We start from the raw sequence: 70,166 nt of genomic DNA on the forward strand, positions 1-70,166 counted from the left end.
CCAAATTTGTAGAGTCATATTCTAGTCTCCCATTCCTGACCTAACGTCTGGCTGGCAGGAGAAGAAACGAAAGAAAGCTGGGTACTTGTTTTCTTTGTGTGTTTATTTCCTCGTGTCCCGTGAGACAGAGAGAAAGGCTACAATGTGCAGTGCATGCAGCCTTGAAGCCCTCCTTATCTCCCTCACACAATCTCATTTTACAAAGTTGATATAATGTTAACAACGAGGCCTTTGATCCTCTGTCATTTTTGACAGAAACTGGCCCCCCACATTAAGATGCTGATGCATGCTTTACAAACACATACACGTGTCAAGCTAAGCAACACATGCCAAAGAGGAAGGTGAACTTGAACTCAACACAGGGAGGACTTCATACCATAAACAGATGGCAGAAAAAAACAGAATACCAAAATTAGACTAAAAAGCCCCTCAATGTGTTAATTTTCTAGTGGGAAATACAGAATACCATCACGTAATTAACGAAAACAGACATGGTTGCACGTTCTGGCCCTTCTTTGCCTTTGAACTTTGTAGCCTTAAACTCTTTTATCCTCCGCATTGAAGGAAAAAGCAAAGCAGATCCTGAGCAAATGGAACTTGCTCAATATGGGAAGCACCTCACCGGGGCAGGTATTAAAGCATCTTATTACCTGATAGCTTTGTGTTCCATAACGATTTCTGCCCGGCTGGGGCAGGTCCAGGTTGTGCTGGGGGAGCTGGCACATTTCCTCCACTCTGCTGCATCCGCAGAGCTTTCTCGCGCTTTATTTCTTCCAGGGTTTTAACACGCACTTCTCCTTCTGGCTTGGCTTTACCTGCCGGCTCCTTCGACTGCACTTTGCTGGGCCCGGAAAGAGTGAGCACACTCTGCTTCTTGGGCTCACCCTCAATTTTTGCCCCTGCGCTGGGATCTTTGGTTTTACCATGCCATTCAGCCTGGGCTTTGGCTTGACTTTCTCGAAGAGCTCTCTCACGATGGATTTCCTCCAGTGTTTTCACATGGATCTCTCCCTTTGGCTTAGCAGCCTTCCCTGTCATCATCAAGAAATGAGAAGCACCAGCATTTAAAGAGAGTCCAACAATAGTTTAAGTCTCCAAAATTTGTCACAGTACTAAGGAAAACTAAGCCTGAGCGTTCCCAATAACCCACCTTAGGACAATAGCCTAACATTCTCCTCCTCCTCTGAGCCACTTGTTGTATTTTGAAGACCAGCCCTATCCAGAGAGAGTTGCTACACAGAAATGCTAGTTTACTTGATTACTTTTTCAGACTGCATTTCAAATTCCTGCTCCCGGCAGTGGCTCTATTCTAATTGTATATGATGGTTCACAGAAGCAACTTAAAACCTTGACAAGGCACAAGCGGAAAATAAACACACACCTAGAGGCAGATTTCTGATAGTGGCTGTCAGAAGAGCTTCAGCACTCGAGCAAGAGGAACCAGTTCTTTGTTTTCATTTGAATTCCTTTTTAGGGCTGTATGAAAACGGTCTAAGTTCACGGAAAGGAAGAAGGAGAAAGTATATTTAATAGCCAGTTGTTACCTTTCGCAGTACTAGTCCGTTGAGAAGGTAATCCTAGTCTCTCCTTCACAGACTTGGGAACTTGAACTGCAAAACAGAAAAAGACCAAATTAGGGAGGCTGCATAAACGTCAACTTTGTGTTCACATTCGAAAACAAGGCAGGAAAGGTAACTTTGAATCCCGGTGATTAAGACCTCAGCCAACATGCAAAAAGAAACATCGCAGGAAAAGGACAAACAGAGAGCCTAAATACAAAACCCGTGAATCACATCCAGATGCCTGTTTAGTAGCTGTACCTCTCTTTGGTGCTTTGTCAGCATTTCCCGGAACCTCCACCTTCTTCCCCAGCCTTTCAGCAAGGCTGCGCTTCACGGGAAGGGCGTTTACATCAGCTTCAGACAGAGAAAACAAGGAATATTTTAAGAACATTTCTTTGCAGGAAGATTTGAGAACAGTCAACCACAAGCTTCTATTTTTCAAGCATATTTTCATAAAATTGCCTTTCAGCTGCTAAATGGTTTTTTTGCCATTTCTGCAGTCAACACAGATCTCCACTGCAACGCATTTTCCTCTCACACGTCAAAAATACTCTTCGATGCAGTCATATAGAGAAGGCGGCACCTAAATAACAGCTCATAAAAAGTTCTTACCCACGGAGGCTTTCCGTTTTCCTTGTTTCTCAGCAAGATCTAGTCGAACCACAGGTTCCTCCCCTAAAACAAAAGTAAAATTTTTCTATTTCATAGAGACCAGTAGCCAATAGAAATAGTATACTGTTAGCCCATGTCCAAAAAAACCCAGCAAGACACTGTTTTGACAGCTAAACCACACAAACTCATATTACAACTATAATTAACTTAGAAAAAGTATCCATAGTCTCAGTGTTTGCCTCAAATTCCAGCTGAATGTAGTCGAGAATGAATCTGAGTCTGCTTGACAGCTATACTTTGTGCAGAACAGAGCTGCATAAGCAAGCAGAATATTATTAGGTACAAATGCTGAGAAATATTCCTTTCTAAGGTGAATGTCTATGAGTAAAAGTACTTCTTCACTTCTTTCCCTTTCAAAGGAATTTGCACAACTCTAAACAATATAATTTATACACAGACTCCTATCGCACTACTGTCCACACGTGCCACTGTCAGCCTCTTTAAAGCTTCAGAAATTGCTTCTTACATAGCACTGTCCTCTAGAGCTCTTTCTTCTCGTTACTCTCCTGTTTTTCAGTTATCCCCCTATTTGCATACTGACACATTTTTTTCTTTCTCCTGCTACTGCACTTAACCTGAGCACCAAAGCTTTCCAGTACAACCAGGGACTTTCAGCATAAAAGCATGTTTTGAACAGAAGGCGGCAGCACCAGGAGGCTAACAGGGGTGAATTGCCTTCCTTCTTGCTTAACCTTCCAGTTTAGGAGTAATGAAATCAAAACAAAAGCATTAATTATTACCTTCCTCTGTAGACAGTGTCACAGTTCTCACCACTGTCCGGACATTTTCCTTTTCCGGAGCAGGAAAAATCATAGAATCGACGGGAGGAAGAGAAGATCTTGAAGGACCTTCTGCTCAGAGCAAGCAAAACATAAGGAAGTTTACCAAACAGAAAAAACTATCACGAAGAACAAAAAACTGTAATTATTCATTACTGTCAAACATACAGTGACCAGAGCATGCAAATAAGAGAGGTGACTAATTTGCCTCTGGTTGCCCTTGGAATTCCCATCTAGAATACCAGCTGGCTGAGAATCAGGTTGCTCGATGCCCCCAGCTAAACATGGAAGTCTATCCCTCAAGCAGCTCCCAGCCACCATCACCTGCCATTCTGAAGCCAATCAAATTTCACTTCTTTGGCAAATAGTTGGATTCACCAAAGCATAGCCAGCTACCCGGTATTACTGGAAGAATTTTTTTTTGAAAGAAAAATCATCACACAGGATGAAGGTGAAGAGGGTAAGAAAGTAGGGAATATTAACTCACCACCGTGTCTCTTAGTTTTTTCCTTCATTTTCTGCAATTTGATTTCTTCAAGTGTTTTTATTCCAAAATTCAGACCGTTCTCTGAAAACAGAAAACAGTTAATGAGACTAAGGCTTAGAGGCACTCACTGAGGACCACAGATCCTCAGGCTTCTTAGTGCTCAGGAACTTTCAGAAGTATTTAGAATAAAGCCTGTCAACACTCCTCACAAGTGAAACAACCATAGAATCAATGGCATTTTGCCCCTCCTTTCACCCTTCAGGGTAAAAACTGTAGTTTTAATTTTAATCCATTTACGTGATATTAGATCCCTCTATCGTTAGATATGGCTTTCAACAGTGGTTGCCAGGCTGCACGTGCAGCCATTTAAACTCCATGCTGTGACCCTGTTTTGTTCTCCAAAAGGAAAGAAAAGGAGTTCAACTTTCTGACCCAATGGGCACATGATGGTATCAGGGAGAAATGAGATCATGGAAATAACCGAGTCCATTCAGCACCCCTACATTCTGTTGTGTTTTTACGCCACATTGCTTTTGAGTTAATTGTCAAGTTCTCCTTCCGATTTATCCTACTACAGGTGCTGGAATACCTTGTTTAGCAGTAGTAGCACTGGCTTTCCGAGTGGAAATCATCCGTAATCCATTTTGGCCTTCCTCAGCTGGTTGCTGGACGGGAGTTTTAGTTTCTTCTCCTTCCGCAGAAAGCTGGTCTGAAGGGGAAGAATCTATTCAGTTATGCATAGGCCAGATTGTTCGTGATTATGTAGCTCATGCAATGACACTTCAGTCCATGGTTCCTATAAAAAAGCTTTTTTTTTTTTTTTTTTTTTTTTAATACAGCTACACTGACCTGATGAACTCGTAAGTAGACTACCCTAGGACAAAACATCTAGGACTCTAGATTCTCTCTGCAGCTTTAACTACTACACAACATATTACTCTTCAGACAAAAAAAAAGGAATTTCCTTCCTAGTTTCACATAGAGCTTTACACAACAGACCAACTAAAGCCAAGAGTGGTTCTAAGCTTTCCTCCAACATTTCAGGTTCTGTCCACTGACTGCCAGACAAAGCCACCAGTGACCTGACCAGACTGCCTGCCCTATCGCTAGTCAGACCTCAGGTCATCTGTGATTTATACATTGATTTACAGCACAAATTCCTTCCAAGAACCAAAGACTTACACAATCATTTACAGCACAAATTCCTTCCAAGAACCAAACCATGCTCACCATCATCACCTTCATCATCATCTGCAGCATTGATTACAACTGGAGGGTGTGTAGGGCTTGGGACATTTTCCGAGTTTTCCACTTTCATCACCCGCCTTAGCTATGGAGAGGGATTGGACTGGACAGAAAGTTTGTTTTGCTGCAGTGACATCTGAGCCACTTTCAAATCATCGTCCACGGACTCAGGCGGACTTGGCAGTGTAGCTAGAGGAAGAGGAGGATCATCAGTAATATGGCAGTTTAAAACTTTGACCACAATGCACGAAGATGGTAGCTAAGGCAGATAACCTGCACAGACAATGAATTCAGCATCTCCTTTTGCCCATCCCGCCACTGTTTACACCGTGAACAATGACTTGCCTTCAAACAACAACACATCTCCCTACCACCCAGCAGAGGACGAAACAACAGAAAGCAAACTGCAAGGCAAATATCACACAAAGCAGAGAGAAGCTGAGCATGAAAGCAGAAAACAAATACCAGCAGTACAGCAGCAGTACACTCGGTTTAGCTGACCACCTAGAACTGCAGACCTTTTCCTGCACTCACAAATGGACGGTTACCTGATGTCTCCTACACTATTGGCACCCACTAAGTAATATGCAAAATTAATTCTTCAATACTTAAAGAAAAAGGACCTAAACTCACTCTTGCTTGGTGGTAAGAAGACTCCATCGATGTAACGTCCCTTTGCGTGATGAAAAGCACAGTTGGCTTTCTGACAGCCTACTGGCTGCTTCTCCCAGTAGCAGGGAATCTCACCGCGCTTTTTCTGAAGACAGAAAGAAAGACAAGCTCGTGATAACATGCACCTAAGGTTTGCAAAGAGATGCACAGTTCCAGGTCACGACAGCGATAGGGCTGTCACAATACAGTGCTGAAACATCATTCCAAAGGTCAGTTTATCACGGAAGTATAGTATTTCCGGGCATATTCACAAAGTTTGCAGAAGCTGTAACCACTATGCACGTTTAGCCCTGTCATCATTCAGTTTGAGAAGACAGGCACTCTCAGACATCAGTTTAGGGTGGGTTAAACTAATACACCTAGGATTATACTAGGATTATTCAGAGGGAAAAAGAACATCTTAAATTGCCTACGTTAACTCTATCCAGAACTACTTCTTGGAGACTTCGTTCTTCTGCACCTTTAACTTTCCCCACTGCTTCCTAGCCCAGGCAGCTAGAACAGCATTATCTGAAGGACTCCGGGACACAAGAGACCTGATAGATCATTATCAAGCCTGCTCTCAGGAGGCTAGTACAGCCTGTTTATTACCCCCCTGCTCCAGCAGGTTTTAGCAGTCTAGTTAGCGGTTATTCTGCATCTGTTGAGACAATACTGTCGGCGTCTAATAAAAGAAAATCTTGCTAAGACATACCTAAGGCATTGATTTTATTTCCCTCTCCTTCCTCCCACCCCCTCCCCTGCTAACAGAAACCAGTGTAATTCCAAAGCAAATGACTCTATCCTGCAAAAGCACAATCAGCACACCTACAGCACTGAAAAATGCTTTTGTTGATTTATTTTGAGAACACATCTTTAGGCACTCACGTCAATTTCCATGTGTCTGAATCGGCAGACATTCCTGAAACAACGACCCTCCTGCCACAGCGTGCAGACTGTCTCGTTCCCCAGAGCAGCTTCGCAGTGGCGGAAGGAACAGTTGTCTCCCTGTAACCAAAAGGAAACCAACAAGGAAAATATAGTACAGCCTCAAAAACGTCCATGCTACTGCCTCAGGTTGCTACGATTGAATTCAGAATCTATCTGGTTATCACGTTAACCAAAGACCAGTGTGCCTCCTCCTCCTACTCTACCCCTTCCTGAAAAAAATGAAAAAAAAAAAAAACCAACAAAAAAACAAAGCAAAGCAAAGCAAAAGAAACCCAGCCATACCTTGGTACAGGTAGAATAGAAATAGAAGTAGCAATCGTCTCCTTGTTTAGACATGCCGACAAGTTCTGATAACAAGCTCGGGTTCTCTCCACAGGGACTTCCTCTGCTCTTGGAGAGAGCTGTCTTCACCCTTGCTTGGGCTGAAAGTCTTCCACTGGCTTGTGATCAGTGAAATCTTCTTTTTAAAAGTAACCCTAAACAAAGTACCAACAAGTGAAAAATAATGAGTAACAAGCATTTTTCCAGCTTTCTTCTGTTCATCAAATTAGTCTCTTGAGGAGAGCAATGCCTTGAAATCAGCTGTTACGGGAACTAACACAATATTAAACTAAAGTTCTGTAAAGCTGCCAGGAGCTTTGTCAGCAAGTGTTCTCTTCCACGTCCTCAATAATATGCCTTGGAGCACACCTGGAAGCCTGAAAATGGAGTCACTTCTTCAAAAACCACCTGATCATACATGCAAGGCAATGATCAACTATGGCTACGAGTAACTTCTACAGAATGCAGTATGACGCATTAAATAGCATGTTCCAGTCACTGTGGGTCTTCGAGTTCACCTACCTGGACAACCTCAGCAAAGTTATTGATCTTCAAAGACTTCCAGTTAACTTCTCCTGGAGGCCGAACCAACACTGAATCCGTGAATTAATGATAAAGGGGTAGGAAGAATTTGCCTCTCCACTTTGCCAAGGGAACCTCTCATCCACAATTCAAACGTAGGATGTGCTTTTAAACAGCTTATAACTAATGGAGGAAGCAAGTCCATCTGAACACTCTCTCAGACTGGAGACAGCCAGGGTTAGTTAGCTCTTCAAAAAATAAAAACCAAAAAAAAAAAACCCACAAAACAAAACAAAAACAAAAAAAACCAGTGCATTTAGAGATGAACTCGTGATTCAAAGTGGCTGCAAAAATGAGGATCCATCTTCCACAGCCAGACAATTTGACTTTTTTTTTTTTTTTTATTCAAAATTCAGTATGTTCCAATCTCTGGTCTTCAAGATTTCTTCACCTATTAAGAAAACACTAAAACCTTTCCCCGTCTTTATTACCTGTACAGCAAAAAACACACCAGTGCATAGAAATACACAAATGTGCATACGCATACACACATATGTGTTTAGACACACAAACGAGGAGTGAGTGATAGAAAGTTAGCGAGAGCGACAGTGGAAATCAGAAGTTTTGCCTTTTTGACACAGAGAGCGCGTAAAAACTCTCTCATTTTGAGGGAACTAGAAAAAAATGGAGGATCTACCAAATATTTTGATGAGTATGCCTTCGAGGCCAATGCTTTATACCATGAGTGATCTGGGGGCCAGCACACAAATATGCATACATATGTACATGCATACAGGATAAACATATCTATACACACAAGCGTGCACAGTATATGTTGTATGGTATCCATATGGAGAACAACTCGTAGCCCTGATCAGACACGTAGAGTTGCAATCAATTAACAGCAGGAAGACAGCAGATCAAGGATACAGCAAGCTTTGAGAGGCAGGGCAATGCTCACTTTGCCAGTGGCATGGCTGCATGATACCAAGAATTTTGAATTAGTTTGATTTTTTGGAAGCAATTTGTTTTCTTTCTGCGCTGTAGCAAATACCACAGGTTTGCCATCACGTGCTGTTCCCTAATCCATATATCCATCATCATCCATTGCTGCAAGATCATGAAAGGTTAGAAAAGATGACTTAGGTCCAATTTAACAGCCAATGATTTTTCAATGACCAGAGCTGCAACAGATTTTATTTAGCCACAAGCAGGGTTTTTTTTCTGATGTGAAGTCAGATATTTTGATTTTTTTTTAAGACACTAAATGTCATAAAACCTGCAACCAGACCAGATAAAGTTCAAATTAGAGTGATTCTGAATCCTTTCATTAAAATGCTGCACATTTCTGTGCAAATTATTTCTGACTCTTCTGGACAAAAGCGGATGAAATAGTTCTTACAAATTAATAATAAAAGGTTGGAACCTTTTACTCACACAAACACTAGTGAATTTTCCAGGAAGTATTATTTTGGCAGGGAATTTTCCCAAATCTAAAGTAAAGAGGGGAAAAGTTGGGTTCTCATATTAGTTGTTGGTTTTGACTGCTTGACAAAGGGAATAAAAACAGTAGTTAAGTGCAAGGTTTCCTTCTCTTCTTTAGTATTGAGAGGAATCGTCACTTCCGACCTTTAGCACCTTCAGAAACACGCTTAGTGCCATGCAGATTCCTCTGCATCTACTTCTAAAAATTACTGGTGCTCCTTAGCATGGAAGTCGGACTTGAAATCTTTTCCAGACTGAGCTCTTTTGAATGCCCAAGGCGCTCATCATTTTGCTTGTTGCCTTCCATTTTCCTGAACAGACCCAGAACGCTGTTCAGGGTATGAATGGATCTGGTCTAAGGAATGGGAAGAAAGCAAAAACCAAGGATACCTCACAGCCCTAAATGCCATAAAAAGCAGTCTCATTTTAAAAAAGATCTCCAAAGCTTTTTTTTTTTTTTTAACTGACATCTGCCAATATGGCGATCCAAGTGCTGAACAGAAACCAACTGAACTAGCCCCTGAAAGCCTGAATAAAAATGAGTAACTCTGGTGCACTCAGCAGGTCTGTAATAGAAGTTGGCAAGAGTTTTAGATTTCTTTTTTCTCCAGGGTGCTAGTAAAGTTTTTGCGTTACGAGATTTTGAACTCTTTTTGTACAAAAGAATTACAGATGCACTACAGTCACGGTAGCTGGGGGTCTGGAAATACATGCCAACAAGTGTCATAAACTTTGCCTTTGCTGAAGGAAGATAACTAGTCCAAAGAAAACCTGTCTAGTTTGTTTTACAGGCTTGTCTTTCTCAGTATGGAACAAACTGACCTCCCTGGTCTAACTTTCCAGTTGGCTATTCTGCCTTTGTCCTGGAGAGAAGAGCAAGAAGGGAACAAAATATTTTTGCACTCCAAAAAATGCATTAGGGAAGGATTATCACACCTACCTAAGGGTAATTTCTTGTTTGTTTATAAAGCACAAAGTCTTCCTCTTGGACAGTCTCTGTTGCTGGCCTGTTTTGTGCCTTCCATTTATAATAAAGGCATTAAAGATGCTTACCCCGTTTTGGTGGTTTTTTTTTTTTTTAGAACAGTGTAAGCGGACAGTCGGATGACAAGCAAGAAAGAACAGCATAAACTCCTTGTTGTGACCCTGCTTTTTAATCACCCAGCATCAGCCTGGCTGCAAAACAGTCTCCGCTGATTTACCTGCTTGTTAAAGCACCCCACAGGCTGCAAGTGTTGTGTGCTAGGTGTCAAACTATATTTAACGGTGCATAGGTAAACCATTCATCTTCCCATGGTCGAAGCACAGAACAGCCTCCTGCTAGCACAGCTCATCCTTGCTGTAACTGCTTTTAAACCTATTTGTTGGTAAGAAAAGAGCTCAGTACACCACCTTCACAGGGCAAAAATTCACATGGAAGAGCAGAAAAACCCAGAAGTGCTTCCTGAACTTCACGTTACCAACAGCACCATCGGATTTAGATCCTGGCCTGGCATCCAGGATGCACGGCCTGCAAGCACTGCTGCGATGTGGAAGTGCCAAGGCAGGTTTTTGGCCTGCCCTAAAACACTTTTTTTTTTTTTTTTTTCTTTAACAAACAATACAAAGAGTGTGCCAGGTATGCTGTAATGCCCGTGTGCCAGGTCAATAGAGGATATCCAAACAACAGAGGCGCTTCTCCTAATTTCCCGCGTGAAAACACTTTCACAGCGTTCTTTTCACGAAGAAACCCCTCTCTATCTTCTCCAATGCTCCAGGACCTGCTGCAGCTGCAGCGGCTGCGCTGGTACAACCCGCATCTTTGACAAATCTTTTCAACAGTTCTGCTTTACCTCGGCACAGTTGAGGTCACTCCTCTTCCTCTTCCAGCTGAGGAAGCAGCTTGCGGGCTCTGCCACACGGTCGGTGCAGAAGCGAAAGCTGGGAACACAGCAGTCAAACTCTCACTGCTAACGAAGCCACCAGGGCAGAGGGCTGACACAGACCCGCCAGAGGCGAACCGTACCCGCTCTCCCTCCCGGCTGCGAGGCTCGCCGCAGCAGCCCCGACCCGAAGCGCTCACAGTGCTTTGCTTGGTGATGTCACCGATGAGTCAGAGTCCCCAGATGAGCATCTGCCTTGCCACTCTTTAATGTTGGTGTTGTTTTTTGGTTGGTTGTTTGCTTGCTTTTGAAACTTATGCAGGTTATGGTAAACCTTCAGGTAAACCACAGATCAATGGGGAAGAAGTCCCACACGAGGGAAGGCCGTGCTTTTCTTCCAGGCAATGGCGCATGCTTTAACATGCTGCATTCAACAAAGAAGCTCTCTCCATTTTGCGCAGTGGCAACAGGCACGACTGCAACACACGCACGTGTAGGCAGCACCTGCAGGTCCCAAACCCTTAACCAATTTTTAGATAGCACCAATTTTTTATGTAGTTGCTTTCCCTTCATCCATAACCCCTTTTTTCCTTTCTTTGTATCGGGTGGCTCTCCTCCATTGTTCTCTCTGTCATTTTCCTCCCCAGTGTCTGAGCAGGCACTGGGAATCGTTTCCAGAGGAAGGGTACTGCTGAAGCTACAACATTTACTCTCAGGGAAAAGAGAGTATGTGAAAGAATACATACTTCCTTTCTTTTTCCTTTTTTTTTTTTTAAATCTCTGAAATCAACGCTGCGGCCTGGCAGCAAATAACTATGGGAGTAATGATGATTCCTCATCCTCACTGTAACGTTGTAGTTAATGTCATAAAGAAGCAATTTCCCCAGACAGTGGCCATTTGAGATGGGAAGGGGCAGTAAGAGGAAGTTTTCCTTAGACTAGCTCTTCCCCCAGAACACCTCGCCATCCAGCAACAAATTCAATTCACCTGCTCCGCCTGATCAGTCAAACGCGCGTCCGACTCCAGCACACGCCACAGCGGTGGTTCTGACGTGGTTTGAGAATCACCTATCCGCAGAATATCTCGGGTTTGTACACTCAAATAACGCAGTCTTTTCCAAATAAGGCCCAGAGCTCACACTCCGAGTGCAGCCTAACAGCACCAGAGGGCCGGTAGGCTAAACATTCCCATCCTGGCAACAGGACTGACCCGGGCAACAGTAAGCATCCCTTCTGCACTTTCATCGTGAACATCAGCATAAGGAAACAGAGACCTCCTCGATCCAAGTTTGAACAAACCCAAGCGGGTTTGAACAACCCAAGCGGGTTGTTTTCAGCAAACTAACGGAGAAATTAAGGTGACAACCGCGTGCATCCAGAGTTAGTCAGATCCCGAAGGCAGTTCCTTTGGGAAACGCAGGAGCAGCGCGCCAGATGACGGCTACCTTACAGCGCACCCCTCAGAGGCACTGCTACGAAAGGAAGGCAGAAGGTTGGAACTCAAAATAACTCGCAAGGCGGGTTAAGGGGGAAGCTTTAATTTCCTGAGCAGAACCTCCCCCCTGAAGACAGCCCAGGGACTCTTTGCTTCCCCAGGGAGACGGCAGGGACAGGGCAGGGAGGTGGGATGGAGGGACACAGGGCCAGATGGACGGCCAGACGGCCGGATGGATGGACAGACGGCCAGACGGACGGCCAGACGGCCCAAAAGGCCTGAGCAAGGGCTGAGGAGCGGGAGGGAAGGGCAGGGCGAGGGGAAGGGCGGCCCTGGGCCTGACAGGGCACCTTGGGCCTAACCCCGGGCAGCAGCTCCCCGTCTCACAGGGCCCGCGGGGGGCTGCCTGTAACAGGAGATGCGGGCAGGTAAATTTTACAAGCACTGCATCACAAATACCCTGCAACACCTGAACTATTCACTGGGACAGCCTCCTTCCTCACCTCCTGAAAGCTCCAGCTGGCAAACCAAGGACAAAATGAAAGGCAGATGTGGAGGACCTCGTAAGATACTGTTTTGTTCCCTACGTGCCCACTGCTGGTGACACGTAATGCCTCCTGTTCCCGAACGACATTGGCACGTTACATCTTTACTACATGCTGAAAGGAACTCAGCAACTTGAACACAACTTAGAATTACCCATCCCGGCAGCAGGCTGTCCAGCTGAAGCTGCTTTAGCCAATCAAGTGTGTCATGCTGCCCCTCAAAGGTTTCTTCCTGGGAACGTCTGCTGTGACACTCCTGACGTATTACTTCTCGGAATGGCAGAACTGCGCTGGGTAGGCCCCACAGCAAGACTCGTATTTCTGTCCTTCCCTTTCAGGAAAGGATCTCCCACCTTGAATTTATTAATTTTCATGATGATGATACACAAATTGAAGTTTTGAAAAACTGAATGCTGATTAACAGATTTCTAGCACAGCCTGTGCATCAAAATTCATTTCTCTCCATTTAGGTAATCTTAGTTTCTGAGTTACAGTTACAGTCAAAATTTTTCTTCTTCGATTTTTTTCTTTTTTCTTTTTTTTTGTGATCAGAAAAACGAGGGGACTGGCTGTCCCAAGTCAGCCGGGGAACTTCTCTTTGGTCGATGCATCAAGCAACTCAGCTCTCTTGGGGAAACTTAAATAGAAAAGACAGATCTCCAAACGGATAAAAAAAATAAATCAAATGGTAAAAACCCAACCGACACATCTGATACCCCAGCTTATTGAACAGCACAAGGGTTTAATCTACAGGCTCTGTCCAAAGCAGCAAGAAGTGACAGATTTAATCCAAACCAGTTGCCCGCTCTCACTCTCTGATCTGGAGACGTTATTGGACAAGCATGCGTAGCAGTAACACTTGTAAACACTGGGTTACTGCACCACAGCCCCAAATCCCTCACGGGCCCACTAAGATACTTTTACTGACTGATCCACAATAAGCACTCCCAAAAAGATTCTCAACAAGTTAAACCCTGTTTAGAAAGAATCTGAGGAACCTGTCACTGCAGCAACAAAGGGCTGCAATTGCATGCAAAATCTCCAACACCCTCCTTAGCACCCTGCTAGCTCAAGGACTGTGTGGGGCTTCCGTGCCCTGAACGAGTCCACCCTGGCCACGTAATGCAGATGTAATGGTCAAGAAAGCACATAGCGTTATCGAAACTTATCAGATCCACAGCAAAAAGAAAAGCCCACGCTTCTATATTTCTCCTCCTTCTCCATTCACAGAAGGAAGAGACTGAAAACAAGCAGATTTGTGGTTTACATTTACAGTTAATGTGAAAAATGGCTATTTGTGAAATACATCACGTATTGTTTCAAGCTACAAACAACTCGCTCCCACAAAGGAAAGACTTTTGACCTCAGCATGCAACCCCAGTTACAAATAACTTCCTATCTACCAGCGGGCCGCATTCCCCTGGCACTCAGTCACTCCGCAGCACGGCAGCCACCTTTGTTCTAAGGATGGCAAATTCTACTTAGAAACGCTCTGTAGAAGAGTGATGTTGTCCCCTTTTAACACGATCCGGCCTGCAGCACAGAGAAGGGAAAGAGGGGATTAGAGAGAGCCCAGAACCTGAGAATAATCTCGTGTTTTCAGAAAGTGTTTCGTGTGGTTGAGCAGGGTTTTGCCCATCATGCAGAGTGCAGGCCGCCTGGTATTACACGTTCCAAAGACCAGAACTGGTCTCAGGCAGGGACAGATTCTCCTTCATTCAGCAAAATCAGCAGCTCAAAAATCATCAGGGACAGAGATGTAGCCAGGAATTGCTCACTGAACTTCAACAGCAAGGCTCGTCACACGGTTGGTACCTCTCAGTGCTGCTACCTAGAAGGCTCACCCGGGCAGGTTTCAGACCGCGCGTCACTCGGGTTGCACAGACACACGACTCACCCAGCTGTTTCCTTGATTTTGTCTTGGAGTGAATCTCCTCTGCGTCGTCCAGCGCCAAATTCACGTACTCGTCAAAGCCCTAGAAATCGGCAACAGTGGCAATTAGTTCAGCAACAACACGAACCATCGTCAGCTTTGCTGAGCCAGGCTGGACAACGAAGACTAATTGTTAGAGAAGCACGATTTCTTTTTTCCCTTGGGCTAGTTTTTCTTGACAAGAAAAAATAGGATTGTGAATGAGGGAAAACAAACTAACGACGTAACGTGGGGTCGTGCTGACACTCACGATGATGCAGCCTTCTATCCGCACGTTCACTTGCTCAGCCACACCTGGATCCTCGAGCTCTGCAGAACGAAGGAGGAGAGTAAATTGGAACACAAACACCGCGAGCAGTTTTGTTCTCTCTCGTGTGTTCAGAAATACCCGCTAACCATAGCCGCTAGAGCTCCCAAACACTCCAAGGAGCAACTCTCAGGGGCAGTTTCAATTAACAGTCTGACATTTTAGAGTCTTATATGACTGGGTGAATACTACACGTTTGCTGAAGGACACGTTTCCAGTCACAAGGGAACACTCCTGCAAGCCCGGCTGCACGATGCCACTCCCGTTAACACGAGGGCGAAACGCCGGGCTGCGCAGCAGCTCCTTGTACCCACCAGCACGCCGCACAGCTCTCCATTCCCCACAAACCTGCCCCGAGCAACGGGTGGGAGCCGAAAACTCAGCGAGGGAGATCCCCGGACCCTCCCCGCTCCCCCCACCCCCCCCCAAATCCCCATCCCCATCCCCTCCCCGTCCTCTCCCCGCGCTACTCACGCTCTGCAGGTAGCGGAAGATGAGGTTCCGGGGCGCTGCGTGAAGGGCTCAGCACGGGGACAAGAGCTCCAGGCCCGGGACAAGGCCTCAGGACAAGGCCTCAAACCCTGCAACGAGGCCCCAGGGCCCCGGGACAAGGCCTCAAGGCCCGGGCCGAGACCCCTGAGGCCCGGGCCGCCCCCCACCCGCTCCCCCGTCGCTCCCCGGCCGCAGGAAGGCTACGATGGGCTGCACCATCACCTTCTGCACCTTCTGGTCCTGCCCGCGGTACGCCATGGCTGCCGCCGCCTCGCTGCTCCTGCCGCCCCTGCTGGGCCGCCTCCGGAAGCCCCTGAGGCCGGGCGGGAGCGCGCAAGGGACGCTGGGATGCTGGAGGAGCGTGGGGGGGCCGCTCTAGCAGGCCGGGAGGACCGCGTCTCTATGGTTGCAGGCAGGGGTCCCTGCGCCAGCTTTATTGGCGAGCAGCGAGGCTGGGGGGGGGGAGGGGGGCAAGACAGCCTTAAATAAAATACGAATATAAAAAGTTTTATAAATGGCTGAGTCCCAAATAGGATTACAATCAAAGTTTACAATTTATTAAATGCATAGAGGCAAGCAAGCAGCGCTGGGTGCGCCGGGAGTCTCTGCTCCCCCAGGCCGCACACCTGTTACGTAAGGCGGCTGGTTTTGATGCTCCCAGGCTAATACATATTCATTACTACTTCGAGAAGAGGCAGGGTTATTAGAATTGGTTTCCGGAATCCGAAACCCCTCCCAGGGGCGCCTGCGTACCAGTCTCTGGTGGTCTCTCGGGGCTTGCTCGGGCTGAATGCTGGTTGTCTTCCTCTCAGGCTTTTGTCCTTCAATTGTCCTTCAGCTCCCCCTTCCTCCTCGTTTGGGAGCCTCTGCGCCGGATTTCAGAAACTCTAGCAACATTCCCTGCAGTAGTCAGCACTTTTCCCTAAAAACCTGTTGTGGTTTAACCCGGCTGGCAGCTGAACACCACACAGCCATTCGCTCACCCTCCCCCCTCCCTCTCTGGGATGGGGGAGAGAAACGGGAAAGTGAAGCCGGTGAGTTGAGATAAAGACAGTTTATTAAGACAGGAATATAATAATAACAATAATAATAATAATAGTGATAATGATAATAGTATTAACAATAATAATGTGTAAGAAAACAAGTGATGCACAATGGAATTGCTCACCACCCGCGGACCGATGCCCAGCCTATTCCCGAGCAGCCGGCCCCCCCACCCCGGCCAGCCACCCCTATATATTGTTTAGCATGACGTCAGATGGTATGGAATACCCCTTTGGCCAGTTTGGGTCAGCTGTCCTGGGTCTGTCCCCTCCCAGCTCCTGCTGCACCCCCAGCCTGCTCGCTGGCAGGACAGAGCGAGAAGCCGAAAAGTCCTTGGCCTGGTGTAAACACTGCTCTGCAACAATTAAAACATCAGCATGTTATCAGCGCTCTTCTCATCCTAATCCAAAACATAGCACCCTACCAGCTACTATGAGCTACTTAACTCTGTCCTAACTGGAACCAGGACAGATATCCACCCCTTATTCCATACCATTTATGTCATGCTCAGGTTACACTCTGTCCAATACATTCTAATTAATCACCATTTTCATCTATGATATATAGCAATCATGGTAGTGATGACATACATTATTATATAATAATTAACATACTACAATTCAACTCATAGGCTATTCTCACCCAGTATCAAATCCCCTTGAGGTACACACCGGACCTCCCCATTCTTTTGCATTACCCACCAAGTGCATCCAGGTCCCTGAGCAAAAGCAATTCCACGAATGGGTTTGCCTTTTCCTGAGGCAGGAGTAGCCCGGACTGTTTTACCCAGCATGTTTCTTACGTGCACTACAGGAACTTTATCCCCTTCTACAGTGCGTAACAGGTTTGATTGGGCAGGTCCAGCTCGGTTGGCAGATCCCCTGGTATTGACTAACCAGGTGGCCTTTGCCAAATGTGTATCCCAATTTTTGAATGTCCCAGCACCCATTGCTTTCAGTGTAGTCTTCAACAGTCCATTGTATCGTTCAACTTTTCCAGAGGGTGGTGCATGATAGGGGATGTGATACACCCACTCAATACCATGTTCTTTGGCCCAAGTGTCTATAAGGTTGTTTCGGAAATGAGTCCCGTTGTCTGACTCAATTCTCTCTGGGGTGCCATGTCGCCATAAGACTTGCTTTTCAAGGCCCAGGATAGTGTTCTGGGCGGTGGCATGGGGCACAGGATATGTTTCCAGCCATCCGGTGGTTGCTTCCACCATTGTAAGTACGTGGCGCTTGCCGTTGCGGGTTTGAGGGAGTGTGATGTAATCAATCTGCCAGGCCTCTCCATATTTATATTTCAGCCATCGTCCTCCATACCAAAGAGGTTTTGACCGTTTGGCTTGCTTGATTGCAGCACATGTTTCACAGTCATGAATAACCTGTGCTATAGTGTCCATGGTCAGGTCCACCCCTCGATCACGAGCCCATCTGTAGGTTGCATCTCTACCTTGATGGCCTGAGGTGTCATGGGCCCATCGGGCTATAAATAATTCACCTTTATGTTGCCAGTCCAGGTCCACCTGAGCCACTTCAATCTTAGCAGCCTGATCCACCTGCTGGTGGTTTTGATGTTCTTCAGTAGCCCGATTCTTGGGCACATGAGCATCTACATGGCATACCTTTACAACCAGGTTCTCTACCCGGGCAGCAATATCTTGCCACAATGCCGCAGCCCAGATGGGCTTGCCCCTGCGCTGCTAGTTGTTCTGCTTCCATTGCTGTAACCACCCCCACAGGGCATTTGCTACCATCCATGAATCAGTATAGAGATAGAGAACTGGCCACTTTTCTCGTTCAGCAATATCTAAAGCCAGCTGAATGGCTTTCACTTCTGCAAACTGACTCGATTCACCTTCTCCCTCAGCAGCTTCTGCAACTCGTCGTGTAGGACTCCATACAGCAGCTTTCCATCTCCGATGCTTTCCCACAATACGACAGGACCCGTCAAGTGAACAAGGCATATTTCTTCTCATTTTCCGGTAGCTTGTTGTACAGTGGGGCTTCTTCAGCACGAACCACCTCCTCCTCTGATGATATCCCAAAGTATTTGCCTTCTGGCCAGTCCATAATCACCTCCAAGATTCCTGGGCGACTGGGGTTTCCTATTCGAGCCCGCTGAGTAATCAGTGCAACCCACTTGCTCCATGTAGCATCAGTTGCATGATGTGTAGAGGGGACCGTTCCTTTGAACATCCAGCCTAGTACCGGCAGTCGGGGTGCCAGGAGGAGCTGCTCTTCAGTACCGACCACTTCCGAAGCAGATCGAACTCCTTCATATGCTGCCAATATCTCCTTTTCAGTTGGAGTATAGCGGGCTTCAGATCCTCTGTATCCCCGACTCCAAAACCCCAGGGGTCGACCTCGAGTTTCCCCAGGTTCTTTCTGCCAGAGGCTCCAGGTGGGACCATTCTCCCCGGCTGCGGTGTAGAGCACATTCTTTACATCTGGTCCTGTTCGGACTGGCCCGAGGGCTACTGCATGAACTATTTCCTGCTTAATTTGTTCAAAGGCTTGTCGTTGCTCAGGGCCCCATTCAAAAGCATTCTTCTTACGGGTTACTTGGTAGAGCGGGTTTACAATCAGACTGTAATTTGGAATATGCATTCTCCAAAACCCCACGACACCTAGGAAAGTTTGTGTTTCTTTTTTGCTAGTTGGTGGAGACATAGCTGTTATTTTGTTGATCACATCCATTGGGATTTGACGACGTCCATCTTGCCATTTTATTCCTAAAAACTGGATCTCTCGTGCAGGTCCTTTAACTTTATTCTGTTTTATGGCAAAACCGGCCTTCAGAAGGATTTGGACTATTTTCTTCCCTTTCTCGAAAACTTCTTCTGCAGTGTCACCCCACACAATGATGTCATCGATGTACTGCAGGTGTTCAGGAGCTTCCCCCTGCTCCAGCGCAGACTGGATCAGTCCATGGCAAATGGTAGGGCTGTGTTTCCACCCCTGGGGCAGCCGATTCCAAGTATATTGGACTCCCCTCCAAGTGAAAGCAAACTGTGGCCTGCACTGTGCTGCTAGAGGGATGGAGAAAAATGCATTAGCGATATCAATTGTGGCATACCACTTGGCTGCCTTTGATTCCAGTTCATACTGGAGTTCTAGCATGTCCGGCACTGCAGCACTCAGTGGTGGCGTGACTTCGTTCAGGCCACGATAGTCCACTGTTAGTCTCCACTCACCATTAGACTTTCGCACTGGCCATATGGGACTATTAAAAGGTGAATGAGTCTTGCTGATCACTCCTTGGCTCTCCAGTTGACGAATTAGCTTATGGATGGGACTCAGGGAGTCTCGGTTGGTGCGATATTGCCACCGGTGCACAGTTGTGGTAGCGATCGGCACTTGCTGTTCTTCAACCCTCAGCAACCCCACAACAGAAGGGTCCTCTGAGAGACCAGGCAAAGTAGACAACTGTTTAATGTCCTCTGTCTCCAAGGCAGCTATGCCAAAAGCCCAGCAGAACCCTTTTGGGTCCTTGAAATATCCTCTTCTAAGATAGTCTATGCCAAGGATGCACGGAGCATCTGGGCCAGTCACAATACGGTGCTTTTGCCACTCATTGCCGGTTAGACTCACTTCAGCCTCCAATACAGTTAACTGCTGGGATCCCCCTGTCACACCATAAATACAGATGGGCTCTGGCCCTGTATAGCTTGATGGCATTAGAGTACATTGTGCACCGGTGTCTACCAAAGCCTTATACTTCTGTGCGTCTGACGTGCCAGGCCATCGAATCCACACAGTCCAATAAACTCGATTGTCCCTTTCCTCCCCCTGTCTGGAGGCAGGGCCCCTCTAGTCCTGGTCAGAATCTTCGTTTCTGTGTCTAAAGGACTGCCTGCTGGAAGTTGGAGCAGCAAACTTTTCAGAGAATTCCTTTTTCCCAATTGTTTTCCTTTGCAATTCACGTACCCGTGCCTCTAGGGTCGCAGTAGATTTTCCATCCCATTTTCTCATGTCCTCTCCATGGTCACGTAGGTAAAACCACAGGGTGGCGCGGTGTGTGTGCCCACCATATTGTCTTCCTTGCATAGATGAATGTTTACCCCTAATAGCTGAGACACTGGTTTGTACAGGTGGGGAGGAAAATAATCTCTCTTCAAGTTGGTGGATCTTTTCAGAAAGTTTCTCCAAAGTATTCTCTTTTAGCTGGTGGACACTGGTTCGTGCAGGTGGAGGGGAAGATAAATTCTCTTTAAGTTGGTGGACCTCTTCAGAGAGTTTCTCCACAGCCGAGACACAGGCCTGTAGGGAAGAGGAGAGATTTCCTTCGTACTGCCGGAGTAATTTAGCCACTTCATTCACTGGGGGATTTTCCTCCGCTTTCCAGGCTATTATTGCCAATGAGCTGGCATATGATGATGGTGCACTCCGTACAAACTTCCGCCACATAGGTGGTGTACACTGGACTGCATCTGGATCTGCGGATGTTTGTGCGTCGTCTAGGTCCTTATAAATTACTTCCCGTACGGCCAATTCCCTCAGGTACTGAATTCCCTTCTCCATGGTGGTCCATTTGCCTGGTAGACATACAAGTTCTTCCTTGAAGGGATACCTTTCCTGCACAGCTGACAGGAGACGCCTCCAGAGACTGCGAGATCGTGCTCCATCTCCAATTGCTTTGTCAATGCATGCGTCCCTAGCAAGGGATCCCAGCCACCTGGCTTCCTTGCCCTCTAATTCCACATAATTGGCTCCAGTGTCTCAGCACCGGAGCAGCCAGGTGACAAGCTGCTCACCTATACAGCGACCAAAATCTTTTCGCACATCTCGTAGCTCACGCTGGTATAGAGTCCGGGTAATTACTGTTGATTTTTCGACATCCCCATCCTCATCTTCAGTCTCCTGCACCTTTGATGGCCCAGCCTCGTCTTCACTATGCCCAGACTTAGCAGAAGACTGTTTGCGTTGTAAACGACCTGAGCCTCTATACCATTTCTTCACCTTGTCTACAGGGGCAACTTGCACTGCTACAGCTCGTTTCTCTAACCCAGACACAGGGTCTGCCACAGGGGTTGGAATACCCTCTGCGGGGTCAACTTGCACTGCTACAGCTCGTTTCTCTGACCCAGACACAGGAGTGGGAGCAGCTGCAGGAGCTGGAGCTGCTGCAGGGGCTGGAGTGGCTGCGGGAGCTGGAGCTGGAGCGGCTGCAGGGGCTGGAGCGGCTGCAGGAGCTGGAGCTGGAGCGGCTGCAGGAGCTGGAGCGGCTGCAGGAGCTGGAACTGGAACGGCTGCAGGAGCTGGAACTGGAGTGGCTGCAGGAGCTGGAGCGGCTGCAGGAGCTGGAGCGGCTGCAGGAGCTGGAACTGGAGCGGCTGCAGGAGCTGCAGCTGGAGTGGCTGCAGGAGCTGGAGCGGCTGCAGGAGCTGCAGCTGGAGTGGCTGCAGGAGCTGGAGCTGGAGCGGCTGCAGGAGCTGGAGCGGCTGCAGGAGCTGGAACTGGAATGGCTGCAGGAGCAGGAGCGGCTGCAGGAGCTGGAGCGGCTGCAGGAGCTGGAGCTAGGTTGCTAGTAGCATCAATTGCAGCTCGATAGGCACAAGCCAGACCCCAGCATGCTACAGTGATTTGTGTCACTTTGGAACTGCCAGAGTCATGACACCTTTTTTTCAAGCATTCTGCCAGCTTTTTAGGATTTTGCAGTTGTTCAGGGGTGAATGTCCAAAACACTGGAGGTGACCACTGCTCTAGAAACCTGCCCATATCCTCCCACACTCCCTGCCACTCGCAACTATCCCGCCTCAAGACAGATCTCCGGATGAGATTCCTAAGTAGTTGTTTAACCCTCAACAAAACCTGAAGCGCATTCAGGAGACATAACAACAAGAGCAGGCTGGTCTGAGTATCCCAAGGATATTCAACATCTCGGAGAACCACCGTAACTAGCTCGGGGGATAAGAGGGTGGTGGTGAAGGAGAAAGGGAGAGTGAACAGGTAGGGAAACATGTCTTCCCCTGTCCCCTTCACAGATGGGCTCCCTAACGAAAACAGGCAATAGCTGTAATTGCTAATAGTTTCCGAGATATGGTTTCCAAAGTATAGAGTCGACGTCAGTGCTGAGTACAAATACCAGGTTAAAGTCGTGACCAGATATTTCATCATTTCATAAGCCATTGTTACACCGCACAGTACCATAACAATCTTAAACTAGGGCCCGGAAAGGATAAACAGTGCAACAGGCAGCACATACAGAAAGTAACGCACCATAAAACTCAATTTGGAATACAGGTATAGCAGACTGGAGATTAAGGCAATCAACATCGTGACTAGCAACTATTTAGCAGGTCCAATACTTATACCAATATTAGTTTAACACACTCTGGTCAGATTTGTCGATATCTCAACCCTTCGTGCCCCACGTTGGGCGCCAAAAGGACTGTTGTGGTTTAACCTGGCTGGCAGCTAAACACCACACAGCCGTTCGCTCACCCTCCCCCCTCCCTCTCTGGGATGGGGGAGAGAAACAGGAAAGTGAAGCCGGTGAGTTGAGATAAAGACAGTTTATTAAGACAGGAATATAATAATAACAATAATAATAATAATAGTGATAATGATAATAGTATTAACAATAATAATGTGTAAGAAAACAAGTGATGCACAATGGAATTGCTCACCACCCGCGGACCGATGCCCAGCCTATTCCCGAGCAGCCGGCCCCCCCACCCCGGCCAGCCACCCCTATATATTGTTTAGCATGACGTCAGATGGTATGGAATACCCCTTTGGCCAGTTTGGGTCAGCTGTCCTGGGTCTGTCCCCTCCCAGCTCCTGCTGCACCCCCAGCCTGCTCGCTGGCAGGACAGAGCGAGAAGCCGAAAAGTCCTTGGCCTGGTGTAAACACTGCTCTGCAACAATTAAAACATCAGCATGTTATTAGCGCTCTTCTCATCCTAATCCAAAACATAGCACCCTACCAGCTACTATGAGGGAAAATTAACTCTGTCCTAACTGGAACCAGGACAAAACCCCTTTGTTCTCTTATCACCTAGACCCCGGCCTCAATGTTAACCCTTCAAATCCCTTAGTGACACGAATTGCTGGACCATTCCTTACAAAAGGAAGGATAAAATATGTTGAGGAGCAATGGCACACGCGAAAGCCCAGCGCCGCGGGCAGAGACAGCGAAGGTTGACGGCAGAACAGTGCTCGGTTTGAACACGGAGAGGGAAAGCGAGGGGAAGGTGGCCGAAGCCGGCCGCAGTCTCTGAGCTCTCCTCCTCATGATTGTTTTCTCTCAAAGCCATTTCTGTCTGTGTGCGGGCACCCGGAGCCGGCAGAAGTCCCCGTGAAGTCCTTCGGCAGGACGGAGGGCTGCGTGGGCTCCAGTGAGAGAGGGAGTTAGGAGAATCTTATCAAGTAGAGATAGAGCGCTGACGGCATTAAACTAGGATGCTACTTAGTGTCTTTGCTAACTATGGTGCATTGTGCCAATTAACTAAAGCAAGAAGCCTTGGGCTCCTTACCAAGGTCAGTCTCCTAATAAGAGAGTGAGACTCTTAAGAAACTGGGAGAAACTGGTCCTGCAGGTGCACAAGAGCCAAGGAGCAACTGAGTCTGTGCAAAGACAAGAGGTCAACTAGCGGTGACGAGGAAGAGTCATCAATCTTCATGCCCACGACCTCCCGTGCTGCCCAGCGCTGAATAAACATACCTACTTTACAATCTCACTGATTGTGGAGTCCCTTTTCCGCAAGTCACTAGCAGCGGTTTCTTCCGCAGAGGTTTTCCCAGAGCCGCTTCAAAGCTTCCCTCGCGGAGCTGGGGCGTCGCAGGGGGTCGTCAAAGCACGCATGCGCACACACACACACACGCACACACACACACACACAGGCGTTGTTGTCCAAACAGAAAGTATTTACAACAAATTCGACAAGCGGTTTTCCTCTGCCAGCAGCAAATGCCTGAGGGCCCCTACAGCTTCACAAATCATAGCACAAAGAGCCTAAAGTTCCTCTAAAATTTAGGGAAATGATTCAAAATAGATCTGCTAGGGGAAAACGATCACTGGCGGCAGGGTACACAATACACGCGAGTCTCAGCTCTCCTCCGCAGGGTCAGTGCCCACGCCCAAGTGCGACGCTGATGGCACCCGAACATTTGCTGTAGCAGGCAGCAGAGCCAGCAGCTCAGGGGAGCAATTTTAAAAACCAGGAGGCACTTAAACCAACCCTTAATTGACCCAGTTACTGCAGGAGAGTCCCGACTACTCGCCCTGGAGTCCTACTGTCACCAGCAAAAAGCACCAACCAAAGCTTGGGGGAACTTTGGTACAGCACAAGAGAAGGGAGTGGGGGTAGTGTAGCCGTATCACAGAGCTGCTGCTTTTCACACCATTTTATCATCCCTGATAATTGAAAGTAAGGCCGGGTGGGCTGACCCCACCACCACCACTCCTGGCAGCATGTTTGGTCCACAACGCTAGAATAATTATTTTGCTCCCTCCCGCCCCTACAGCTTCATCATCTGAAAAGATTACAGTCAAAACAATGGCATACACAAATAAAAGTCAAGAGTTGACATAGTAACTCCGGGATTTGGGTATCAACTGTCCGAGAAATCAGAACACCCAGGCTTCACAATGTGCCCAACATCGAGCTGTGCCAAGGGGGGGCGGAAGGAAGAAGCTTTCCGTTTAAGCCTTCAGAGCATCGCTCCATCACTACGTCAATTCACAGCCACCACAGCGTGCCGATGGACATCTTTCTGTGCCAAAAGAAACAAGTGCTTTGTCCTCTTGATATCAAAGGTAGCCACCTATAGTTACGGAACCATGCACAAGACCTTAACTCTGACCAGCAGGAAAACTTAGGACAACTGAGTGCAGATCCTGCCAATTTCTACCAGTTCCAACTGTGCTTTAAGTCTCATTGCAAAGCCTCAGTTAGAAAAAGGATCACCTCGGGGTATCCAACAAGAAGAAGAGTTTTTTTTTGTTGTTGTTGTTTTTTTTTTTTTTTTTTTAGTATACCATAGGACTATGCAGTTCAATCATCAATCATCTTGGAAAGCTCAAGGAGGAGGTCATCCTCATCCTTCCCTGGGTCCAAGTCGAGCTCGGCTTCCAGTATGCCGTCTGAGAGTTCCCAAAGTAGCATCTCTAAATCCTCGTCTACAGATACGGGCGCGTTGCCTGTGGAACTCAGCCGGCGTGTCCTTGCTTCTTCTAGCTGGGAAGAAGCTGAAGTCGAGCTTGAGAACTCCATTGGCTCCACGGATTCTACCTGGCTTCCAAGATGTGCTTCAGGTCTTGGCAGAGCAAGGAAGAGAACAATCAGTATATGCCATTTCTTAACGGGAAATCCCTTTTCTGCAAACCGGCTCTTAAAACCGTAGCCAACCCCTCCTGCACTTCAATCTTACCCAGGGATTGTTATTCAATTAACCCAGGGCTACATTTAGAGCCCAATATATTAGCAGGTACATTTTTCAGTTTGGGGGTTTCACTGTGAAGCCAGAGCACCCGGAGTCTAGCAAAGATGGTTCAATTTTTGTAGCAAGAGGCACTTTGCCACCTTGCTTAATTTTCCTGTAAAAATGTTAAGAAGTCTCCATCTGCAAATATCTGTTTACTAAGTTAGTCATTTTTCCCACGGCACACTCAGCAGAGTTTGCTCCCCACTACAGGAAGCTGATCTGCAGCCATCACTTCCCTCTGCTCTCCCTGCACTCTTGTCATCTTGTATGTTTGTTCGGGTGGCATTCTTGAGGACCAAAAGGCAGAGGACACTACTCATCATTTATCACCTCACAAGGAAGTAGAAGAACTTCACCTCATCCTCATTTAGGTATTCAGACAGAGCAAGAAGTCACTGGAAAGCTGTACCGACTTGCAGCATTTAAAGAAAGTAAGTCTAATTAAGCATTCCTTCTAGCTGCTAGAAAGTCATTTCACGTGACTTATTCCTCTGATGGATTTGGGCTTTAATTATCTCAGAACCCTCCTTTTTTCCCCACCTGTGACAGAACTTATGTTTCACTGGGGATATACACCGATTGAGAAAAAGAACAAGTTGTGGTCATCACCTGTTTTGGGGATTTTCTTCAAGTCTGGTGGCTGGGACGTGCTCCAGCGTGGCTGGAACAGCCTAGAAAGCAGCAAAACAGTGTTTAGGACTCATGGGTAAAAGATTCCTTACTAGCTTTTTCCTCCATGCTGCTTCTCCTCTGGCATTGCGGAGCCTTAGCCAAAATACAAAACCAAGGTGCTCCTGAAGAAAGTTAATATTCACTTGGAGGTTACTAATGATCTTGTGTCTTTTAAGAACACAGCATTAATGGACAAAATCCTCCACACCAGAGAAATCACAGAATCACAGAGGACTAAGTAAATAGTGCCATTAATCTAATAAATATGGAAGGGTACTACAAGAATTCTGTAGGCAGCTACTGGATTTAAAAGGAAACAGAAGGCCTGTAGAACATTTGAGTTTTCCATCTTTTCTCCTAGAGGAGGGTATAAATTTTACAAGGGATCCATTTCTGCATTAGCCCCTGTCCTTACCATAGCTGCTTTTTTGGCTGGAGGTCCCATTGTGTCAGCGTCGGAGGCAGTCCGTGGTTTCACAGCTGCTACAGCAGAGGGAAAACTGCCAGGTGCCTTACGTTTCAGTGCCTTCTTCTTGGGGGAAGCGACTTTCCCATCCCAAGGCTTCGCAAACATGTTAAAGTTGGCTAGAGTAAAAGGAAGAGAGAACTGATACAGTCTTGCTCTGCCTCATGAAAAATCCACGTTCTCTTCCTCATTTCCACGGCCCTTCTACACAGTTAACTGTATTTGGCCAGCAGAATTACACTGCCATTGCCTGGATTCTCAGCAATATCTTCCACATAGTAAACTCCGTCTACCAACAATCCATACAAAGGAACAAAGAAAGTGAATGGCTACAGTAAATCATAATCCAGGACGAGGGAAACTCAGACACAGAGCGATCCCAAGTGCAAGCAATACTCTAAGACGTTGTATGAAGTCTAGTAAGATTCACAAATGTTGACAGCTTTTGTATTTAAAGTCTTGCTCCCTCTAGGAAAGGAAAAGCAGCAGGTATAGTAAGACAAGAGAGTGTATGCAACTGTTGTACCAGCTTCCTCTCCCCTGCAGTGATGTCCCACAAAATTTATTAAGTTGTTCTACAAAATCCAAATTTGTAGAGTCATATTCTAGTCTCCCATTCCTGACCTAACGTCTGGCTGGCAGGAGAAGAAACGAAAGAAAGCTGGGTACTTGTTTTCTTTGTGTGTTTATTTCCTCGTGTCCCGTGAGACAGAGAGAAAGGCTACAATGTGCAGTGCATGCAGCCTTTAAGCCCTCCTTATCTCCCTCACACAATCTCATTTTACAAAGTTGATATAATGTTAACAACGAGGCCTTTGATCCTCTGTCATTTTTGACAGAAACTGGCCCCCCACATTAAGATGCTGATGCATGCTTTACAAACACATACACGTGTCAAGCTAAGCAACACATGCCAAAGAGGAAGGTGAACTTGAACTCAACACAGGGAGGACTTCATACCATAAACAGATGGCAGAAAAAAACAGAATACCAAAATTAGACTAAAAAGCCCCTCAATGTGTTAATTTTCTAGTGGGAAATACAGAATACCATCACGTAATTAACGAAAACAGACATGGTTGCATGTTCTGGCCCTTCTTTGCCTTTGAACTTTGTAGCCTTAAACTCTTTTATCCTCCGCATTGAAGGAAAAAGCAAAGCAGATCCTGAGCAAATGGAACTTGCTCAATATGGGAAGCACCTCACCGGGGCAGGTATTAAAGCATCTTATTACCTGATAGCTTTGTGTTCCATAACGATTTCTGCCCGGCTGGGGCAGGTCCAGGTTGTGCTGGGGGAGCTGGCACATTTCCTCCACTCTGCTGCATCCGCAGAGCTTTCTCGCGCTTTATTTCTTCCAGGGTTTTAACACGCACTTCTCCTTCTGGCTTGGCTTTACCTGCCGGCTCCTTCGACTGCACTTTGCTGGGCCCGGAAAGAGTGAGCACACTCTGCTTCTTGGGCTCACCCTCAATTTTTGCCCCTGCGCTGGGATCTTTGGTTTTACCATGCCATTCAGCCTGGGCTTTGGCTTGACTTTCTCGAAGAGCTCTCTCACGATGGATTTCCTCCAGTGTTTTCACATGGATCTCTCCCTTTGGCTTAGCAGCCTTCCCTGTCATCATCAAGAAATGAGAAGCACCAGCATTTAAAGAGAGTCCAACAATAGTTTAAGTCTCCAAAATTTGTCACAGTACTAAGGAAAACTAAGCCTGAGCGTTCCCAATAACCCACCTTAGGACAATAGCCTAACATTCTCCTCCTCCTCTGAGCCACTTGTTGTATTTTGAAGACCAGCCCTATCCAGAGAGAGTTGCTACACAGAAATGCTAGTTTACTTGATTACTTTTTCAGACTGCATTTCAAATTCCTGCTCCCGGCAGTGGCTCTATTCTAATTGTATATGATGGTTCACAGAAGCAGCTTAAAACCTTGACAAGGCACAAGCGGAAAATAAACACACACCTAGAGGCAGATTTCTGATAGTGGCTGTCAGAAGAGCTTCAGCACTCGAGCAAGAGGAACCAGTTCTTTGTTTTCATTTGAATTCCTTTTTAGGGCTGTATGAAAACGGTCTAAGTTCACGGAAAGGAAGAAGGAGAAAGTATATTTAATAGCCAGTTGTTACCTTTCGCAGTACTAGTCCGTTGAGAAGGTAATCCTAGTCTCTCCTTCACAGACTTGGGAACTTGAACTGCAAAACAGAAAAAGACCAAATTAGGGAGGCTGCATAAACGTCAACTTTGTGTTCACATTCGAAAACAAGGCAGGAAAGGTAACTTTGAATCCCGGTGATTAAGACCTCAGCCAACATGCAAAAAGAAACATCGCAGGAAAAGGACAAACAGAGAGCCTAAATACAAAACCCGTGAATCACATCCAGATGCCTGTTTAGTAGCTGTACCTCTCTTTGGTGCTTTGTCAGCATTTCCCGGAACCTCCACCTTCTTCCCCAGCCTTTCAGCAAGGCTGCGCTTCACGGGAAGGGCGCTTACATCAGCTTCAGACAGAGAAAACAAGGAATATTTTAAGAACATTTCTTTGCAGGAAGATTTGAGAACAGTCAACCACAAGCTTCTATTTTTCAAGCATATTTTCATAAAATTGCCTTTCAGCTGCTAAATGGTTTTTTTGCCATTTCTGCAGTCAACACAGATCTCCACTGCAACGCATTTTCCTCTCACACGTCAAAAATACTCTTCGATGCAGTCATATAGAGAAGGCGGCACCTAAATAACAGCTCATAAAAAGTTCTTACCCACGGAGGCTTTCCGTTTTCCTTGTTTCTCAGCAAGATCTAGTCGAACCACAGGTTCCTCCCCTAAAACAAAAGTAAAATTTTTCTATTTCATAGAGACCAGTAGCCAATAGAAATAGTATACTGTTAGCCCATGTCCAAAAAAACCCAGCAAGACACTGTTTTGACAGCTAAACCACACAAACTCATATTACAACTATAATTAACTTAGAAAAAGTATCCATAGTCTCAGTGTTTGCCTCAAATTCCAGCTGAATGTAGTCGAGAATGAATCTGAGTCTGCTTGACAGCTATACTTTGTGCAGAACAGAGCTGCATAAGCAAGCAGAATATTATTAGGTACAAATGCTGAGAAATATTCCTTTCTAAGGTGAATGTCTATGAGTAAAAGTACTTCTTCACTTCTTTCCCTTTCAAAGGAATTTGCACAACTCTAAACAATATAATTTATACACAGACTCCTATCGCACTACTGTCCACACGTGCCACTGTCAGCCTCTTTAAAGCTTCAGAAATTGCTTCTTACATAGCACTGTCCTCTAGAGCTCTTTCTTCTCGTTACTCTCCTGTTTTTCAGTTATCCCCCTATTTGCATACTGACACATTTTTTTCTTTCTCCTGCTACTGCACTTAACCTGAGCACCAAAGCTTTCCAGTACAACCAGGGACTTTCAGCATAAAAGCATGTTTTGAACAGAAGGCGGCAGCACCAGGAGGCTAACAGGGGTGAATTGCCTTCCTTCTTGCTTAACCTTCCAGTTTAGGAGTAATGAAATCAAAACAAAAGCATGAATTATTACCTTCCTCTGTAGACAGTGTCACAGTTCTCACCACTGTCCGGACATTTTCCTTTTCCGGAGCAGGAAAAATCATAGAATCGACGGGAGGAAGAGAAGATCTTGAAGGACCTTCTGCTCAGAGCAAGCAAAACATAAGGAAGTTTACCAAACAGAAAAAACTATCACGAAGAACAAAAAACTGTAATTATTCATTACTGTCAAACATACAGTGACCAGAGCATGCAAATAAGAGAGGTGACTAATTTGCCTCTGGTTGCCCTTGGAATTCCCATCTAGAATACCAGCTGGCTGAGAATCAGGTTGCTCGATGCCCCCAGCTAAACATGGAAGTCTATCCCTCAAGCAGCTCCCAGCCACCATCACCTGCCATTCTGAAGCCAATCAAATTTCACTTCTTTGGCAAATAGTTGGATTCACCAAAGCATAGCCAGCTACCCGGTATTACTGGAAGAATTTTTTTTTGAAAGAAAAATCATCACACAGGATGAAGGTGAAGAGGGTAAGAAAGTAGGGAATATTAACTCACCACCGTGTCTCTTAGTTTTTGCCTTCATTTTCTGCAATTTGATTTCTTCAAGTGTTTTTATTCCAAAATTCAGACCGTCCTCTGAAAACAGAAAACAGTTAATGAGACTAAGGCTTAGAGGCACTCACTGAGGACCACAGATCCTCAGGCTTCTTAGTGCTCAGGAACTTTCAGAAGTATTTAGAATAAAGCCTGTCAACACTCCTCACAAGTGAAACAACCATAGAATCAATGGCATTTTGCCCCTCCTTTCACCCTTCAGGGTAAAAACTGTAGTTTTAATTTTAATCCATTTACGTGATATTAGATCCCTCTATCGTTAGATATGGCTTTCAACAGTGGTTGCCAGGCTGCACGTGCAGCCATTTAAACTCCATGCTGTGACCCTGTTTTGTTCTCCAAAAGGAAAGAAAAGGAGTTCAACTTTCTGACCCAATGGGCACATGATGGTATCAGGGAGAAATGAGATCATGGAAATAACCGAGTCCATTCAGCACCCCTACATTCTGTTGTGTTTTTACGCCACATTGCTTTTGAGTTAATTGTCAAGTTCTCCTTCCGATTTATCCTACTACAGGTGCTGGAATACCTTGTTTAGCAGTAGTAGCACTGGCTTTCCGAGTGGAAATCATCCGTAATCCATTTTGGCCTTCCTCAGCTGGTTGCTGGACGGGAGTTTTAGTTTCTTCTCCTTCCGCAGAAAGCTGGTCTGAAGGGGAAGAATCTATTCAGTTATGCATAGGCCAGATTGTTCGTGATTATGTAGCTCATGCAATGACACTTCAGTCCATGGTTCCTATAAAAAAGCTTTTTTTTTTTTTTTTTTTTTTTAATACAGCTACACTGACCTGATGAACTCGTAAGTAGACTACCCTAGGACAAAACATCTAGGACTCTAGATTCTCTCTGCAGCTTTAACTACTACACAACATATTACTCTTCAGACAAAAAAAAAGGAATTTCCTTCCTAGTTTCACATAGAGCTTTACACAACAGACCAACTAAAGCCAAGAGTGGTTCTAAGCTTTCCTCCAACATTTCAGGTTCTGTCCACTGACTGCCAGACAAAGCCACCAGTGACCTGACCAGACTGCCTGCCCTGTCGCTAGTCAGACCTCAGGTCATCTGTGATTTATACATTGATTTACAGCACAAATTCCTTCCAAGAACCAAAGACTTACACAATCATTTACAGCACAAATTCCTTCCAAGAACCAAACCATGCTCACCATCATCATCTTCATCATCATCTGCAGCATTGATTACAACTGGAGGGTGTGTAGGGCTTGGGACATTTTCCGAGTTTTCCACTACTTCAGGCTACTTCAGCAGGTTATTTATTTATTTATTTATTTTTAACTGTATTGAACCTCTCAAGTAAGCTAGGAGCAGACTAGGAACAACTGAGGACTTGTTAGAGTGTGCCTTTTCACCTGGACTCATGTTACTTTGAATAAATTAACAAGGATAGCTGGTGATAATTTGTGATTTAAGGAAAATCCAGATACGTGAGAGAAAGAGCAGCGTTAAAGCAGTTAAATTCCTGCATTCCTAAGTGCTCTCTCTAGCCAGTTTCTGAACGCTTCTGTTCTGTGGCTAGGATTTGGTCCGCTTGACCACAAGATCACTAGTAAAACAAGGATGCCGTCCAGTCAAACCTTCAAATGAATGTAACTTACCTAAGGTCTACCGTTCGCTATCAAAGCAGGTAGCTTTGTCCTAATATTCTGTACAGTTGACCAATTTTAGCACGGAACTGAAATGCAGTCAGTTTAATGGGAGGGCTTTGGAAGCTGCCTTCAACAGTCAGTTCAGCCCTGTAGTCAGAGAGCAGATCAAGCCATGTGCAGGGTTGTGACTTCTCTCTTTAGAAAGAAAACCACTGAGCCAGACAGTTCCATGTTGAGTATCACAACAGGGAATGACATTTCTTCCCTTTGTCTTTCAGATGCAGAGCTTACTGATGGAAGCCTTCAATACTCAGACTAAACCTACCATCAAAACCGACGACCTTTTTACCGTCCAAACCAACCATTTTTCCATCAAACCCAACAACTTGGGTTTTGAAATGAAACTGGTAAGCCACAAGTCTTTATTGAATCTATTTTGCAGTGAAAGGGTTTTCTCTGTAACCTGATCATTTAAACTGTTGTGCTTAAAAGAAGGTCACTTGCAAGAGCGGTTATAATCCATGCTATAAAATCGAATCATCCTCTGGAAAGGGAAAAAAGGAGCAATTATCTTGCATGCACTCTTGATAAAGGAGGAGCTACACAATGGTATATAGTTTCACACTTTGTTTTTGAGAATGTCCAGGCTTAAGTAACAGCTCTTGATGATAAATGAAAAGATTAATACGCAGTGGATTTACACAGAACATTACGTTTTTAACAATGATCGATACAGAGTATTTGTCATGCATATCACCTGTGTACACCAAGAAATACTTATTTCAATATATATCTGTACAGTATTTACATTTTATATTTAAACTCTAACTCAAAACTTTTTCCAAGAAAATACAGAAATGAAACTGGTAAGCCACAAGTCTTAATCTGCAGCATTTGGTCTACAACAGACCTGGCTTTTCCAGCAAGCGTATCTACATAGATATGTAACAAATCTTAAAAATAGGCATTGTTTTTATATATGAAGCATTATAAATGCTGCTTGGTTTATAAAGCTTCGGTTTTGTACCCGTTTAAAACTCTTCAAAATGTCAAGTGATTTAGAGCTTACTTTGTCAGAATATTTTATAATGTAAGTCAGTCCAGGGGAGTTTAACTATTATATACAGTTCTCTCCCTAGATTGCACTGGCAACGGGGCAGCAATTTAATGCTAGAAATAATATACTTCCTGCTACGATCTCCTCAGTTACATGTTACTCTAAATAATTATTTCTGCAGGGTATAAGAACTTCAAATACAGCAAACGAACTCTCAAGGCATTTCCTTTGTGCTTACAGGTAGACACCGTCGCCTGGCTGGATAAACAGATTTTCTTGAAGGTGTTATTTCAGCATATAAGAATTGATTAAAAAAAAAAAAAAAAAGTGCTTCATGGCTTATTGGTTTTGTAATCTCACAGTTCTCCAGGAACACTTGATTTGCTGCATTTCACCATTACGCTCGTCAGTAGCACTGATTCTGGTTTATCACTATTTGCATTACAAATCTCCTTGTCCAAAGCCTAAACTGATGTATGCACTGCTTGAAAACAAAATTTGAAGTTGCAGAGCAGAAGACTCAAGTCATTAGGTTAGCAGCTGCGTAACCATACTGCTTTCCAAATATAAGATGTAGAGCTTATTGAGTTTCTATGAAGAGTTTAAATGGCTCCCATTAAGCAAAGATGTCCCCACACTGATACTTCCTCTTAAGCAAGGATTCTACCTCCTTTGGCTGAGGCTTGCTCCCTTACATTCGAACATTCATCCAAGTAGCCTGCAATTCCACATTCGTGGGGGAAAGTCTATAGAATAGAAAAGGTTCCTCCAGTCTCTTCCTCTCAGCCTTTTTTTGAAGCATGCAATAAAGCAAAACATTCACAGGCTGACCTTCCATGCAAAACAAGGCAACTTAGTAAGACAGGAACCGCAAAACTGATTGCTCTTTAAAGTTAAAATGAGATTTGAAATAGATCAAGTTAGCAAGTGGTGTTAAGTCTGTAAGTAAGTCTGTTTTTGCCAGTGCAGCACAGTTCCCTATCATGTAGCCAGAGCTGCTTCTGTAGCTCCAAGAAGCAAAACTGCTTTGACAAAATACTGTGTCATGAAAGCATTCGTTGGTGCGGTAGGCACAGCTCAGGTTCAACAAGTTTCTGAAAAAATGAGTACTAACAGAAGCAGCAGCGTCCAAAGAAACACTTTATGTCCCCACTGCAAAATGAGGGGCTTTACCTTGAGTGTTATGCACACTGTCAATAGAAAAGCACCGTAACAGAATCTGCCATGGCAGTTTGTATGTTACTGAAAGACCATCAGAGTGGGACTGCAGAAAGATCTTTCAGAAGTTCCAAAAAGCATGTGGGGGTGGGAGTATAGTTGTGTTAGATAACACAATCTTAGATAAAGATTTTGGTCTTAACGTAAAAGTAAGGGCGTCTACCGATTTCTTCAACTCCAACAACTGAAACACAAGTCTGAAAAATCGCCTTTAAGAATGCAATGAAAATATTTAACTCTTCTGTATGTTCATAGTTTGTTGTCAAGCAAAGGAATGAATGCTGATGCCTTAACTATCAAGAGCTGTAGCTTACAGAAGGACTACACCTTCCTGGTTTTTTCCCTTTAAAAACGTTAAATGCATGTGAAATTATTTGGGGGTGTTTTCACATGCAAAGCCTAATGCGATGCGTGCAAGCCCTGTCATCTTCTTCCTTTAGTAGTGTCGCATTAAGGGGTGTAGCCGATTGACCGTTACGGGTGCGGTCGGCTTCAGGGTACTGAACTATCACGGCCACGGATCCACCACCAACGCAGCACGCCCTCGCTCTAGTCGCGTTCAAGGAGAACTGTCACGGCCAGGAACAATGCAATTAAGTGCAGTTTATTACGGCAACAGATACACAGGTCCTTTGGATTGCCAGTGATAAATTCACTGTCTGCAAAAGCAAGCTAGCATGCATGAAATGCACAGGTACACGGCCTAGGTATTAAGACGTTAAAAAGCATAAAGACGCTAGAGATTTCTAAGTTTCCGTGGAGACGCCTGGTATAACCAAGCGTTCAGATCTTACCTCGCAGCATCCCAGTGGGCGGGGGGGGGGGGGGGGGGATGAGAGGCTCAGCCTGTCGACTGATGTCAGAAGGTATCCTTCGTGACAGTATCTCCCCCAACATTCCCTTTCTCTTAAGCCAATTGATATTATTTTCTATCTTTTAGGTGGAGCTTGAGTGACTCCAGTCATGCGTATCTTGGTTGTGATTGGTAGAAATTACCTCGCTTGCGTTTAAAGGTACAGGCTCCGAGAAATTCAGAGGATGTGCTCAGTGAGGGGTGGTTGCACCTTGGAGGCGGGTAGCTTTTGGGATGGAGGGGTGCTTATAATGCCTAGTCATTTAAGGCAATTACTCCACAAGGAGAAGCAAGGAAGAGAAGGGATAAAAGGGAAAAAACAAGAAGGAGAAAACCAGCTCCAGACTGACCTATAGTAACCTTTTGCTCATTAAGGGTCATTAAGGGTTAACACATTAGAAATCACACCTGTCAAAATGCTAATCCTTGCTAATGTGGGATTCGGTGTGTGTCCCCCTCCTCCTGTACCCCCTCCCCCCCGGTGTTCCTCTGTAATGCGCAAGCTCAGTAGAGATAAGTTAGGTGAGCTGTAATAACCAATCAAAAGGAGCCAAAGAGAGAGTTTTCACAAATTTCCTGTGTATGAATGACGGTGATTCGAGTCAGAGGTGTGCTTGCTTTGTGAAAGATAGCCAAGTACCTGACTCTGCAGAGTTCTGTAATTAATTATGTAATTAAAAGACCTTGGTGTGCATTCCAACTCTGGGTGAATAATTGGCGCGGTGCACTGGGCACGAACCTGCGGATAACATCTGTACTCAGTGTGATGCCTACAGACAATCCTTTACTGTTGGGACCTGCATATTTTTCTGTGCGTTCAACACAAACCCTTTGGCACAACTAGTTCCCTACGTAGCTGCCAGTTCACCACTCAGTTGCACTTCTGAAGAGGAAAAGCTATTTCCATCTAATGTAGGAGCACATACTCTAAATGCAAGCTTCACTCAGCTGGTCATTTACTGCAGGACAAGATTTGAAAACTGTTGTGGAGATTCTGTTGGGTTTTCTGCTTACAGAAAAATTAAGTGCTAGATCGCCCTCTACTCCACTTTGTAGTGCTGCGTTTAATGGAGATTCAAAGAATTTCATTTGCTCCTCCGTTTATGGACAATGAGCTGAAGGAACAGGTACAGCACGTTAGCCTGGAATGCCTTCCCTCCCAACCAAAGTAAACTGGAGCTGTAACTAACACAAGCAGAAACAAGGCTTCCACGTTTTCAGCTGAATAAAGTTCCAACAAAATCATCCTCTGGGATTTGAAGCTTACTTCAAATTACATGCCAACAACTCTTTTCCCTGAAAGGTCTTGCCCAGTTCTTACGTCATAGTAAAGTGTGTACCTATAAAATTTACAGTTAACGTCTTCACTTAGTTTGTCCAATTTTTGCATTATCGCTCAGCTGTGTGCTCATTTATAAGTTGATGCATGTATACAAGCTGCTGCTCAAGTCCTACGTCTTGTTTGCAATTCTTTGTTTCCTTGTTGCCAGCCTATTGTAAAGCGGATCCCTGCTGCTACTTGCTCTAGAAGAAAAGGAATCATCGGTTTGGTTACCAAATACCCGCTTCTGGAAACCAGAAGTGTTTTGGTCTCTCTTCCCTTCGAATGACTCCACACCTCTCATCAGATAATGGATTGCTGACCTAGAATCAGAGAACATCCCAAGGTGGAAAGGGCTCACAATAATGAGCGAGTCCAACTCCTGGCTCCACACAGGACCACCCCAAAAGCAGAGCCTATGTCTGAGAGCATTGTTCAAACACTTCTGGACCCCCGTCAGGCTCGGTGCCATGACCATTGCCCTGGGCAGCTGTCCCAGTGCCCGAGCGCCCTCTCAGGGCAGCACCTGAGGCGCACGGGGCTCGGCGGGGCGGCCCGGGAGGGGAGGAGGACGGCGGGGCGAAGCGGCCGCTCCCTCAGAGCCGTCTCCCCGCCGCCTCGCCCGCACGTCGGGGCTTTTTCGTGTCGGGGCTTTTTCGTGTTGCGCCCTCTGGCTCTCGCCGCGGGCGACATGCCGCTCCCCAGCGCGGACAGCTTGCGCGCGGGGCCTGCCCGCGGCGGCGGCGGGAGGGAAACCCCAACCGCAAAGCCCTCCCGGCAGGGAGAGCTCGGGGTGAGGGCCGGTCCGGCACCGACAGTAAAGACACGCCGGAGGAAACGCTCTGCTTTTAGCCGTGAGCACCGCGGCCAGGTTGAAAAGGCGTCACGCTGGAGCTCCGAGTTGGGCGGCGTTCCGAGGCCGTTGTGGCAGTTGTGGAGATGGCCTCGGCTGAGGTGGCGGCTGCTGTCGCTGCTGTCCCCTCTGTCCCCGCTGTTGCCGCTGTTCCCGGCGCCTGGAGACCCCCGGCAGCCCCCTGTGACAGGACCTGTGGCCCCGGGGAGCAGGACCTGTGGCCCCCTGTGCCCGCCGCCTCGTCGGCCATCCCGGCAGCAATCCTGCCAGCACAGAATAGCTCACTGGCTTTACGTGCGTTTCAGGGTAAAGTGACGATTAACTTCTATTTCCTGGCTTGGGTGCTGCTTTATTCTTTAACGGAGCTTCAGGTTTAAAGGTTAAACTCAGTTCTGTCAAGGTTAAACTCAGTTTCGTGAATGGCATCTTGGACAAAATCTTAAGCTGTGATTGACTCTCTGCTTAAGAGAGGCCAAACGTGTACCTACTGAGAAGCAGGTCATAGGTGATAAGCCCTCACAAATTAACTTGCTATCACAAAGTGACGCCCAGAAAAAGTGTATTCAAAAGCTAGGCTCATTATAGAATCACAACAAAGCCATCATGACTGGTGCAGTAGACAGTGAGGTAGAGGGTGAGCCCTGGAAAGACAGAAGTAAAGTAGCAGCGAAATGCAGGTACCTTTGTGCACACGAAGCAGAAAAGCGCAGGCAGTAAAGTAATAGTGCTCCATTACTAGCGTGAGCAACAATTATATATAAATCGCAACCATTATCTATTAGATAATAGGTAATAATTAATAGATAATTGCAAAGCTCCAAAAATGCAATAAATAACTGATTCCCCTCAGAGAATGTCATTTGCATTTTTATATTAAAAAGACTCCAGAGTTGTAATGGATTAAAATCCTACGAAAGTGAAAGAAATGGCATCAGCCACTAGTTCTGCAGAAGCTAAAAGTAATACTGATAGAGTTTTGATGGAAATTTTTCCTTTGTGTGTTTAGTTTTGGGGATTCCTTTTAAATCATTCATACCAGAAATTTAGTTCTTAAAGGCCGTTTCTTTGAGATTAAGTGACAGGACTTCTACTACTCTTTTCTTCTTGGAATGCTTCTTGGTATTCTTACGTCAGCCAGAACATTTGTCTCTGCCGCAGATGAGAACAATGACCATAGTTAACAAGCCCAAATCTTCAAAGTCTAAAAAGCCATCTTCAAGGCGGTCTGGCAAATCCAAGAAACTGAGTACTAAAAAACCGATGTCACGCACCGCAAACTGGGGCCGGATACCACCTGCAGAAGATTCAAGCCAAGTCTCTGTGGCCCAAGGATGTGGAGGTGCTATTTATTGTAGATCCTCTGAAAAATCTAAGCCTTTTGCCCAAAGAGATCTAAGTAAGTGTGCGCTTTATCCTGCCTCTGTTTTCTTCAAAACAAAAGTAGAAAGTGCAGTTCTTACTTGTTGCACTGATAGAGAACGGGACTACTGTGAATAAAGACTTCCAAAGCGATTCTCCTAAGGCAACTGAAGTGACTGACGTTACAGAAATTAATTTTGATATATTTACAGTCGACAGAGAAATATGGGGAGCATTTTGTAATGCACAGATTCATCCATATCTTTTCTGTTTTGCAAAGAAAAGTGTTTGATTGTTGCTATTCACAGGTTCCATTATTCACAGGTTTTTGAATGCTAAGATTGCTCAGGAAAAGATCTGATATTTGTAGGGGTACCGTCATTCCTAGTTATTTGTTTTTACATTGTCCTTGCATTTATTACCATATAATTTCAAGTCTAAGTTTGTGGTTGAAGTTATAATAAGGAAAAAAGCATATAATAAGGAAAAAATTAAAATGGTTGACTAAACTTTTTTTTCCCAAAACGTTGTGTTGACCAGCCAATTTGAATATGGCGGTATTAAAGGTGTCTGCAATAAGTTTTTCTGTTTTGGATTGTAGCTAGTTCCTCTAGGTGCTCCCGCAGAATAGTATTTTTACTATGCCTATATATACTTTATATATTCACTATACCTATATATACTTAATACCTTTCTTAGAAACAAACAAACAAAATCTCTTTTTAAATATAACTTTCTTGCAGTTGTTAATGATGGAATTGCTCCGCCACAAAGGATTCTTTTTCCACCTGAGAAGATACGTATGGATTGGCAAGAAACACAAAGTGTTGGAGTTGGCCTGTACAATCTTGGCAACACGTGTTTTCTTAATGCTACTCTACAGTGTTTGACCTACACCCCCCCACTTGCCAATTACATGCTTTCTCTTGAGCACAGCCAGTCATGTGAGTACTTTCTAACAGTATTTTAAATCTATTGGATAGCTGTGAAGGTGAAAGAACAGCAGTGATTCTGTGAGACAAACTTACTTGCCTGATTTTACCTGTAGAAGCTGGCTTTGAGCATTGTATTAGCAGCGGGCTCGGAATAGCATATGGAGTGCGTTTAATGCACCATGTGTTTTGTTTGTTTGTTTGTTTGTTTGTTTTTTTAAAAGGATCTTTTCTTGCTTCATGGGAATAATGAAGTGCATTGGACAGTAATGCATTTAATGAACATTTGGCATTTGGGCTATTTGGGCTTCCTGCTGCTAGAAAGGCAATAAAATTTAGGATGTTGGCATCATAGGTCTTTAGTCTGCACAGCCGAGGTTCCATAATGCACTACAATAAAGGGTCTGTTTGTTGTTGAACCAATTAAAAAAAAAAAAAAAAAAAAAAAAACCTAGAAAGCAATATGAGCTGTTATGAACACGACTAGATTTTTTTGTGGGACTGAATTAAAATCTAGACTGATTTTGTCCTAAATAAAATGTTGTACTATAAAGTAAATGTTGTACTAAACCTGTATGCTTTTTAGGCTGGTATCTTTGTATCGATACCTAGAAATTTAACTGTTTTCTTCCTGTATATAGAAATCGTTTCAGTTAAGAATCCTGTTGAAAAAAGGAGGGCAGAAGTACTATTACATACATTACTGTAATTTTTCCTTTCTCCCAAAGGACTCGTAGCTCTGTATCATGAAGCTCACCTGACAGCACTGTGCTGAAAATAACCCACATTCTCTTAATGCTGTATCATCAACGTCAAATATTCTTTCCTCATACATTTTGCAACCTGTGGAGTTCACATTCCTGTCAGCCTTTACAAACGTGACTTTGCAGTAGTCTTTTAGATTTCTCATCACAAAATGCACTTGAATACAGGCTTAATGGATATTTTTATTCTATAAAGTTGTGTGAAATGAAATGTTAGGAGGCTGTTGGGACAAGGAGAGTGGATATTGTATCTATAGTTTAAATGTTACTTATATGTTTGTTTGTAGTTATGTCTGTTTCGCTAGACTGGGATGCTTTCTTCTTTCACTCTTCAGGTCGTGAACAAGATTTTTGCATGATGTGCACGATGGAGACTCACATTAACCAGGCCCTGCGTTGCACTGTTGATGCCATCGAGCCTACGCGTGTTATCAATAATCTCAGTCGTAAGTGGCTTCAGATGTGTTTCTTTTTCAGCATCTTGTAATCTTCAAATAATTATTTGATGTGTATAAATGGTTTTAACACTATAAAGAAGAGAGATTTTAGAAACAGGAGAATTACTTCATTTTTAAATGAGGTAAATACTATCATCTTCTTATTTAGGAATAGGACAACATTTCCGTTTTGGCAGTCAAGAAGACGCACACGAGTTCTTGCGCTATACTGTTGATGCTGTGCAGGAAGTGTGCTTGAATGGAAGCACCAAGTAAGCATAAACAAATTCACTTTTATACGTTCTCTAGCACCTTTTAGGCCTTTATTTACTATCAAAACTGAAAGTCTAGGTCATCCTTGGTTTTCATAAAACTCTTTGAAGAGTTAACTGTGTGCCTTAAATCTTCTGAGGTCTGATTATAATTTATTTCCAGATTGGACAGATCTTCTCAAGCTACCACCACCATTCATCAAATATTTGGAGGATTTCTAAGATCAAGAGGTACTTTTAAAAATATTCCTGTCCTTAGAACTGATCTGTGTCTTTTGTCAGTAGTAAAGCAGTCTGTAGTTTGTCTGAAGTAGTATCTATCGACAACTTGAATGTGGACAGTTAGTCTCCTTCACGTGTTGTTAAGCATTTATATTTTGCTTCCAGTGAAGTGCTTGAATTGCAAAGCAGTTTCGGATACGTATGAGGCATTTCTTGATATCACTTTGGATGTAAAGGTAGGAGGTTTTGTAAATATAATTCATGATGTTTAAGTACATGTATAACTTTCTAAATTAAACTTGTTTAACTTAAAAAACCAAACCACGTACAATGTTAAAATATAAGAGCTTGGTGGTGGTTAGAAAGTGGATTGGACTTTGTCCTTCTGTGGAACCCCTGTAAATAGTCTCCACGTCTGCATTGGGTTTAAGGGGAAAGAATTTTATTGCTGCACAAAGTATAATACTGTCACACTTCTTTGTTGTTCTACCTCAATATACATCTAATTGTTAGACTGCTGGATTTGTTGCCGGTATTGATGACAAAGCACACTATAGATGCTGTCTGCGTTACTGGAAAATGATTTGTTTCAAAGTAGAATGACTTCCAGGTGAGGTAAACGCTGAGCATGCTCTTTCTGCCTCCTTCTTGACAGTGCTCATAGTAGATCGCTTAAGTATGTATTAGTCAGGTTCTCTTATAAACTCCTAGTGCGTCTCTGGAATTTTGAATTTACAGTGACTTTACGCTCTTCTTTCTCGCTCCTCTAGGCGGTTTCATCTGTTACCAGAGCTCTAGAACTATTTGTGAAACCTGAAGAGCTGGATGGAGAGAATTGCTATAAATGTAGCGAGTAAGATCATTACTAATTATGTCTTAATACTAGATATTAGTTTTATATATTACATGACTTAGAGCGTAAGTTATCCTTTAACTTCATTTAGAAATAAGGAGACGCAGCTTTGTTGTTGTTGTTGTTGTTGCTTCATTTCGTAGTAGTGGTGAGCTGAAGCAAGGAGCTATGGAGAATGATTTGGAGTGGAAGGCAGCAGCAGGTTCCTGCAGGTCCCAGCGTTCACTGTGAAACAAAGTTAGATTGAGTGTCAGGGAATGTGAGCTGGCTCCGTGGTAATGAATGTTAGCAGCCTGTGCTGGCTCACTAAACAGCGTCTTGCACAGCTCTTGAACTGTGAAACCTGTCGATGTGGACTAATGCCTGAAATGAGCTCCCTTAAGCCTAACCCGTGCACAGGGAAAGCCTATTGAGTTCAGGCGCTCTCTGTGCTGATCAATATGTAAGATGTTTCTACGTATGTGAGAAACAATTGAACATTTGCATAAGATGGTTTGGCAAAACAAGCTGTTAGTCAAACATCCCCTCAGAAAAGCACAGAGTGCCCGGCTCAGTTCTGTAGGATTCATGCCTGACCCCTCTAAATGAAAAATGCAGTATCCACTTCTTGTTGTCGGATACTAAGGAAATTAGGGTGTCGAATCAAGAGCGTCCAATAGGTTATTAAAGCAATTTAATCCCAGGTTCGTCTTGGCCTGCGGATCCTAGAAAGCAACATGCAGCGTATTCAGGATTCTCATAAGTGATGTCTGAGGAAGAGAAAGAACTGTAATAGCACCTCACATCTGAATTGCATGGTCTTTCCTTAATGTGCTCTTTGAGGTGTGATCGGTTCAGTCACACTTAAAGCCAGAATTTTCTGTCTTTTTGTGAGCTTAAAAGGAAAGGCCTTGCACATGTACAGTACTTTTTCCATTGCTGATAACTGTTATTAGTCTTATATATAACTCATTTTTAATATTTTTTGTTTATATTTTATAACTCCCTGGTAATACGCTTTCATGAGAGATTCCTGTTCCCGCTGTGCTCTGAGTTGTTGGTAAAACTTACCTTCTTCTCTGTATTAACAAACGTGACATGCAGTGCATGGGTTTATGAAAAGAAAAAACCAAACATATGATGCAAGTAAATATCATTCAAATAGCATAAGCATGCGTGAGACATTAAAAGGAGTTTGTTTTGGGGGCGAAAAAGAAGATGCTTTCAAACACTTGTCTCTGCTTGTTTTTAAGGTGTAAAAAGATGGTTCCTGCATCCAAGAGATTTACCGTACACCGTTCTTCCAACGTTCTCACAATATCACTGAAAAGATTTGCAGATTTCACAGGTGGAAAGATCAACAAGGTATATTAAGAATATACCTTAAGAATATAGAGAAATGGTCTGCTTTTATTTTCATTTTCTCTTTTTTTCATTTTTCTCTTAATATCAGTAAAGTTCCTGCTTGACAAGAAGCATAAACTTTCCTCTGAGAAGGCTAATTCATCAGGAAACAGTTGTCTGCAACTTCTAGTATTAAACGTTGCTTATGGGAAGACTTATTTTTAGTGAATCAAGAGATATATTCATATAATTCCAGTCTCTGTTTTTTGGAAGTGTTTTTCTCTGGCTAGTCTGCGAAGTACTCTGATATAATTTTTCTATCTTCTTGGTCTCTCTTTAGGAGGTAAAATATCCTGAATATTTGGACCTCCGAGCCTACATGTCTCAATCAAGTGGAGAACCACTCCTCTATGCCTTATATGCGGTGCTGGTGCATCATGGAATCAACTGTCGCACAGGACACTATGTATGCTACATGAAGGTAGAAGTCAACATCATTTCTAACAGGGTAAAAGGTTGTGCTGGCAAACCAGTTAAAGTGTTACTAGTAGTACTGTTTCTAGGCAAAAAGATTTTCTGAAATAATCCCAAACTTGAAAATGGGATCTTGTATAAAATCTTAAGCTGTGATTGACTCTCTGCTTAAGAGAGGCCAAACGTGTACCTACTGAGAAGCTAGGTGATAAGTGTTTTTGTACACTTATAAGTGGTCATTTTGTAAAGAGACTGCTGAAAAATCTGAACACTGCTGCTGCAGAACTCTGAATGGGGGGCTAGCAACTGTTTTAACTGATCTGGAATCTTGAGTTTACTTTTCAGTGGACAGGAGGAGAGTCTCTCAAGGCAAACAGAAATAACACCCGATACTCATGTCAACATAAATTTATGCTCAGAGTGTAGGTGTAGGAACAGCGTCGGTATGTATATGGAACATCGGGAGAGGAAACTATATCGGTATTTACAGCTTTTCTACTTCCTTGTCAGAGAGACGTTATCTCCAAATTAGAAATTGATGTATTTTGAATAAGGGCTGGTGGATCGGATTTATTCTTACTAGTGTTAATATTTGCTCTTGAATAGTACTTAATATCTGGTAACGCATCAATCAATCGTCAAAAATAAACTTAAAAATGTGTAAGGCTTATCTCGTTGGTCGATACAAAGACCAAGGTCTTTTCTCTTTTCTCTTTTTTTTTTTTCCCAGTATTGTTTTTCTGTTTTCCTTCTCACTGCAGTCTTGATTTTGTTTCTTGTCCCTTAAGTATGTTTTCAATGTGTTGTTGAAACATTTTCCCTTTCAATCCGAAAAAAGGAGCTGTCACTGGTGTCTGCAAGTTGAAGACTGGAGCTTATCTGAAAATCACTGAGCCCAAGAGCTGTCACCTTAGTCTTCCAATAGGACGGGGATGTCTTCATTTCTCAGTTAAATGCATTTTTCAGGTTTGTGTATTATTTTCTCAGGAACGGAAAGTGTGCGCACAATTTGCCAGTTGTGGGACTAGGAGTTCTCTTATTTCCTGTGCTTTGTTTAACCTGTCTTAAGTTTAATGGATAGCAATCAAGGTGTACTAGAAATCTGAAAACACTTTATGCTTTGTTCTCTCAGTCATTTTGGTATAACAAACTAGCTTATGGTTTAAACCCTCCATTAGGTTAGCATTTTCCCTAAACGTAACAAGTCCCTGTGTGCTACAGGAAGACAGTAACAAAAAATTAAGTATAGATATTCATCCTGTCATTATTCAGCTTCTGCCTATGGACACACAATTACGCTTATTTAAAGCGGTATCCTCTTGAAACCTAATCAGCGTGTTAGAAAGGACTTAGTTATCGGCTTTTGTCCTGGAGGGCTGAGGTTTGGTCTGTTTTGTTTTACATTCAGCATTTCCTTTTCTAGCTTCCATTCCCCTGTTGTTTTGCATGAGGAAAACATGCAGCTTTACAAAGTAGAACGGAAAGAGATGCTTTTCAGTCTAACTTTTCAGTTTTTTGTAGGAGTTTTAAATGTGGTGGGTGCAAAACAGCATAAGTACTGCTGCCAAAGTTATATTCAAACAAGTATTTCTTGGAGAAGCAGAAGAAGCCCAGGGAGAAATAAATTTACAAACATGCTCTTCATGCTCTCCTTTCCCAAGATTTCTCTGAGATATATCCCATAGTCTGTGGGTTTTGAGGTATGTGGTTCCCAGGAGTGAAAAGGAGGGCCAAACAGCTCTCCTCTTGGATCTCAACGTGCCAGGGCTTTAGTGTACTGCCACTTATGGCTCCGCTTTTCACCTGGAAAAAGCGACCTCATGCTGTAAACTGAGGAGCCCTGCAATTGTTCTACTTGTTGTTTTTTTTTTTTTTTTTTTTTCCCTGCTCGTATAGGCTTAGAAATGTGCTGATGAAACAATAAAAAAGCCAGCTTGGTACATCTCCTTACAAAAAAATAAGTACAAACTTGAGCTCCTGATTGGCTTCATGCTGAACTCTGTGCTGTTCTTGTCGTAATCTTGGTCTCTCAGTAGATAATATGGTTTAATTAAGAATAGAATCATGTGATGAAGAAGATCTCACACTGCAACAAATTCAACATCTCAAATGAAATTTTACATTTTCCGTGATTTTCTTTCTGAGCAGAAGTGTGTAGTATTAAATATATATATATATATCTGTGATGAAGCCACGGTCGCAGTTACTCAGATATCTTAATAAGCACTTGCAGGAAGATAAATTGCTGCATCTTTTAGCATTATTTAATTGTAGGGTTAGAGACATGTTGATTCAACAGAGCTGTAAAGTTTCTAAGAGGTCACTTTGAAAAATACCAGCTAAATTACTGGCAAGACTGCACCCGTTCTTAAAAACAAACAACCCCCCCAAATCATCTGTTTTCCTCTTACAGGTAACTGAAGTAATCCCCAAAGAAGACAGTTCACTATCCATAGGCAAGTTTTATTTTTAAACATTTTCTACATTTTATACCTAGCCACAACTTAACAACCAGTTAACAGTTGGTGACAATCCTGTTCAGTGTTGAAAATGTCATTCTGGCATAGGGAACAAAGGACTTCATCTTCTTGCTTTACAGCTGAATGTCTTCTACATAATGTTTGGAGAAGTGAAATCTTGCAAGAGGTTTTCAAAAATTCTGCCCGGTTTGGATGATGAAGTAAATTGCCATAGTCAGTAGATTCTGGCACTGACAAGTTCCTTCAAGCTAAAGAGGGAGTGCGATTGTTGCAAAGCATGTCTGTATTTTGAGACAGGGACGACCACAAGTTTTAATCTTAAAATACGACATGGAGGGGAGGCTGGTTGTTCACACATTCTTGCAAACATTAATACAATCTGTCCCATTATCAAGAAGAAAATTAGGGACTGAACGGAGGTCTTTCAAATACTAGTGTTGCAAAAATAGACTTTTTATGCTACTAATGTCAAAAGAATCCTGATTGTACTAAACTGTAAGTGTCTCTTCTAGCTGATAAATCAGGAACAGCACAGAAGAAAATGCGTCTGCTCTAATGCTCTTTGGGCTTCGGTGAATTCTCTGGCCAGCAGATGGCGAACTCGCTTTTTCTAAACCAGTCAAAAGTATAGGGAGAAAGTAAATGTCTTGCACACATTACACAAGTCCAGGGCATTGGGATCACTGGGCTACATGAGTGAAAGAGATGCACCCCGACAGTACCCCACTTAGATACGCTGCTTGAAACATAAGCAGGATAGGAGGGCTGTGCAAAGCAATTTTGGTAAATTGAGAAATTCATGTATTTCATCAAGCCTGAAGATACTAATTAGTTTCATGTGGGGGAAGGTCAGTCTTTCAAAGAAAAGAAAAAACGTCTCTTAAGCAGGATTTTCTGAATGGTGGAATCTAATCTGAAAAAAGGCTACTTCAGCAGGTTATTTATTTATTTATTTATTTTTAACTGTATTGAACCTCTCAAGTAAGCTAGGAGCAGACTAGGAACAACTGAGGACTTGTTAGAGTGTGCCTTTTCACCTGGACTCATGTTACTTTGAATAAATTAACAAGGATAGCTAGTGATAATTTGTGATTTAAGGAAATCCCAGATACGTGAGAGAAAGAGCAGCGTTAAAGCAGTTAAATTCCTGCTCTCTCTAATAAGTGCTCTCTCTAGCCAGTTTCTGAACGCTTCTGTTCTGTGGCTAGGATTTGGACGGCTTGACCACAAGATCACTAGTAAAACAAGGATGCCGTCCAGTCAAACCTTCAAATGAATGTAACTTACATAAGGTCTACCATTTGCTATCAAAGCAGGTAACTTTGTCCTAATATTCTGTACAGTTGACCAATTTTAGCATGGAACTGAAATGCAGTCAGTTTAATGGGAGGGCTTTGGAAGCTGCCTTCAACAGTCAGTTCAGCCCTGTAGTCAGAGAGCAGATCAAGCCATGTGCAGGGTTGTGACTTCTCTCTTTAGAAAGAAAACCACTGAGCCAGACAGTTCCATGTTGAGTATCACAACAGGGAATGACATTTCTTCCCTTTGTCTTTCAGATGCAGAGCTTACTGATGGAAGCCTTCAATACTCAGACTAAACCTACCATCAAAACGGACGACCTTTTTACCATCCAAACCAACCATTTTTCCATCAAACCCAACAACTTGGGTTTTGAAACGAAACTGCTAAGCCACAAGTCCTTATTGAATCTATTTTTCAGTGAAAGGGTTTTCTCTGTAACCTGATCATTTAAACTGTTGTGCTTAAAAGAAGGTCACTTGCAAGAGCGGTTATAATCCATGCTAATCCATGCTCCGTGCTGTTCCTTACAGTCAGCACACCAGGTTCCCCCAGTGCGGTAACATGTAAGGGTGGAAGCCTAGGGAACACTCAGGTAATGCTGCTATAGCATACCCTGAAAGCCTCCTCAATGCTCTACAGTTTCTTTAAAATGTGAATGTTAGTTTAATTTTCCTAGTCACTTTAAGCAATTACTCCACAAGACCTTATTGTTCTCCACAACTCCCTCTTAGAGGTTGTAGCAGCGTGGGGGTTGGCCTTTCTCCCAAGCAGCAAGCAACAGGAGAAGAGGAATTGGCCTCAAGTTTCACCCAGGAAGGCATGGGGTGGATATGAGGAAAAAATTCTTCCCTGAAAGGATTGTGAGTCCTTGGAAGAGGCTGCCCAGGGAAGGAGTTGAATCACCGTCCCTGCAGCTCTGCAAAAGACGTGTAGATGTGGTGCTTGGGGACGTGGTTTAGTGGTAGACTTGGCAGGGCTGGGTTAGCGCTTGGACTTGATGACCTCAGAGCTCTTTTCCAGCCTAAAGGATTTGACAATTCTATGGTAATAAGCACAAGTGCTGAGACACAGAGCTGACCAAGCAAACATAGAGACAAGGACAAGACATGAACCATGAGGATTCTTAACAGAAGAGTAGAGAAAGCAGCTAGAAATAGAAGATCTTTTTAGAAGAGAACTTTCCAAGCTAGAGAAAGAGGAAAGCATATGTGTGTAACTTCAAACTTGAACAAGAAAGGAAAAGCATGCTAAACACTGACAAGAAAAACACAAAGAAATATAAACACCAACACTTCAGACTAAAACTTCAAGAATGATTTGGCATTTGTTATCTTGTTGAGGTTTACGGAAGTTGCCAGAAATATTTTTTTTCTGGGGGTGAATCTGATAAATTATCTTAAATTTAACTGTCACTGACAAACCTGTGAGTCCGAGGAAATAGATACTGAGTGGTGTCCCAGTAGGCAGGAGGGCAGCGGTGGCTGTGTCACCCAGGTGTCACAATGGGCAGCGGTGGCTGTGTCATCCAGGCGTCACAGTGGGGCCGTGACATGGCAGCCCAGTCAGGATAAAAGGCCCCTGGTTGCAGGCAGGCCCCAGTCGGGATGGAAGCCCCTGGCAGCAGGCAGCAGAGGGCAGAGCAGGGCAGGACAGGGAGGTGAGTGCGCGATGGAGCAGGGGCTGAAGTGCAGTGCGAGCCTGAATGGTCCAGGAACCAATGTGGGGAGGAGATGCTTGTGTGCTCATCCCAGTGCAGAGATGATGCCTGGGTGCCTGAGAAGGTGCCCGCGGGACTCAGGAGCTGCTTTCTTGCTCGATGGAAGTTCTTGGCTATGGCAAGAAGAATCTGGGTGCTCCCCAGGCTTCTTAGCTGCTGTGTCCAGATACTCCCTGGGTGTGCAGGGAGATGCTTGGTTTCTCCAAGAAGACAGCTGGGTGATGCAGAGATTTTTTTGGATGTCTCAGGAAGATGGATTGGTGATCCTGGCTGTTTCTTGGTGGCTCCAGAGAAATGCTTGAGTGCTATTTGGGGATGCTTGTGTACCCTAGGAGATGTGGTTGTGTGCCCAAGGGAGAGGCTAGTTTGATCCAGGGTAAAGCTGTGTTTCTCCAGGGAGGATTTTGGGTGCTCCAGGGAGATGGTTGGGTGCTTTTTGTGTGATGCTTGGCTCCAGGGAGATGCTGGAGTGCTGTGGGGAGATGCTTAGTTCCTGCTCTTTGGTATCTGTGTCCCCTGGGGGGGTGCGTGCATGAGCACGGGGACATACTTGAATGACCCTGGTAGGTACTTGTGCAGCCCTCAGAAGCTCTTGGGTGCCAAGGGAGGTGCTTCCCATGTCCAGTGGGATGTTTGTGTGCCCCAGGTGGTGTTTTGGTGCCCTGGGGAGATGCTTGGGTTCTCCAGTCAGATGTAGGACTGTGGTGGGAAGGTTCCTGTGTGAGGTGCAATGAGGTGCTTGGGTATTGCAGGGAGGTGCTTCTGTGCTGCAGGGAGATGCTTGGGTGCCTGGGGCAGAGCTTTGTGTGATTAGGGGATAGATTTTTGTGCTCTAAGGTGCAGCCAAACATTCCCCAGACCATTCCCCATCTTGGGAGCACCCAAGCATCTCCCCAGAGCACCCAACCATATTGTACTAGGAGTACCCAAGCAGCTCCCCAGAGTACACGAGCATGTCCAAGGAGCATTCAGGCACCTCCCTAGAGAAGACATGAACCTCCCTAGGGAAAGAACCAGTCTCCCTTGGGAATACAAGCATCTTCCTGGAGCACTCTCCACGACACCCAAGCCTCTCGCCAAGGAACATAAGCACCTCTTGAAATCACCGAGATTTTCCCCAGGGCACACAAGCCTTGTGTTGGAGTAGACAAGCATCTCCCCAGGACACCTAAGCACTACATTCTACCTGTGAGGCATCATCCAAGAGCATTCCAGCACCTTCCAGGAGATCCCAACATCACCCTGAGCTCACAAGGTTCTGCCTGGCTCAGCCAGGCATCTCTCCGGAGCACCCAAGCATCATTGTAGGGCATCCAAACATGACCCTTTTAAGGACCCAGGCATTTTGGGTAGACCTGTGCGGTGCCAGGGGTTGGACTTGATCATCCTTATGGGTCCCTTCCAACTCGGGCTATTCTATGATTCTACGATTCCCCAGCAGCAGCAAAGCATTTCCCCAGGAACACGGCTATTTCCCTGAGGCACACAAGCATAACCCCCCGAGAACGCAAGCATCTTCCTGGAGAACCCACGCATCTCCCCACAGCACTCAGGCACCCCACTGCAGCATTATTGAAACATCTCCCCAGGGAACCCAAGCACATCCCAAGGTACTTTGACATCCGTCCAGAGCTCCCAAGCAAGTTCTTTCAGCATCTCGGTCGTTCAAAAAGCACCTCTGTGAAGCATGCAGAGACCTCTGTGGAGTACCCTAACTTGTCCCTGGGGTAGGAGAGGTAGATACCCGGGATCCCCAAGCATCACTCTGGTACACCCATCACATCCTTGGTACGCAAAAGCACCTCCCCGTGCTGCACAAGCAATTTGCTGAGGCAGCCAAAGATCTCCCCAGAGCACCCAGTCACCTGCGTGGGATATTCAAAAAGCAAAGCGCGGACAGAAAAGCAAAGCAAAAAAGGTCCAAAAATAAAACAAAGCAATGCAATGAATATGTACCTATAAAAAAAAAAAAAAAAAAAAGGACAAAAAAACCCAAGGAAAGCAGGGCCAGGAAAAGCAAAGTAAAGCATGTCCAGGAAAGGCAAAGCAGTGCAAGGCAGAGCAAAGAAAAGCAGAGCAGAGAAAGTAAAGCAAAGCCGTGGCAGGAATACAAAGCAAAGCAAACCAAAGGAAAGCACGGCCTGAAAAAGCATGGTCAGGAAAGGCAACGCAGAGCAAGGCAAAGCGAAGCAGTACAAAGCGAAGCAGTGCAAACTTGTACAAGGAAAGTCCCAGCAGTGCCAGGAAACGTATAGCAAAATAAGAAAGCAGTTTGAGGCAAGGCAAAGCAGAGCAGAGACAGTAAAACCAAGAGGTGCCAGGAATAGGAAGCGAAGCAAAGCACGACAAAAGAAAGTGTGGCCTGAAAAAGCAAAAGAACACATGGCCAGTGGAGGCAAAGCAGAGCAAGGCAAAGCAAAGCAAAGCGAAGTAGCACGAGGAAAAGCAAAGCATTGCCAGGAAAGACAAAGCAAACAAAGCAAAGCAAAGCAATCTGAGGCAAAGCAAAGCAAAGCAGGGGCAGGAACAGCAGAGGAAAGCAGAGAAGGAAAAGCAAAACTGTGCCCTGAAGAGCAGAGCAAAGCAAAGCAGAGCAAGGAAAAACAAAGAGAAGCGAAGCAAATGTAAGGAGCTGGCGGCCAGCCCTCCTGCCGGTTCCCAGTGTCTGCGGGGCAAAGACCGCAGGGCCCTCATGCCGGGTAGAGCTGGCGGCCAGACTCGGACGGTGGCTGTACCCTGCTCGCCCGCTCCCCGGCCTCCTTGACACCTCATAGTCCGCCGTGGCAGTGGGCAAGAACCATGTCTTGCTTTACCTGGGTTTATATTTACTTATTTATTGATTGATTGATTGATTTATTGTTGCCTTTCTTCCACTGTACTTATCGTCGTTGAAAACCTCACCCAACACCGTCCCTGGAAGGGTAGCTGTGGGGACCGCCTAGCGGCAGGCCACACGGCTGGGGCCACAGAACTGACCATGTCGGGTGGCCAGGCCTGCTGCCCCCACCCTCGAGTTGCGAGGGGACAGTGTCCGGGCTGCGGGCAGGCCCAGCTGTGTGTCTGAGGGTTTATGCGTTCCGAAATATACCGATCGCCTCATCGGCAAAATCGTCGGAACGGTCTGCAAAGGAAGCCTAGCGCAGCACAGGAGAGCAGAGCAATGAAGAGGAAAGCCGAGCAAGGCAAAGCAAAGCAGTGCAAACTTGTACAAGGAAAGTCCCAGCAGTGCCAGGAAAGGTAGAGCAAAGTAACGAAAGCGGTTTGAGGAGGCAAGGCAAAGCACAGCAGGGGTAGGAAAAGCAAAGCAGAGCATAGAAGGTAAAACCAAGAGGTGCCAGGAATACGAAGCAAAGGAAAACAAAGGAAAGCATGGCCTGAAAAAGCATGGCCAGGAAAGGCAAAGCAGAGCAAGGCAAAGCAAAGCAGTGCAAACTGGTACAAGGAAAGTCCCAGCAGTGCCAGGAAAGGTAGAGCAAAGGAAAGAAAGAAATTGAGGCGAGGCAAAGCACAGCAGGGGTAGGAAAAGCAAAGCAGAGCAGAGAAGGTAAAGAAAAGCCGTGGCAGGAATACAAAGCGAAGCAAAACAAAGGAAAGCATGGCCTGAAAAAGCATGGCCAGTAAAGGCAACGCAGAGCAAGGCAAAGCAAAGCAGTGCAAACTGGTACAAGGAAAGTCCCAGCAGTGCCAGGAAACGTAGAGCAAAGTAAAGAAAGCAGTTGGAGGCAAGGCAAAGCAGAGCAGAGAAAGTAAAGCCTAGAGGTGCCAAGAATACAAAGCGAAGCGAAGCAAGACAAAGGAAAGCGTGGCCTGAAAAAGCAAAAGAAAACATGGCCAGTGGAGGCAAAGCAGTGCAAGGCAAAGCAAAGCAGTGCAAACTTGTACAAGGAAAGTCCCAGCAGGGCCAGGAAACGTAGAGCAAAGTAACGAAAGCAGTTTGAGGCAAGGCAAAGCACAGCAGGGGTAGGACAAGCAGAGCAGAGAAAGTAAAACCAAGAGGTGCCAGGAATACAAAGCGAAGCAAGACAAAGGAAAGCGTGGCCTGAAAAAGCATGGCCAGGAAAGGCAACGCAGAGCAAGGCAAAGCGAAGCAGTGCAAACTCGTACAAGAAAGTCCCAGCAGTGCCAGGAAACATAGAGCAAAGTAAAGAAAGCAGTTTGAGGAGGCAAGACAAAGCACAGCAGGGGTAGGACAAGCAAAGCAGAGCAGAGAAGGTAAAGCAAAGCCGTGGCAAGTATACGAAGCAAAGGAAAACAAAGGAAAGCGTGGCCTGAAAAAGCATGGCCAGGAAAAGCAAAGCGCGGCGAGGAAAACCAAAGCCAAAAGGTCCAAAAATAAAACAAAGCAATGCAATGAATATGTATCTAAAGTAAAAAAAAAAAAATAAAATAAAATAAAAGGCAAAAAAAACCAACAAGCAAAGCAGGGCCAGGAAAAGCAAAGTAAAGCGTGTCCAGGAAAGGCAAAGCAGTGCAAGGCAGAGCAAAGCAAAGGAAAGTAGCACAAGGAAAAGCAAAGCAGTACCAGGAAATGTAGAGCAAAAGAAAGAAAGCAGTTTGAGGAGGCAAGGCAAAGCACAGCAGGGGTAGGAAAAGAAAGCAACGTAGAGAAGGAAAAGCAAAGCAGTGCCAGGAATACAAAGCAAAGAAAAACGAAGGAAAGCATGGCCTGAAAAAGCATGGCCCGGAAAGGCAACGCAGAGCAAGGCAAAGCGAAGCAGTGCAAACTCGTACAAGAAAGTCCCAGCAGTGCCAGGAAACGTAGAGCAAAGTAACGAAAGCAGTTTGAGGTGAGACAAAGCACAGCAGGGGTAGGAAAAGCAAAGCAGAGCAGAGAAGGTAAAGCAAAGCCGTGGCAGGAATACGAAGCAAAGCAAAACAAAGGAAAGCATGGCCTGAAAAAGCATGGCCAGGAAAGGCAAAGCAGAGCAAGGCAACGCAAACCAGTGCAAACTCGTACAAGGAAAGTCCCAGCAGTGCCAGGAAACGTAGAGCAAAGTAACGAAAGCAGTTTGAGGCGAGGCAAAGCAGAGCAGAGAAAGTAAAACCAAGAGGTGCCAGGAATACAAAGCGAAGCGAAGCAAGACAAAGGAAAGCATGGCCTGAAAAAGCATGGCCAGGAAAAGCAAAGCGCGGCCAGGAAGACCAAAGCAAAAAGGTCCAAAAATAAAACAAAGCAATGCAATGAAAATGTATCTATATTAAAATAAAACAAAAAAACAAACAAACAAACAAAACAAAAAAACGCAAAAAAAAGACCAAGCAAAGCAGGGCCAGGAAAAGCAAAGAAAAGCGTGTCCAGGAAAGGCAAAGCGGTGCAAGGCAGAGCAAAGCAAAGGAAAGTAGCACAAGGAAAAGCAAAGCAGTACCAGGAAATGTAGAGCAAAAGAAAGAAAGCAGTTTGAGGAGGCAAGGCAAAGCACAGCAGGGGTAGGAAAAACAGAGCAGAGCAGAGAAAGTAAAACCAAGAGGCGCCAGGAATACAAAGCGAAGCAAGACAAAGGAAAGCATGGCCTGAAAAAGCATGGCCAGGAAAGGCAACGCAGAGCAAGGCAAAGCAAAGCAGTGCAAACTCGTACAAGGAAAGTCCCAGCAGTGCCAGGAAACGTAGAGCAACGTAAAGAAAACAGTTTGAGGCAAGGCAAAGCAGAACAGAGAAAGTAAAACCTAGAGGTGCCAGGAATACAAAGCGAAGTGAAGCAAGACAAAGGAAAGAGTGGCCTGAAAAAGCAAAAGAAAACATGGCCAGTGGAGGCAAAGCAGTGCAAGGCAAAGCAAAGCAGTGCAAACTTGTACAAGGAAAGTCCCAGCAGGGCCAGGAAACGTAGAGCAAAGTAACGAAAGCAGTTTGAGGCAAGGCAAAGCAGAGCAGGGGTAGGAAAAGCAGAGCAGAGCAGGGAAAGTAAAACCAAGAGGTGCCAGGAATACGAAGCGAAGCAAGACAAAGGAAAGCGTGGCCGGAAAAAGTATGGCCAGGAAAGGCAACGCAGAGCAAGGCAAAGCAAAGCAGTGCAAACTTGTACAAGGAAAGTCCCAGCAGGGCCAGGAAACGTAGAGCAAAGTAAAGAAAGCAGTTGGAGGCAAGGCAAAGCAGAGCAGGGGTAGGAAAAGCAAAGCGGAGCAGAGAAGGTAAAGCAAAGCCGTGGCCGGAATACAAAGCAAAGCAAAACAAAGGAAAGCGTGGCCTGAAAAGCAAAAGAAAACATGGCCAGTGGAGGCAAAGCCGAGGAAGGCAAAGCAAAGCCCTGCTAGGGAAAAGAATGCGGCATAAGGAAAAGAAATGACAAGCAGGGCCAGGCAAAGCAAAGCGCGGCCAGGAAAACCAAAGCAAAGAGGTCCAAAAATAAAACAAAGCAATGCAATGAATGTGTAACTATATTAAAAAAAAACAAACAAACAAACAAAAAAAATGCAAAAAAAAGACCAAGCAAAGCAGGGCCAGGAAAAGCAAAGTAAAGCGTGTCCAGGAAAGGCAAAGCAGTGCAAGGCAGAGCAAAGCAAAGGAAAGTAGCACAAGGAAAAGCAAAGCAGTACCAGGAAATGTAGAGCAAAAGAAAGAAAGCAGTTAGAGGAGGCAAGGCAAAGCACAGCAGGCGTAGGAAAAGCAAAGCAGAGCAGAGAAGGTAAAGCAAAGCCGTGGCAGGAATACAAAGCGAAGCAAAACAAAGGAAAGCGTGGCCTGAAAAAGCATGGCCCGGAAAGGCAACGCAGAGCAAGGCAAAGCAAAGCAGTGCAAACTGGTACAAGGAAAGTCTCAGCAGTGCCAGGAAACGTAGAGCAAAGTAAAGAAAGCAGTTTGAGGCGAGGCAAAGCACAGCAGGGGTAGGAAAAGCAAAGCAGAGCAGAGAAGGTAAAGCAAAGCCGTGGCAGGAATACAAAGCAAAGCAAAACAAAGGAAAGCGTGGCCTGAAAAACAAAAGAAAACATGGCCAGTGGAGGCAAAGCAGAGCAAGACAAAGCAAAGCAAAGCAAAGTGAAGTAGCACGAGGAAAAGCAAAGCATTGCCAGGAAAGACAAAGCAAACAAAGCAAAGCAAAGCAATCTGAGGCAAAGCACAGCAGGGGCAGGAACAGCAGAGGAAAGTAGAGAAGGAAAACCAAAAGTGTGCCCGGAAGAGCAGAGCAGAGCAAAGCAAAGCAGAGCAAGGAAAAACAAAGAGAAGCGAAGCAAATGTAAGGAGCTGGCGGCCAGCCCTCCTGCCGGTTCCCAGTGTCTGCGGGGCAAAGACCGCAAGGCCCTCATGCCGGGTAGAGCTGGCGGCCAGACTCGGACGGTGGCTGTACCCTGCTCGCCCGCTCCCCGGCCTCCCTGACACCTCATAGTCCTCCGTGACAGCGGGCAAGAACCATGTCTTGCTTTACCTGGTTTTATCTTTATTTATTTATTTATTTATTTATTTATTTATTGTTGGCTTCCATCCAATGTAGTTGTGGGAATCATGTAGTTACTTACCGTCGTTGAAAACCTCACCCAACGCCGTCCCCAGACGAATAGCAGTGGGGCCCGCCTAGCGGCAGGCCACACGGCTGGGGCCACAGAACTGACCATGTCGGGTGGCCGGGCCTGCTGCCCCCACCCTCGAGTTGCGAGGGGACAGTGTCCGGGCTGCGGGCAGGCCCAGCTGTGTGTCTGAGGGTTTATGCGTTCCGAAATATACCGATAGCCTCATCGGCAAAATCGTCGGGACGGTCTGCAAAGGAAGCCTAGCGCAGCACAGGAGAGCAGAGAAATGAAGAGGAAAGCAGAGCAAGGCAAAGCAAAGCAGTGCAAACTGGTACAAGGAAAGTCCCAGCAGTGCCAGGAAACGTAGAGCAAAGTAAAGAAAGCAGTTGGAGGCAAGGCAAAGCAGAGCAGAGAAAGTAAAGCCTAGAGGTGCCAGGAATACAAAGCGAAGCGAAGCAAGACAAAGGAAAGCGTGGCCTGAAAAAGCAAAAGAAAACATGGCCAGTGGAGGCAAAGCAGTGCAAGGCAAAGCAAAGCAGTGCAAACTTGTACAAGGAAAGTCCCAGCAGGGCCAGGAAACGTATAGCAAAGTAACGAAAGCAGTTTGAGGCAAGGCAAAGCAGAGCAGGGGTAGGAAAAGCAGAGCAGAGCAGGGAAAGTAAAACCAAGAGGTGCCAGGAATACGAAGCGAAGCAAGACAAAGGAAAGCGTGGCCCGAAAAAGCATGGCCAGGAAAGGCAACGCAGAGCAAGGCAAAGCAAAGCAAAGCAGTGCAAACTCGTACAAGGAAAGTCCCAGCAGTGCCAGGAAACGTAGAGCAACGTAAAGAAAACAGTTTGAGGCAAGGCAAAGCAGAACAGAGAAAGTAAAACCTAGAGGTGCCAGGAATACAAAGCGAAGTGAAGCAAGACAAAGGAAAGAGTGGCCTGAAAAAGCAAAAGAAAACATGGCCAGTGGAGGCAAAGCAGTGCAAGGCAAAGCAAAGCAGTGCAAACTTGTACAAGGAAAGTCCCAGCAGGGCCAGGAAACGTATAGCAAAGTAACGAAAGCAGTTTGAGGCAAGGCAAAGCAGAGCAGGGGTAGGAAAAGCAGAGCAGAGCAGAGAAAGTAAAACCAAGAGGTGCCAGGAATACGAAGCGAAGCAAGACAAAGGAAAGCGTGGCCGGAAAAAGCATGGCCAGGAAAGGCAACGCAGAGCAAGGCAAAGCAAAGCAGTGCAAACTTGTACAAGGAAAGTCCCAGCAGTGCCAGGAAACGTAGAGCAAAGTAAAGAAAGCAGTTGGACGCAAGGCAAAGCAGAGCAGGGGTAGGAAAAGCAAAGCGGAGCAGAGAAGGTAAAGCAAAGCCATGGCAGGAATACAAAGCCAAGCAAAACAAAGGAAAGCGTGGCCTGAAAAGCAAAAGAAAACATGGCCAGTGGAGGCAAAGCCGAGCAAGGCAAAGCAAAGCCCTGCTAGGGAAAAGAATGCGGCATAAGGAAAAGAAATGACAAGCAGGGCCAGGCAAAGCAAAGCGCGGCCAGGAAAACCAAAGCAAAGAGGTCCAAAAATAAAACAAAGCAATGCAATGAATGTGTAACTATATTAAAAAAAAAAACACACAAACAAAAAAAATGCAAAAAAAAGACCAAGCAAAGCAGGGCCAGGAAAAGCAAAGTAAAGCGTGTCCAGGAAAGGCAAAGCAGTGCAAGGCAGAGCAAAGCAAAGGAAAGTAGCACAAGGAAAAGCAAAGCAGTACCAGGAAATGTAGAGCAAAAGAAAGAAAGCAGTTTGAGGAGGCAAGGCAAAGCACAGCAGGCGTAGGAAAAGCAAAGCAGAGCAGAGAAGGTAAAGCAAAGCCGTGGCAGGAATACAAAGCGAAGCAAAACAAAGGAAAGCGTGGCCTGAAAAAGCATGGCCCGGAAAGGCAACGCAGAGCAAGGCAAAGCAAAGCAGTGCAAACTGGTACAAGGAAAGTCTCAGCAGTGCCAGGAAACGTAGAGCAAAGTAAAGAAAGCAGTTTGAGGCGAGGCAAAGCACAGCAGGGGTAGGAAAAGCAAAGCAGAGCAGGGAAGGTAAAGCAAAGCCGTGGCAGGAATACAAAGCAAAGCAAAACAAAGGAAAGCGTGGCCTGAAAAACAAAAGAAAACATGGCCAGTGGAGGCAAAGCAGAGCAAGACAAAGCAAAGCAAAGCAAAGTGAAGTAGCACGAGGAAAAGCAAAGCATTGCCAGGAAAGACAAAGCAAACAAAGCAAAGCAAAGCAATCTGAGGCAAAGCAAAGCAAAGCAAAGCAGGGGCAGGAACAGCAGAGGAAAGCAGAGAAGGAAAAGCAAAAGTGTGCCCGGAAGAGCAGAGCAGAGCAAAGCAAAGCAGAGCAAGGAAAAACAAAGAGAAGCGAAGCAAATGTAAGGAGCTGGCGGCCAGCCCTCCTGCCGGTTCCCAGTGTCTGCGGGGCAAAGACCGCAGGGCCCTCATGCCGGGTAGAGCTGGCGGCCAGACTCGGACGGTGGCTGTACCCTGCTCGCCCGCTTCCCGGCCTCCCTGAACCCTCATAGTCCGCTGTGACAGTGGGCAAGAACCATGTCTTGCTTTACCTTTTTTTTTTTTTTCTTTTTTCTTTTTTCCCTGCATTTATTTATTTATTTATTGTTGCCTTCCATCCAATGTAGTTGTGGGAATCACATATTTACTGATCGTCGTTCAAAACCTCACCCAACGCCGTCCCCAGACGGGTAGCAGTGGGGCCCGCCTAGCGGCAGGCCACACGGCTGGGGCCACAGAACTGACCATGTCGGGTGGCTGGGCCTGCTGCCCCCACCCTCGAGTTGCGAGGGGACAGTGTCCGGGCTGCGGGGAGGCCCAGCTGTGTGTCTGAGGGTTTATGCGTTCCGAAATATACCGATAGCCTCATCGGCAAAATCGTCGGGACCGTCTGCAAAGGAAGCCTAGCGCAGCACAGGAGAGCAGAGCAATGAAGAGGAAAGCCGAGCAAGGCAAAGCAAAGCAGTGCAAACTTGTACAAGGAAAGTCCCAGCAGTGCCAGGAAAGGTAGAGCAAAGTAACGAAAGCAGTTTGAGGCGAGGCAAAGCACAGCAGGGGTAGGAAAAGCAAAGCGGAGCAAAGAAGGTAAAGCAAAGCCGTGGCAGGAATACAAAGCGAAGCAAAACAAAGGAAAGCATGGCCTGAAAAAGCATGGCCAGGAAAGGCAACGCAGAGCAAGGCAAAGCAAAGCAGTGCAAACTTGTACAAGGAAAGTCCCAGCAGTGCCAGGAAACGTAGAGCAAAGTAAAGAAAGCAGTTTGAGGCAAGGCAAAGCACAGCAGGGGTAGGACAAGCAGAGCAGAGCAGAGAAGGTAAAACCAAGAGGTGCCAGGAATACGAAGCGAAGCAAGACAAAGGAAAGTGTGGCCGGAAAAAGCATGGCCAGGAAAGGCAACGCAGAGCAAGGCAAAGCAAAGCAGTGCAAACTTGTACAAGGAAAGTCCCAGCAGGGCCAGGAAACGTAGAGCAAAGTAAAGAAAGCAGTTGGAGGCAAGGCAAAGCAGAGCAGGGGTAGGAAAAGCAAAGCGGAGCAGAGAAGGTAAAGCAAAGCCGTGGCCGGAATACAAAGCAAAGCAAAACAAAGGAAAGCGTGGCCTGAAAAGCAAAAGAAAACATGGCCAGTGGAGGCAAAGCCGAGGAAGGCAAAGCAAAGCCCTGCTAGGGAAAAGAATGCGGCATAAGGAAAAGAAATGACAAGCAGGGCCAGGCAAAGCAAAGCGCGGCCAGGAAAACCAAAGCAAAGAGGTCCAAAAATAAAACAAAGCAATGCAATGAATGTGTAACTATATTAAAAAAAAACAAACAAACAAACAAAAAAAATGCAAAAAAAAGACCAAGCAAAGCAGGGCCAGGAAAAGCAAAGTAAAGCGTGTCCAGGAAAGGCAAAGCAGTGCAAGGCAGAGCAAAGCAAAGGAAAGTAGCACAAGGAAAAGCAAAGCAGTACCAGGAAATGTAGAGCAAAAGAAAGAAAGCAGTTAGAGGAGGCAAGGCAAAGCACAGCAGGCGTAGGAAAAGCAAAGCAGAGCAGAGAAGGTAAAGCAAAGCCGTGGCAGGAATACAAAGCGAAGCAAAACAAAGGAAAGCGTGGCCTGAAAAAGCATGGCCCAGAAAGGCAACGCAGAGCAAGGCAAAGCAAAGCAGTGCAAACTGGTACAAGGAAAGTCTCAGCAGTGCCAGGAAACGTAGAGCAAAGTAAAGAAAGCAGTTTGAGGCGAGGCAAAGCACAGCAGGGGTAGGAAAAGCAAAGCAGAGCAGAGAAGGTAAAGCAAAGCCGTGGCAGGAATACAAAGCAAAGCAAAACAAAGGAAAGCGTGGCCTGAAAAACAAAAGAAAACATGGCCAGTGGAGGCAAAGCAGAGCAAGACAAAGCAAAGCAAAGCAAAGTGAAGTAGCACGAGGAAAAGCAAAGCATTGCCAGGAAAGACAAAGCAAACAAAGCAAAGCAAAGCAATCTGAGGCAAAGCACAGCAGGGGCAGGAACAGCAGAGGAAAGTAGAGAAGGAAAACCAAAAGTGTGCCCGGAAGAGCAGAGCAGAGCAAAGCAAAGCAGAGCAAGGAAAAACAAAGAGAAGCGAAGCAAATGTAAGGAGCTGGCGGCCAGCCCTCCTGCCGGTTCCCAGTGTCTGCGGGGCAAAGACCGCAAGGCCCTCATGCCGGGTAGAGCTGGCGGCCAGACTCGGACGGTGGCTGTACCCTGCTCGCCCGCTCCCCGGCCTCCCTGACACCTCATAGTCCGCCGTGACAGCGGGCAAGAACCATGTCTTGCTTTACCTGGTTTTATCTTTATTTATTTATTTATTTATTTATTTATTTATTTATTTATTGTTGGCTTCCATCCAATGTAGTTGTGGGAATCATGTAGTTACTTACCGTCGTTGAAAACCTCACCCAACGCCGTCCCCAGACGAATAGCAGTGGGGCCCGCCTAGCGGCAGGCCACACGGCTGGGGCCACAGAACTGACCATGTCGGGTGGCCGGGCCTGCTGCCCCCACCCTCGAGTTGCGAGGGGACAGTGTCCGGGCTGCGGGCAGGCCCAGCTGTGTGTCTGAGGGTTTATGCGTTCCGAAATATACCGATAGCCTCATCGGCAAAATCGTCGGGACGGTCTGCAAAGGAAGCCTAGCGCAGCACAGGAGAGCAGAGAAATGAAGAGGAAAGCAGAGCAAGGCAAAGCAAAGCAGTGCAAACTGGTACAAGGAAAGTCCCAGCAGTGCCAGGAAACGTAGAGCAAAGTAACGAAAGCAGTTGGAGGCAAGGCAAAGCAGAGCAGAGAAAGTAAAGCCTAGAGGTGCCAGGAATACAAAGCGAAGCGAAGCAAGACAAAGGAAAGCGTGGCCTGAAAAAGCAAAAGAAAACATGGCCAGTGGAGGCAAAGCAGTGCAAGGCAAAGCAAAGCAGTGCAAACTTGTACAAGCAAAGTCCCAGCAGGGCCAGGAAAAGTAGAGCAAAGTAACGAAAGCAGTTTGAGGCAAGGCAAAGCACAGCAGGGGTAGGAAAAGCAGAGCAGAGAAAGTAAAACCAAGAGGCGCCAGGGATACAAAGCGAAGCAAGACAAAAGAAAGCGTGGCCTGAAAAAGCATGGCCAGGAAAGGCAACGCAGAGCAAGGCAAAGCAAAGCAGTGCAAACTCGTACAAGGAAAGTCCCAGCAGTGCCAGGAAACGTAGAGCAACGTAAAGAAAACAGTTTGAGGCAAGGCAAAGCAGAACAGAGAAAGTAAAACCTAGAGGTGGCAGGAATACAAAGCGAAGTGAAGCAAGACAAAGGAAAGAGTGGCTTGAAAAAGCAAAAGAAAACATGGCCAGTGGAGGCAAAGCAGTGCAAGGCAAAGCAAAGCAGTGCAAACTTGTACAAGGAAAGTCCCAGCAGGGCCAGGAAACGTATAGCAAAGTAACGAAAGCAGTTTGAGGCAAGGCAAAGCAGAGCAGGGGTAGGAAAAGCAGAGCAGAGCAGAGAAAGTAAAACCAAGAGGTGCCAGGAATACGAAGCGAAGCAAGACAAAGGAAAGCGTGGCTGGAAAAAGCATGGCCAGGAAAGGCAACGCAGAGCAAGGCAAAGCAAAGCAGTGCAAACTTGTACAAGGAAAGTCCCAGCAGTGCCAGGAAACGTAGAGCAAAGTAAAGAAAGCAGTTGGAGGCAAGGCAAAGCAGAGCAGGGGTAGGAAAAGCAAAGCGGAGCAGAGAAGGTAAAGCAAAGCCGTGGCAGGAATACAAAGCCAAGCAAAACAAAGGAAAGGGTGGCCTGAAAAGCAAAAGAAAACATGGCCAGTGGAGGCAAAGCCGAGCAAGGCAAAGCAAAGCCCTGCTAGGGAAAAGAATGCGGCATAAGGAAAAGAAATGACAAGCAGGGCCAGGCAAAGCAAAGCGCGGCCAGGAAAACCAAAGCAAAGAGGTCCAAAAATAAAACAAAGCAATGCAATGAATGTGTAACTATATTAAAAAAAAAAACACACAAAAAAAATGCAAAAAAAAGACCAAGCAAAGCAGGGCCAGGAAAAGCAAAGTAAAGCGTGTCCAGGAAAGGCAAAGCAGTGCAAGGCAGAGCAAAGCAAAGGAAAGTAGCACAAGGAAAAGCAAAGCAGTACCAGGAAATGTAGAGCAAAAGAAAGAAAGCAGTTAGAGGAGGCAAGGCAAAGCACAGCAGGCGTAGGAAAAGCAAAGCAGAGCAGAGAAGGTAAAGCAAAGCCGTGGCAGGAATACAAAGCGAAGCAAAACAAAGGAAAGCGTGGCCTGAAAAAGCATGGCCCGGAAAGGCAACGCAGAGCAAGGCAAAGCAAAGCAGTGCAAACTGGTACAAGGAAAGTCTCAGCAGTGCCAGGAAACGTAGAGCAAAGTAAAGAAAGCAGTTTGAGGCGAGGCAAAGCACAGCAGGGGTAGGAAAAGCAAAGCAGAGCAGGGAAGGTAAAGCAAAGCCGTGGCAGGAATACAAAGCAAAGCAAAACAAAGGAAAGCGTGGCCTGAAAAACAAAAGAAAACATGGCCAGTGGAGGCAAAGCAGAGCAAGACAAAGCAAAGCAAAGCAAAGTGAAGTAGCACGAGGAAAAGCAAAGCATTGCCAGGAAAGACAAAGCAAACAAAGCAAAGCAAAGCAATCTGAGGCAAAGCAAAGCAAAGCAAAGCAGGGGCAGGAACAGCAGAGGAAAGCAGAGAAGGAAAAGCAAAAGTGTGCCCGGAAGAGCAGAGCAGAGCAAAGCAAAGCAGAGCAAGGAAAAACAAAGAGAAGCGAAGCAAATGTAAGGAGCTGGCGGCCAGCCCTCCTGCCGGTTCCCAGTGTCTGCGGGGCAAAGACCGCAGGGCCCTCATGCCGGGTAGAGCTGGCGGCCAGACTCGGACGGTGGCTGTACCCTGCTCGCCCGCTTCCCGGCCTCCCTGAACCCTCATAGTCCGCTGTGACAGTGGGCAAGAACCATGTCTTGCTTTACCTTTTTTTTTTTTTTCTTTTTTCTTTTTTCCCTGCATTTATTTATTTATTTATTGTTGCCTTCCATCCAATGTAGTTGTGGGAATCACATATTTACTGATCGTCGTTCAAAACCTCACCCAACGCCGTCCCCAGACGGGTAGCAGTGGGGCCCGCCTAGCGGCAGGCCACACGGCTGGGGCCACAGAACTGACCATGTCGGGTGGCCGGGCCTGCTGCCCCCACCCTCGAGTTGCGAGGGGACAGTGTCCGGGCTGCGGGGAGGCCCAGCTGTGTGTCTGAGGGTTTATGCGTTCCGAAATATACCGATAGCCTCATCGGCAAAATCGTCGGGACGGTCTGCAAAGGAAGCCTAGCACAGCACAGGAGAGCAGAGCAATGAAGAGGAAAGCCGAGCAAGGCAAAGCAAAGCAGTGCAAACTTGTACAAGGAAAGTCCCAGCAGTGCCAGGAAACGTAGAGCAAAGTAAAGAAAGCAGTTGGAGGCAAGGCAAAGCAGAGCAGAGAAAGTAAAGCCTAGAGGTGCCAGGAATACAAAGCGAAGCGAAGCAAGACAAAGGAAAGCGTGGCCTGAAAAAGCAAAAGAAAACATGGCCAGTGGAGGCAAAGCAGTGCAAGGCAAAGCAAAGCAGTGCAAACTTGTACAAGCAAAGTCCCAGCAGGGCCAGGAAACGTAGAGCAAAGTAACGAAAGCAGTTGGAGGCGAGGCAAAGCACAGCAGGGGTAGGAAAAGCAAAGCAGAGCAGAGAAAGTAAAAGCAAGAGGTGCCAGGCATACGAAGCAAAGGAAAACAAAGGAAAGCATGGCCTGAAAAAGCATGGCCAGGAAAGGCAACGCAGAGCAAGGAAAAGCAAGGCAGTGCAAACTGGCACAAGGAAAGCCCCAGCAGTGCCAGGAAAGGTAGAGCAAAGTAACGAAAGCAGTTTGAGGCGAGGCAAAGCACAGCAGGGGTAGGAAAAGCAAAGCAGAGCAGAGAAGGTAAAGCAAAGCCGTGGCAGGAATACAAAGCGAAGCAAAACAAAGGAAAGCATGGCCTGAAAAAGCATGGCCAGGAAAGGCAATGCAGAGCAAGGCAAAGCAAAGCAGTGCAAACTCGTACAAGGAAAGTCCCAGCAGGGCCAGGAAACGTAGAGCAAAGTAACGAAAGCAGTTTGAGGCGAGGCAAAGCAGAGCAGAGAAAGTAAAACCAAGAGGTGCCAGGAATACAAAGCGAAGCGAAGCAAGACAAAGGAAAGCATGGCCTGAAAAAGCATGGCCAGGAAAAGCAAAGCGCGGCCAGGAAGACCAAAGCAAAAAGGTCCAAAAATAAAACAAAGCAATGCAATGAAAATGTATCTATATTAAAATAAAACAAACAAACAAACAAAACAAAGAAACGCAAAAAAAAGACCAAGCAAAGCAGGGCCAGGAAAAGCAAAGAAAAGCGTGTCCAGGAAAGGCAAAGCGGTGCAAGGCAGAGCAAAGCAAAGGAAAGTAGCACAAGGAAAAGCAAAGCAGGGCCAGGAAATGTAGAGCAAAAGAAAGAAAGCAGTTTGAGGAGGCAAGGCAAAGCACAGCAGGGGTAGGAAAAACAGAGCAGAGCAGAGAAAGTAAAACCAAGAGGTGCCTGGAATAAAAAGCAAAGCAAAACAAAGGAAAGCGTGGCCTGAAAAAGCACGGCCAGGAAAGGCAAAGCAGAGCAAGGCAAAGCAAAGCAGTGCAAACTCGTACAAGGAAAGTCCCAGCAGGGCCAGGAAAGGTAGAGCAAAGTAACGAAAGCAGTTGGAGGCAAGGCAAAGCAGAGCAGAGAAAGTAAAACCTAGAGGTGCCAGGAATACAAAGCGAAGCGAAGCAAGACAAAGGAAAGCATGGCCTGAAAAAGCAAAAGAAAACATGGCCAGTGGAGGCAAAGCAGTGCAAGGCAAAGCAAAGCAGTGCAAACTCGTACAAGGAAAGTCCCAGCAGTGCCAGGAAACGTAGGGCAAAGTAAAGAAAGCAGTTTGAGGCAAGGCAAAGCACAGCAGGGGTAGGAAAAGCAAAGCAGAGCAGAGAAGGTAAAACCAAGAGGTGCCAAGAATACGAAGCAAAGGAAAACAAAGGAAAGCATGGCCTGAAAAAGCATGGCCAGGAAAGGCAACGCAGAGCAAGGCAAAGCAAAGCAGTGCAAACTCGAACAAGGAAAGTCCCAGCAGTGCCAGGAAACGTAGAGCAAAGTAACGAAAGCAGTTTGAGGCAAGGCAAAGCACAGCAGGGGTAGGAAAAGCAAAGCAGAGCAGAGAAGGTAAAGCAAAGCCGTGGCAGGAATACAAAGCAAAGCAAAACAAAGGAAAGCGTGGCCTGAAAAAGCAAAAGAAAACATGGCCAGTGGAGGCAAAGCAGAGCAAGGCAAAGCAAAGCAAAGCAAAGCGAAGTAGCACGAGGAAAAGCAAAGCATTGCCAGGAAAGACAAAGCAAACAAAGCAAAGCAAAGCAATCTGAGGCAAAGCACAGCAGGGGCAGGAACAGCAGAGGAAAGTAGAGAAGGAAAACCAAAAGTGTGCCCGGAAGAGCAGAGCAGAGCAAAGCAAAGCAGAGCAAGGAAAAACAAAGAGAAGCGAAGCAAATGTAAGGAGCTGGCGGCCAGCCCTCCTGCCGGTTCCCAGTGTCTGCGGGGCAAAGACCGCAAGGCCCTCATGCCGGGTAGAGCTGGCGGCCAGACTCGGACGGTGGCTGTACCCTGCTCGCCCGCTCCCCGGCCTCCCTGACACCTCATAGTCCGCCGTGACAGCGGGCAAGAACCATGTCTTGCTTTACCTGGTTTTATCTTTACTTATTTATTTATTTATTTATTTATTGTTGGCTTCCATCCAATGTAGTTGTGGGAATCATGTAGTTACTTACCGTCGTTGAAAACCTCACCCAACGCCGTCCCCAGACGAATAGCAGTGGGGCCCGCCTAGCGGCAGGCCACACGGCTGGGGCCACAGAACTGACCATGTCGGGTGGCCGGGCCTGCTGCCCCCACCCTCGAGTTGCGAGGGGACAGTGTCCAGGCTGCGGGGAGGCCCAGCTGTGTGTCTGAGGGTTTATGCGTTCCGAAATATACCGATAGCCTCATCGGCAAAATCGTCGGGACGGTCTGCAAAGGAAGCCTAGTGCAGCACAGGAGAGCAGAGAAATGAAGAGGAAAGCAGAGCAAGGCAAAGCAAAGCAGTGCAAACTGGTACAAGGAAAGTCCCAGCAGTGCCAGGAAACGTAGAGCAGAGTAAAGAAAGCAGTTTGAGGCGAGGCAAAGCACAGCAGGAGTAGGAAAAGCAAAGCACAGCAGAGAAGGTAAAGCAAAGCTGTGGCAGGAAAACAAAGCGAAGGAAGACAAAGGAAAGCGTGGCCTGAAAAAGCAAAAGAAAACATGGCCAGTGGAGGCAAAGCAGTGCAAGGCAAAGCAAAGCAGTGCAAACTTGTACAAGGAAAGTCCCAGCAGGGCCAGGAAACGTAGAGCAAAGTAACGAAAGCATTTTGAGGCAAGGCAAAGCACAGCAGGGGTAGGACAAGCAGAGCAGAGAAAGTAAAACCAAGAGGTGCCAGGAATACAAAGCGAAGCAAGACAAAGGAAAGCGTGGCCCGAAAAAGCATGGCCAGGAAAGGCAACGCAGAGCAAGGCAAAGCAAAGCAGTGCAAACTTGTACAAGGAAAGTCCCAGCAGTGCCAGGAAACGTAGAGCAAAGTAAAGAAAACAGTTTGAGGAGGCAAGACAAAGCACAGCAGGGGTAGGAAAAGCAAAGCAGAGCAGAGAAGGTAAAGCAAAGCCGTGGCAAGTATACGAAGCAAAGGAAAACAAAGGAAAGCGTGGCCTGAAAAAGCATGGCCAGGAAAAGCAAAGCGCGGCGAGGAAAACCAAAGCCAAAAGGTCCAAAAATAAAACAAAGCAATGCAATGAATATGTATCTAAAATAAATAAAATAAAATAAAATAAAATAAAATAAAATAAAATAAAATAAAATAAAATAAAATAAAATAAAATAAAATAAAAGGCAAAAAAAACCAACAAGCAAAGCAGGGCCAGGAAAAGCAAAGTAAAGCGTGTCCAGGAAAGGCAAAGCAGTGCAAGGCAGAGCAAAGCAAAGGAAAGTAGCACAAGGAAAAGCAAAGCAGTGCCAGGAAATGTAGAGCAAAAGAAAGAAAGCAGTTTGAGGAGGCAAGGCAAAGCACAGCAGGGGTAGGAAAAGAAAGCAACGTAGAGAAGGAAAAGCAAAGCAGTGCCAGGAATACAAAGCAAAGCAAAACAAAGGAAAGCATGGCCTGAAAAAGCATGGCCCGGAAAGACAACGCAGAGCAAGGCAAAGCGAAGCAGTGCAAACTCGTACAAGGAAAGTCCCAGCAGGGCCGGGAAACGTAGAGCAAAGTAAAGAAAGCAGTTTGAGGTGAGACAAAGCACAGCAGGGGTAGGAAAAGCAAAGCAGAGCAGAGAAGGTAAAGCAAAGCCGTGGCAGGAATACGAAGCAAAGGAAAACAAAGGAAAGCATGGCCTGAAAAAGCATGGCCAGGAAAGGCAAAGCAGAGCAAGGCAAAGCAAAGCAGTGCAAACTCGTACAAGGAAAGTCCCAGCAGGGCCAGGAAACGTAGAGCAAAGTAACGAAAGCGGTTTGAGGCGAGGCAAAGCAGAGCAGAGAAAGTAAAACCAAGAGGTGCCAGGAATACAAAGCGAAGCGAAGCAAGACAAAGGAAAGCATGGCCTGAAAAAGCATGGCCAGGAAAAGCAAAGCGCGGCCAGGAAGACCAAAGCAAAAAGGTCCAAAAATAAAACAAAGCAATGCAATGAAAATGTATCTATATTAAAATAAAACAAACAAACAAACAAACAAACAAAACAAAAAAACGCAAAAAAAAGACCAAGCAAAGCAGGGCCAGGAAAAGCAAAGAAAAGCGTGTCCAGGAAAGGCAAAGCGGTGCAAGGCAGAGCAAAGCAAAGGAAAGTAGCACAAGGAAAAGCAAAGCAGGGCCAGGAAATGTAGAGCAAAAGAAAGAAAGCAGTTTGAGGAGGCAAGGCAAAGCACAGCAGGGGTAGGAAAAACAGAGCAGAGCAGAGAAAGTAAAACCAAGAGGTGCCTGGAATAAAAAGCAAAGCAAAACAAAGGAAAGCGTGGCCGGAAAAAGCACGGCCAGGAAAGGCAAAGCAGAGCAAGGCAAAGCAAAGCAGTGCAAACTCGTACAAGGAAAGTCCCAGCAGGGCCAGGAAACGTAGAGCAAAGTAACGAAAGCAGTTTGAGGCGAGGCA

The 70,166-nt window shown here is 45.7% G+C and overlaps 2 protein-coding genes across 3 annotated transcripts; one reads left to right on the forward strand and one right to left on the reverse strand.

Moving 5' to 3' along the window:
* Positions 1–3,562: 3,562 nt before the first annotated feature.
* Positions 3,563–7,568, reverse strand: LOC136786755 (zinc finger CCCH domain-containing protein 11A-like). 2 transcript variants are annotated; one of them, XM_066981550.1, is made up of 4 exons: positions 6,630–7,567; positions 6,285–6,404; positions 5,379–5,502; positions 3,563–4,209 (listed from the first exon to the last, which is right to left on the reverse strand). In XM_066981550.1, the coding sequence occupies exons 1-4, from the start codon at positions 6,681–6,683 to the stop codon at positions 4,064–4,066; spliced, it is 444 nt and encodes a 147-aa protein (XP_066837651.1). In that variant the 5' UTR covers positions 6,684–7,567; the 3' UTR covers positions 3,563–4,063. The 2 variants fall into 2 exon arrangements, with proteins under 2 accessions (XP_066837651.1, XP_066837652.1); XM_066981551.1 differs by lacking the exon at positions 3,563–4,209 and adding an exon at positions 4,221–4,934 and having other exon boundaries at positions 6,630–7,568.
* A 29,596-nt stretch (positions 7,569–37,164) lies between these two features.
* LOC136786779 (uncharacterized) lies at positions 37,165–41,701 on the forward strand. The gene is made up of 5 exons (XM_066981654.1): positions 37,165–38,224; positions 39,077–39,314; positions 40,021–40,221; positions 41,309–41,419; positions 41,580–41,701. The coding sequence occupies exons 1-5, from the start codon at positions 37,484–37,486 to the stop codon at positions 41,684–41,686; spliced, it is 1,398 nt and encodes a 465-aa protein (XP_066837755.1). The 5' UTR covers positions 37,165–37,483; the 3' UTR covers positions 41,687–41,701.
* The last annotated feature ends 28,465 nt before the right edge of the window (positions 41,702–70,166 follow it).

This window comes from Anser cygnoides, chromosome 22 (assembly GCF_040182565.1).
Source record: "Anser cygnoides isolate HZ-2024a breed goose chromosome 22, Taihu_goose_T2T_genome, whole genome shotgun sequence".
Lineage (NCBI taxonomy): Eukaryota > Metazoa > Chordata > Aves > Anseriformes > Anatidae > Anser > Anser cygnoides.

Coding starts and splice junctions, on each gene's coding strand:
- LOC136786755 (XM_066981550.1), bottom strand. CDS start 6,683: ATGTCTAAACAAGGAGACGATTGCTACTTCTATTTCTATTCTACCTGT. Junction 5,503..6,284: donor TCAGACACATGGAAATTGAC/GTGAGTGCCTAA, acceptor TTCTGTCTTCAG/AAAAAGCGCGGTGAGATTCC. Junction 4,210..5,378: donor CTTCTTACCACCAAGCAAGA/GTGAGTTTAGGT, acceptor CTTCCCCTTCAG/ACCAGCTTTCTGCGGAAGGA.
- LOC136786779 (XM_066981654.1), top strand. CDS start 37,484: ATGTCTGAGAGCATTGTTCAAACACTTCTGGACCCCCGTCAGGCTCGG. Junction 38,225..39,076: donor GGCTTTACGTGCGTTTCAGG/GTAAAGTGACGA, acceptor TCTCTGCCGCAG/ATGAGAACAATGACCATAGT. Junction 41,420..41,579: donor TGTTATCAATAATCTCAGTC/GTAAGTGGCTTC, acceptor CTTCTTATTTAG/GAATAGGACAACATTTCCGT.